This window comes from Sinohyriopsis cumingii, chromosome 12, assembly GCF_028554795.1.
Source record: "Sinohyriopsis cumingii isolate HCF-2022 chromosome 12, ASM2855479v2, whole genome shotgun sequence".
NCBI classification, from domain to species: Eukaryota; Metazoa; Mollusca; class Bivalvia; order Unionida; family Unionidae; genus Sinohyriopsis; species Sinohyriopsis cumingii.
In genome coordinates this window covers 79,543,435-79,613,400 of record NC_142972.1, presented here as the reverse complement: position 1 = coordinate 79,613,400, position 69,966 = coordinate 79,543,435, and the positions used below count along the sequence as shown (strand labels likewise).

The window sequence follows — 69,966 nt, the reverse complement described above, 5'->3', positions numbered from 1 at the left end:
AATTATAAAATCGTACTCGGCATCATCTAGAATTAATCTTGCGTGATATCTTTTATGATCATATGCACCACCTTGAGTATATTTACCTATAATTTTTCTACCGAGATCTTTTGCGGTTTTGAGTTTAATCTCGAGAATTTTAGGAGCTTCTTTTATAATATCATCTTCGGAAACATCAGGACATTTTTCCTTAAACTCGCTAATAACTTCATCGAGATTGATAGAATCTGGCATGGGCAACCAAACTTCGGTCTGTGCGTGATATGATATAATTGCCTCACTGACCACCAACGATGTCAGTATCGCACAATCTAGCATATATCGTAATAAAACTATAGGCGCCCAGCGTTTTTCACAAAAATGTCTGCCAATCCAAACATAACAAATCTTGTGAAGATTTTCGTTAAACTCGAATGATTCAATACAGGCGAATCCAGTCAGATCAAAGTCAGGTAATGGTCCATTAATTGCCACTCGCGTCATCTCGTTTGTTGGGTGACCGAATCTTTTAAAGTACACAGAACAATTTCCGTATCCTAGAAAACTTCCCGGATAACATGCAACCATATCAACCGAAATAACATCATTGTAATTATATTTGGTATTCCACAATCCGCCGTGTCCGTATTCGACGCAACTTGCGCGTACGTCCTCGAGTAAATCGAATCGTGTTGGTTTCCATGAATTTCTTTCTCTGGCAAAATGAGCCGCAACAGATGGAACGGTAAAGCAATTAGTTAGTAATTTGTCAGTATTTTCCGTGGAGTGCTTGCACTCTAAAAACTTCTCCGCGAGATTTTTCATCTCGTCGTGGAGATATTCTGTTCGATATATTTCACCATTTGGTCTAACAAACTGATCAAATTCACTTTCTTCATTACTTTTAAATAACCATACCGATACAGGATCATTTTTACTTATTTCGTTGATAAAATCAAACATATCTGAGGAGTAAAATCTAACAGTTCGATCACGCGGAAATATTGTTACTGCGCTAGTCCATGTGTGCGCGTTATGGTCAATAATATTTATTGGAGCTCCTTTCGATTTATATTTCGATTCGTACAGTACCTCTCCCGTTATTGTCGCTACGGTTATTGGAAATTTTAATATTTTTCCTAACTCAGCAACATCTTTTATTGTAGCACCGGTATCCTTAACTGAATCAGCCCACGAGTTTATTTTTTTACGTCTTAAATCAGTTAATCCATTTCCACGCATCGCGTTTGTAAAGTGTTCTATAACTCGTTCGGCTACACAATTTATTTTTGAAAATTTCATTGGTGCCAGTTTATCAACGTTGGGTTTTTTATTTATCTCATAGATTCCATAAATAACCGCTGTTACAGGATACGCTCGCTCATAATACGGTTTGTCAATACCCGTCAATAGACCCGGTCTGGAATTTTTACTTAATATGGCAATTTTATTATTACCAAGGACAGGATCATATTTGTCACGGATAATCCAACTACCTGTTTCTGTTAATACAATAAATTTTACTCTGAAGAAATATTTTTGATTACCCTCGTACTCAGCGATGTAGTTAATGATAGTTGCCGCTCGTTTGTCATTCACTGTGGCGTCCTTGACAGTATTGCGAATAATCTTGAACGTTGACCATGTATGAGATGCACCATCCGTGTAAAATTCTTTCTTGGCGTCGTGAATTTTCTTGATCAAACTTTTATTTTTCGGATCAACCAGATCTCGTACTGGTAAGTTAGGAGATAATCTGTCGAGGTTGAATTTATACTTAACAGACCTAGTTTGGGATAATTTTTCGAATTCGTTCATATAATTAAAACAAATATTTAAATAAAAAATATTATATATACAATGTCTCAATGTAGATGGTTGATGATCGGTTCAGTAAATCGATGTAATAAATCCTGTAGAGGTGAATTTTGTTGGACGCACTTACAAAGTATACGACGAGGAAGCTTAGGACCAATACCATGTCTGCGGTGTGGTGTTGGGGTGCGAGGAAAAACAGAATTATGTGGAAAGTGCTGTGGAAAACGTTTCAGAGAACTTAAAAGCTATTATGACAAAAAAATAATAATGGTGAAAACGTTATAAAATCCGTGGAGGATTATATATCAAGATTTCAGACAAACAATGATTTAAACAAATAATATTATTGTATTAATGGAGCAAAATAAATTTGTCCCACATCCCACAATAACAAACTATGAATCAGATATTAATGGTGTCATCAGACACTGCCTGTTGAAGAGACCGGTTGGTTCTGTTGATAATACTGGCTATCTTAGATTTACTGTTGGGAAAAAAAGATATCTGTGTCATCGTTTCGTCTACGAATGTTTCTTCGGAGTGATCAAAGATGATCTTGTTATTGATCATGTTGACGGGGATCCTCAAAATAACTCCCTATCCAATTTACAAGCTATCTCACACAGCGAGAATAATACACGTGGTAATACTGGAAGATGTAAGACAGTTTCTAGAAGGGTGATCAAGGCCACAAACACTGAAACTGGCGAAGTAATTATATTTCAGTCTATGAACGCGGCTACGAAATACTTTGATATTGACTGCGTGTGGTAAAATACGTCGCAGAAAATATAACCAGATCTACTTTCTCAAAAAAATATAAGCAGAAAATCACCTTTCAATATTGTTAACGAGATAAACTATCAAAACCATTTATTATTTGAGGGGACCCAGTACTGTCTGATCGTATACTACTGAATTTTTGATTATGTAAAAGAGAGATTACTTTGTAATATATAATTTTCTTCGTAGATTTCTGATTTTTTATGATCGTAATTAGTCAGTTTAACTAATTACGTCGTAATTAATTACTCGTAGAAGTATATTTATGGTTTTTAAATATAACCCATCATACAACAATACGGGAAATCAGGGCAATTTTACAACCGCTGTTATTGATCTGCAGGTAGCTGTAATATAGGCACAGAACACGCTGTTTAGAAACCGTTGTTATGGTATAAATCGATCTGCAGGTGTATTCATGCCGCTTAGGACCGCTGTTATTGATTCGCAGGTTGTATTTGCAGTCTGCTTAGGAAAAACGCTGTTTATATATTCAGAAACTGTTGTTATAATACAGAAACCGTTATTATTCAGAAACAGTTATTATTCAGAAACCGCTGTTTGGATGTAAATATATTTGAAATTAGTTCCTTAGCTATATATTAACTTCCGAAACATATGTTTGTAACAAAATTTGATGGCTCAATCGGTATCGTATTGGACTGTGACGCTCGCGGTCCAGGATCGAATCCCCATGGCTGACAACTTGTCGGTGGTGCGCATCATTGCGATTTTTATAATAATAACCGCAAAACCCCCGCTCAGCAAAACTCAACCACCATATCGACCGGTGGTTGATACATATTTTCGTATCACCCACGGGATTGATTATTGTGGGTGGGTTATTGCTGAGCGTATATGTTTGTACTGTCCTTGCATATATTCATTTCATATTATATGTTTGTGCCGTCCCATGCATAATCTGAGCTCGCTAATACACTCGATAGGGGCTCGTCATTCATAACCTGAGGTCGCTAATACACTTGATAGGGGCTCTTCATTCATTGTATATGTTGTACTGTCCTTGAAACATCCCGACGAACTCGCTAAAGACTCGATAGGGGTTCTATAGGGATAAAAAAAAAATTATTTTAAAGATTTATATATTACATAATGAACCATGAAAATATCAAAGACATTATTTCTGCTATTAAAAAACTAGAAGAAAACGGGATTAATATATCTGATGAACTAAATCCTGAAAAAATAATATCTGATTTTGAAACGTTAGAAGAACTTAAGAATGAAAATAAGTATGTTCTATCATCTCAATATAAGTTCATAAAGCGGATTCAGGCAGCTATGTTTCAGTCACTAGCTATGGTGAACGATGACCAAGTAAATGAATTTATTCCTCTTTCTGTCGCAGTAGAAAAGGTCAGATCGGGGTTATCCAGCGAGTATGAAACGATAAAAACAATCAGTACCCGCATAAGATACTTAAGAAAAATTATGTCAACAAGTAACGACCAAAGCAACCCTGTCTGAGATTATCTTTATTCTGAAATATTTTATTTTTTTCTGAGATTATATTTATTCTGAAATATTTTATTTTTTTCTGAGATTATATTTATTCTGAAATATTTTATTTTTTTCTGAGATTATATTTATTCTGAAATATTTTATTTTTTCTGAGATTACATTTATTCTGAAATATTTTATTTTTTTCTGAGATTATATTTATTCTGAAATATTTTGTTTATTCTGAAATATTTTATTTTTTTCTGAGATTATATTTATTCTGAGATTGATGGGTTAGTTGGTACTCAGAATCATGCAAATCAATCAAATTCATAATTTTGATGGGTTAGTTGATACCCAGAATTATGTGAAATGATAAATTTCGTAATTTTGATGGGTTAGTTGATACTCAAATTTATGTGAAATGATCAATTTCGTAATTTTGATGGGTTAGTTGATACTCAGAATTATTCTGAATTATTATTTATTTATTCTGAATTATTATATTTATTCTGAATTATTATTTTTTCTGAAATTGATGGGTTAGTTGGTACTCAAATTTATGTAAAATGATCAATTTCGTAATTTTGATGGGCTAGTTGATACTCAGAATAATTATTTATTTATTTTTTCTGAATTATTTTATTTATTCTGAATTATTATTTATTTATTCTGAATTTGATGGGTTAGTTGATACTCAGAATTATTTATTTTATTTTTTCTGAATTATTATTATTTTTTCTGAATTATTATTTATTTATTCTGAATTTGATGGGTTAGTTGGTACTCAGAATCATACAAACCGATCAAATTCATAATTTTGATGGGTTAGTTGGTACTCAGATTTATGTGAAATGATCAAATTTATAATTTTGATGGGTTAGGTGGTACTCAGAATCATACAAACCGATCAAATTCATAGTTTTGATGGGTTAGTTGGTACTCAGAATTATTATTTATTTATTCTGAGATTATATTTATTCTGAGATTATATTTATTCTGAATTATTATTTATTCTGAAATATTTTATTTTTTCTGAGATGATATTTTTCTGAGATTATATTTAGTTTTTCTGAGATTATATTTATTCTGAATTATTATTTATTTGTTCTGAGATTATATTTATTCTGAAATATTTTATTTTTTCTGAAATTGATGGGTTAGTTGGTACTCAGATTTATGCAAAATGATCAAATTTATAACTCTGATGGGTTAGTTGGTACTCAGAATTATGATTTATTTTATTTTCTGAATTGCCTATTAGATCGTCGGGTAAAGTTGCCTGATTCTCTAATTGATTTTAATTGAATAAAATATCAAAACCAGTAAAAATTACAAAATATCAGTAAAATTAGCTCAAATATCAGTAAAATTAGCTCAAAAAATATGTAATTTTTTACTGATTTACTGGTTTTTACTGGTTTTGATATTTTATTCAATTAAAATCAATTAGAGAATCAGGCAACTTTATCCGACGATCTAATAGACAAAATCACCCAAAATAGGTAAAATACCCCTCAAAAACACGAAATTTGTTGATTTTTCACTGAAATTCAGAAAAAATAAAATATTTCTGATAAAATAAAATAAAATATTTCTGATAAAATAAAATAAAAGTTTCTGATAAAATAAAATAAAATATTTCTGATAAAATAAAATAAAATATTTCTGATAAAATAAAATAAAATATTTCTGATAAAATAAAATAAAATAAAATAAAATATTTCTGATAAAATAAAATAAAATAAAATAAAATATTTCTGATAAAATAAAATAAAATATTTCTGATAAAATAAAATAAAATAAAATATTTCTGATAAAATAAAATAAAATATTTCTGATCCACCCCTTATTTTATTTATTCTGGAATATTATTTTTTTAAGTTGATCGACTTTAATACAGGAGTGTGCATAATTTAGAATCTGATCTCTGCTACAGATGATCTCGATAATACGTTTTTGACAGAACTCATCTAACTGTTCTTGTGTTAATAAGAAATCCTCACTTCCGTATTCATCAATAACTAAATTAACGTTAAATTGTTCTGTGTTTTGTGAAAACACTGTTCTGATGGTGTTTTCAAGTACTTCTTTGTCATGTATAAAAACCCTCACGTGGCGGTACATTATATAATATTTACTGTATCTTTAAAATCAAAGATCTATGATTTCACATACAGATTTATCACAAACTCTTCTCCACGTATGTCAATTAAGCGATTAAGGTGGTCTGTGAGCTTAAAATTTATTCGTGTTAACATATTATTGTGACACCGCAAATACACAGGATTAGTTGGTTCTTGCACGATTAAACTTCCAGGGGGAACTTGTGGTGTAAATGTATATAAAATATATCCCTGTTGAGCCTGATTTGATTTTCCGAGATCTATTTGATAGCTGCCATCGACTACGTCACAAACCAGATTGACCACGATCGTGCTGGTTATAGTAACGATTCCCGGAGATACGTGTCTGCCGCGCCGTGTGGATCATTATTATGTCTTAAAACAGTTGGAGGTGGTGCTAGTTTTCTCCACGCATCGAGTATTTTAGGGAAGTTTTCGTTGATAATTCTGTCTATTTTATCCCTTTTATAGTTTGGTACTATAAATTCGAGATTACCCGGTCCTTCATACTCTTTTTCTGATATTGTATAATGATTAAGAAATGGTATTCTAGGACCGGGGAAGGAAATAGCATGTTTAAGTGCTGCTTCAACAAAAATATCATTAATATAATTAAGATCTGATCCTACTTGATTTAGATGCTGTATTGACTCAATAATTTGTTGTTTTATATCCTCAGAATAATATTGCGACAACGATGAAAACAGATTTTGTATATTGTCAATTGATTGTTGGATCTCAAAATTAATGGAATTAGAATACAATCTAAAAACATTCATGTAGGTTATATCATCACTGAAATTATAAACCCGATACGCATCACCGGCTCTATTCCATGGAAATTTTTCTCTGTATTCTGGAGTTGTTATAAATTTTGTCTCATCCGTGAGAAATCCATTTAATTTTGGTTCTGGTGGTCCTTCATACACCGGGGGAACATCCGGCCAACCTAGTACGGATCTTATCGATGATTGATAAATATCAACGGCATAACCGTCGAAGATAGCGTCGGTTCATGAACGTTAATTGATATTTTTGCTTCTTTTCCTGTTATTGATTTTATTCTACGGTGAAATTCCTCATTAATATCTTCAATCTCATGACTACCGGTGGGTATTCCGACATCTATCCAGTCAGGAGTACCATCTGGTTTGTTCTTGTTAGCAAATACAAGCGAATTATTTGCTGGTTTACCATTAAATAATTTTGATCTGATATTTGGCCAGCTGTAATATACTCGTAATTGCGCTAGTGCTATTTCTTTTACTGGAATTGCAGTAGGAAAGTTAATACTAAATTCAGGATTAGTTGAACTTAACGAGATCATTGTTATCTTTGACGGAGTTGTGTTAGTCACGATCTGCTGGAGTAATTCTGTCATTATTAATACTTGTATCTTTAATACCGATACCTTCGTCGTATATTTTAGTTATCATTGAAAACTCGAAATCAGATATAATTCCATCACCGAGACTCGCTGATAACAACGAGGATAATTTCGAGTATGCTACCGTCGCTGTGTGTAATTTTATTACGTAATCGGATAATTTTTCGTTCGTGCAAGTACATATTTTTTTGGTGATGATATTGAGCACACCTGCAATCGTTGTTGCCGCTGAAATACAAATAGTCACAGCTACTGGTGCCATCATTGTCACCGCTGTTAATATAAACACCGGTTCCAGCAACAACAGCGGATACTGAATAAACAATCACATCAACGATAACTAATCGTCGTCGATATTTTTTTACTTTTACTGTATATTGTTGGACTCGATCTTTCAACGCTGCCTGCCATTCACGCGCTTGATTGTACCTGTATTGTGCACCATCCATAAATTTTTATGCAGTAAATAATTGAGGTGTTTCAGCTACAAATTCCAAACACCACCAGTAAGATATTGCGTTTAATGTCTCATTAGTTGCTTCCAGAATAAATATTTCTTCGGTTCCGCTATTTAATATAACAGATACAACCCCGGAAAACCTATCCGTTGAATGACACCATGGAAACGTTGTAAATATTTCAAATTTTGCAGCACTAAACACAGACAACCTGTACACGCCAGTGACTGTTGCAGTATATTTTATAGTTTTATTTTGCTGCGACCACGTTGCAAATCCCGATGATACCGTGTATACGATGTTTGTGATATGTCCTGGAGTTATTCCAGCTGGAATTTTAATCAAACTGGTTTTATTAACGATCTCAGGAATCTCCGCTACGACGTTTTGCTGTGTTTGTTTGATCGTGTCCAGGTTAGTTTTGATATCAACGAGTTTTATGTCAACGACAAACGGAGTGCCGAAGAATTCTTCTGCGGTTCTTTGATGGTTTCTGCGAAATCTTGCATAAGTGCCCACGTGAATGTCATACTCTGCCCGCAGCGTGGATAATTTACCATCTACGGTGTCGACGTATTTTTTTGTTGCTGCGTCTTCGTCGGATGTTGGATCTCTTAAAACTACTATTTTACTTCCGTTCATGCTGAGTTCACCCGTCATTGTGTCGCCGGTGTTTCTCACGCGATTAGCAACACTTTTTGCAATTTCATCTCTAATTGTTGTAAATGATATACTTGAATCTTTGATTCTACCACCGTCAGTAAACACAGGAATATTATCTGTAACTGCACCCAAGTACTCGTCGAACTATATCATACCTTCTGATGTTGCTCGTTTTTAGTTTACCATATCGATCTTGAAAAATAACAACCTCATCTGGGTCAACTTCAGCCAGGTTCATAATATCAGCAAGTTCATCTTTAGTCGCATACTTCGACAGATCAACATCGCCGGTTTTTTTCTCAACGCGGGAAGATCTTCTTCCGTAAATATCAACCATTATAATAGGACCTGTTGTTTAAAATGCTTTACGCGCAACGAATCGGTTGCTTGTGTAATCATGCACGACTTTATGTGGTGGTTTGGATGATTTTGATATAGCGTTAAGTACATTAATTACTTCACGGCCACATATTGGCGGATCTGTCATTGTTTGTGTGGGTAGCGTTGGATACCAAACTTGCGTGTGGAGTGGTGCGACATACTTGATAAATTCAACAGGTGGAGCTAACCCGTACGAATCAAAATAAACGATTCCACGTGGATCAACCGTGTATGATACCCAATGAGTACAGGGTCCTGAATTCGAGTCGAGATTAATAATACCTGTTTCGAGTTTGTTTGGTTGTTTTAGTAATTGATCTCGCATAAAAACACCTCTAAAGTTTTTTATTTTTAATTTTTTAGCAACATCAAGTAAATCAAAATTTGATGCTGAAAAATCTAACGTGGAAGCCTCAGACCTCTTCCCCAGCGAGATCCCGGTAATCTTAGACAGCGTCCCCTTTTTTTTGTATCCATTTCCAGTTGCTTTCTTTAAAGCCATTGCAGCAGCTGTTCCAACAGCACCTAACGCGGCTGCTTTTGCTACGGCTGGAGCAGCAGCAGCTATTAACGCTGGAATATCCGCAAGAAGTGGAAATATACCACCAGTTTTAACCATGTCTTTGATGGCGCTCGGAGAAAGATGAAATTGAACTCCTGTTTTTGATTCTAGGGCTTTATTGAAATGTTTAATCTGATTATTTGTCAACGATAATTTGTTTGGACCACCACCAATCTGATCTCGTTTTAGTGATATTTTAGTTCCACATTTGTTGGCGGTTTTTGATTGAAGTTTTTTGACCTGACCAGGAGTCAGAGTAACTTTAACATGACCATACAACATTTTTTTATAAATAATATTTTTCTAAATAACATCATTAAATATTTTCCACCGGTGCATCAACGACTCTCATTCGACCACTACCGCCTTCAAGTAACATGGCTTTATCGCTGAGTATGACCGCGATTGCTCTATAATCAACACCACCTGTATTCAATGCTGCTTTAAGATGTATATCAACGACAGATTGTTTTGATAGATCAAGATGTTCCAATGAAAAATAATAAATCGGATATAAAGTTCTGAAATCTAATTGTGATATTTGCAACCCAGTATCAACATTTTGATCACGTCCCATGAATGACATTAAACGATGATATACACGTCCTATACTATTTTGTTCATAATTTAGTTGTATATTTTCTGTCGGTTCTTGTTGTCCGTTTATCCGTAAAGAAATATCTGTGACACCTAGTTTGTCGAATATCATATGAGAGCGAGTTTGATCACCTAATCGATTAGTTTCCTGAAAAGCAATAAAAATATGCCGTGGTGCAGAAACAACCTGTTGTGATGCTATATGCCATGTAAACTGACCGTTAACGTTAGTTTGTATGCTATCCGTGCTTGTTGTTAACCATGACAACAAGGATTTACCACCCGTGTCCATGAAAGAAATCAATTGTTGTTCTTCTGCGATCGTTGGAGTCATTACTGGCATCCACAGTGAAAGTTTCGATAATATTACTTTACCAGCATCACCAAGAGGTCTCCAAAGAGCATCGGTATCATCACCTTTTCGCACAAGAACAACCGTGTGTCTAGCTCCAAAAATAACCTTTCTAAAATTTCTACAAAATCCAAAAATATGCGATAGTGGAATTGCACATGAGAATCTTCTATTGTCTCCTAGCAACATATTTTTACGTGCTACAAATCCCAAGTTGAAATTTTTGCTAGAACCATGAACCACTGGCCACACATCAGCATCAGCGTTATTGGCAAAATTTCTTGGTCGTCTTATATTATACGGATCGCTTTCAGGGTGATTGGAGTTATCTTTCACAAACATCATTGTGGGACCTGCTGATCTTGTATAATCATCAGAATATCTTGCTAGACCAATTATTGTTGTAGCAACGTCTACATCTTTCTGAATCGATTCGATATTTTTTCCATCGATCATATGTGTGGCGCTATCAAACAGTGCCATGATCCCGTTGTTGACAAAACCAACTTTTACTGCATTTGCATAATTAGTATTATCCGTTTTTGCAATTGTACCTTCTACCTCAATAAACGCCTCAGCAGGTAAAAAGTATCTACTTGTGTCATGAACTTGTAGTTCAATTCTTCCACGTTGATCTGGTATTCGTGCGTCATAAGAATAAAACTGATAATCACGCACAGATTCATCTTTAAGCACGGGTGCTTCCATGTCAAATGCTGTGTTTGATATACGCTTGAACATTTAGTATAATTATTTTCCGTTTAACACGTTGATTACCGCGTTCGGGAAACTCCACTTCCTGATATCATACTTGAAATATTATTCCCTGATTCACCTGCTAACGCAGCTAGTTTTTGATTTGCAGCCTGATTTATTATTTTACTGACATCTGCTAGCATAATTTCAGTACTTGGTAATTTTACTGGTGGTTGTGATTTTCGTCGCAATAATCGTGCTAGTCTTTCTTTGATCGCCGAGAACGCCTTACCAGCAACATTGACAATTGCTCCAGGAGCTTTATCACGAACAATATCAATAGCTTTCATCGATAATTGTTTTGCAACAGGCGCTACTTTTGGAGCTATCCTTGTAAATAATCCCCGTACAACATCACCAAGTCCATCTCCGTAAATTGCTCTATAAGTTGGTAATCGTGAGTTTACTGCTCTGACCTGTACAGATTTACGATGATTATTATGTATGATCATCTTATTTTTATTTGTTATTTATCTAACAACTAGTCATCAACAAGTTCATCAATAAGTTCTCGGTAAACGCCGATATCCATGATACCACCTCGACAAATATCAGATGCTTCATTAATTATTTCTGGTGAATTATTTCCGGCACGTTTTCTTCCCATGAGAACTTCTAACCGTGATACATCATTAATGATATTGTCAGGACAAACAAAATTGTTTTCTTCCGATGTAGTCAGAAAACCACTTCCAACAGCGCTCGGAGGATCATCATCATCCCCCCCCCCCCCTTGCCAACGTCCGTTCTCTTTCTTCTCTAAACTCCTCAGTTGGTTTCCTCAATACAGCACTTCATCGGGTGTACAATCGCTGCAGAGGTGAAGGTTCTTGCTGTGGTGGAGGAAGTTGATACTGGGAGAGTTGTTCTTGTTCTAGTTGTTTCAGTCTCCCTCTATAAAGTCTTTTTACGTCTTCTTCAATAATTTTATATTCTCGACCTTTAGCCTGTTTTTTTGTTGTGATATACGCGATATATATATCTAATAGTATTATCATCGCTTACTTTTTCATGACGGGGTTTAAAAATATCAGATTTATTAAATACACTATTTAATATTACCTCGGGTAATTGTTCTTTTTTAGTATTTCTAATTTCTTCAACAACCCCGCTCCTAAATTTTGCAATCAATTCTACGTTTTTTTCTACTAGTTCGGGTTTAGGTGCATGTTCTTTTTGCACGTCGGCGACTTCAGTACGAAGTTTTCCAATACTTTCAAGTATTTCTTCACCAACAGGTGGAGGTTGAGCCGCAGCTATTTCCCTGGCTATGCCAGGTGGAAGATCTCGTAAAATCTTCTTTGTCTGTTTAGTTCTTCTTGCTATTTTTTCGGTTTGTTCTGCTGTTTGTTTTGATACCGGCAGAAGATCTTCTTTGATGACAGCTGTAACTTTTTCAGTAGCTGCAGTGACGAGTTTAAACAGTTTTTTAGTGTCCTCTTCATATTCAACTTGTGCTTCTTGTTGCGCTTGTAGATTTTTCTAAATGAGTCTCTGACAGGAAGAAATTTTTTAATTGCTTCTAATCGTTCTCGTGCTATTCTTGCAGTATGAGATTCTGGATGTACCATTATTTTTGATATAACAATTTTTTAATTAATAGCAGCAGAGAGGGCGCCTACCAATGTTGGTCGTCCGTGGAAATTAAACAAAAAATAAATAAACACGTAGAGTACTTTATTTTTCATCTACCTTTTCGAACTGGGGTTTCATTGATGGGGTTGGTTTCAACAAAAATAAAATCATCTCAAGGAAACGTTTATTTGTAAAACTCTGGACCTTTCTACGAGATGATTTTATTTTTTTGTTAGTTTTTTTGTCGGAATTCTTGGGTCTGTTCGCCCTCTCTGCTGCTAAATATATATATATATATATATATATATATATATATATATATATATATATATATATATATATATAATTTCTTCAAAAAAGCTTTCAAAATCGGGACTGCACTACAACCGTTACTTTTGTTGGGAGTGATTGTACATAAGGTACGGAGTATTCATTCTGTGTTATACTATAGCTGTTTCCGTAGTTATGATAATATGAACCAACACCGGCTCATTTGCTTTGGACTTTACACTTCCTGTCTGCATCTCGTTTTGTTACCATGTATTACGCTATAATTTTAACTCTTTTTGTTGGACTGATAGTTAAATGGCTATTCAGAATCGACCCAAGGCCAATAAATGGGGTATATTCTCAGCCCAGCAAATGGTATCCACTAAAATACGCTGTGTTCTATATAATACTTTGGTTGCGGAAGCGACAGACTAGTAAAGAGCAGCAGGTCAGCGGGGAAAATGCAGGATATGGCAGAAAATCGCGCAATACAGTTGAAGATATGGACAGAATACAAGAACTGCCTCCTGACCAACCAAAGGTAGCTCAGCTTGTCATTCTGCTTGTGAACTTTGTCTATAAAGTAAGCTATATACGTTGATATACCTATCTCAGAATGTGTATCACCACGACGCACTACCGTCACATGGGTGCCAGCGCCCATCTGAATTTCACCTCTAAACATGTTTTGGCCTACGTATGTAAAACTTAAAGCTGGCCACTACTTGTTTGTCCCCTTTCATCCAAAAATAATTTGCGATCAACCATGACCATCACAACCTTTTTTTACAGAGGCATTTGTCAGGAAGTGGAAAATATACAGATTACCCTCTCCCCATCTCATGATCAACATGAACCGTGAGATCAGTGATGCTTCTTGTATTTTCCTGTTCTTATGAACAGAAAAAAGTGCTCGTGCTTTTACCCGCTTTACATATGCTTTTCAACACCTCCCTCCCAGAAAAATAGGTGTGTAGCGAAAAATAAAAAGCACAGGTATATTTCCTTTGTCTCTTTTGCTGAACGTTAAAACATGAAAAGTTGTCAATAATTTACAAGCTTGTTTAACAAATGATGAAAAAGTATTCCAAACCATCGTTTGGCTATTTTTGTCAATAATGTAAAACATCCGTTGACAAACGATAAGAAAATAGTAAAATCTTATATTTTGATCACAAAATTCTGGACATTTGCAACAGTCAGCAGGTCAGCATTGTTATATTTAGTTAGCAGGTTTTAGTAGTCTGCATGACACTTTAGTACAGCGGCACTCAGCATTATGCGGTTAGTGTGAGGACTGGTTGGCCTGGTGTCAGGATAATGTCACTGGGTGAGACATGATGCTACATGTCTGCAGCATGATGCCTCAGCTCTGGACATCACTATAAACTACCACACTGCAGACATCTTAGCAATATGATTAAGATTGTTAAAGCTATGTTAACAGTCCAAAAACACACAAACACTGGAGTACAAAAGCCAAATATGGCAGGTAACTTAAAGTGCATTTTAAAATGCTTTTTGTTTTATTTTGATAATGCTTTTCACATTCGTTTCATACATTTTTTACTAAGTACTATGCTTGTGATATACTCTTCATAGTTGGCCTATGGGTTTCTGGAGCAGGTATGAGGTCAATTACAGGTCCTTCATTACAGTTACACTTTATTTGGAAACAATGATTATGATTACAGGGGAATGATTATGATTGTTTTGTATTTGCTTTTTATCCATTTTTTGTTCTGGGCAGTTATGTATTGTACAACAAATAATTTTAGCTCTATGTTCACTGACAAATATTTACATGCAGATGTCAACATTCATGGTCTTTTCTTTGTGGAAACTATTTTTTATTGTCATCATTTGTAATCATGATTACACTATGTGATTAATGCTAATGAAGGGCAATTACGATTATAGAACTTAAGAAATCAATGATTACAATTACAATCAATTATGATTACAATCGTAATAGGCCCCATGCCTGCAATGGAGTGAGCGTGGGATGAGGGTAAGTGGTCAGTGGCTAATAGCGTCATAAAGTAACTGCAACCTTTCTCTGTTCATGATATGGTTTTCAGATGCTTTGCTTGACTTAAATGTGATTTAGGTTGGATACAAGTTTTCCAAATTTCATTATACAACCATAGTTTTTCGCCTGCCCCTTCAAAACCACTCAAGGGCTTTAGGATCCCAAACTGCCCCTTTGTTCTGCTGATTAGGTGTGTTATCATAGGTGAAAACTTAAAAATAAGTGTAGAAAATATAAAGGGTATGTAATGGGGCTGTAGATGGTAGATAAGAGTGACATTTGTAAATTTGTCCTTTATTTTACCAAATTTTGTACATACACCATATATGCTCATATAATGTTCTGTCAGATTTTGGTCTATGCAATTTGTTAGGTGTAATCAGTGGAAGAAACAACATCTACCCCAGTCTGCCAGAGTACTGTGCAATGGTAGATCAGGGTATGTTTTGTTTTTTTTTACAGTTGGACCCAACCCATAAGCGAGTATATATTTTACATGGAGTCCTAGTGGGAATTAAGGCACACCATATATGTCAAAAATTTTGGGTTCTGGCCCCTGGATAACTATCTAGGGCAAGGGTGGGGATAAATTGGCTTGGAAGTGAGAGGTGGAAGGAAGTAAATATTTGGATTTGCAATGGCATACTAACAAAGCAGCATGGCTGCTTAAATTGCCTTCAAACTGAATCAGATACCATCTAAAAAAAGTGGGTATTTTTATGATGGCACATCATGGATTTCCTCTCAGACCAAAAACAATATGTGTTTCTGGTTGGCCAACTGTCCATTTTTCAGTGCTGACCCTTGTATGCACCCCACCTTCCCTGTAAAAAAAGTTTAAAAAATATAAGCAATTATAAAATTTATTTGTGTATCTAACTGAGCCGGTTTTGCTCAGTACTCGAAGTGCTCAGTGCGTTATATTTACTAATCATTATAATATATATAACGTGAATATTTAAACTACTGTGTATATATACATTATTTTCATCATAAAATCAGTTTGGAACCATAAGTTAACGTGTCATGGGGAAATAATGGTGGAAATCACTGTTTGGGAAGTACCGCTTTGTCGGATAGTCTCTTTCTGTAAACCACTGGGTATATATATTCAGGAAAATATACAGTTCATAGAAGGCAGAGAATAAATATTGCATTATTGAAGATTTAGCTGTAAAGTGCAATGAAGTTGGTCAGAAACATATGGGACAATGCTATGTTGTGGAATTTGAGAGATGCTGAATGGTCAATGTTGTAAACTGAGTTCACTATATTTTTGGAAAATATGAAGAAAAGAAAAAAGCAAAGAAAATACTAATTAACTAATGCTTAATGTTACACCAAGTACATAGACAAATAATATAACCTTATATTTGAAAACCTATCAATCGACTGTTGTAACGAGGCTATAAAGAGAGTGGTTACATTAAGAAAGTCCCTTTTTCTAAAAATAGATAGACATGCATGTTGGCTGTGTTGATTCAATTGAAAAAAGGGTTTAGTTCATTCATATAATTCTTCATTGTGTTGGCTAGGAACAGCTACAGTAAAGTTTTATTGGCAACAAAGAAATTAGGAAGAGTGTGTGATTTGGAGTTTTGCATAGCTTTAAAAAAAATTTCAGTCATATCACTATGATGTCTGCAGTGTGGAAGTTTATAGTGATGTCTAGCACTGGGGCATCATGCTGCAGTCATGTAGCATGATGTCCCACCCAGTCACATTATCCTGACACCAGGCCGACCAGTTCTAACACTAACCTTTTAATGCTGAGCGTCAAGTGAGGCAGCTGTTAGTACCATTTTTGTAAGTCTTTGGTATGACTTGACCGTGTATCGAATCTACGACCTCCCACATCCGAGGCATATGCTCTAACAACTAGGCCACCGGAGTGGTTGAAATTAGGAAGAACAGTGTGAAATGAGAAACATGCATTTGCTCTCATGTTCATGTATATGGTACAGGGGTTGTTTCAAAGAAGTTTAGAAGACTTTTCAACTGACATTATATAGTGAACTTTCAGAAAGTAAAAAGAGAAATTCTTGATTAAGGGTAGTTGATTAAGCATTTGTACTAGCTTGTAATCACAATACTGTAATCTAATTACTCTGTTAAAATTCATTCCAATGTATAGCTTCTGTTCTCTTTTTAAGTCATTGCCAAAATACACTGCATATGAATGCTATAGTTTTGAAACATGCACTAAATGTGTTTATAATATTAGATAGAACTCTGACAATTTTCTAAAAATATTGCTCAGTGTTAAATACAAATATGCATACTGGGAAATAGAGGGCATAATTCAAATAAGAAAATGAAAGTAACACACACACACACACACACACACACACACATGCATGCCTTGCTTTGCTCCCACTTCTCCCTGTTTAGCGCTCACTTCTCATTGTTTTGTCCTAAAGAGAGGTCACTTCTCCCTAAAATTCAAGTCTGGCTTGACCCCTGCTGAATCTGCATAAGGGGGCGCTCACCAGATAATATGTACTTTTGAGAGAGTGATGTATGTAAGGTGAAGTAGTTCGCATTTAAAACATGCACAATGGAGAGAATGTTGGCATACCTCTATGCTACATTAATGTAATGTGGATGATATTTCTTTTGGATATTTTACTTTTGGAAATTTTACATGATTTAAGAGGGGGCCCCGAGTGGCCGAGTGGTCTAAAGCGCTCTTCGTTACGGATCACTGCCATCTCACCTCTGTCTGCGGCGGTTCGAGTCTAAGATTCAGCCAATGTGGGTATGTGAGAAAGCTTGCCAGTAGCTTCTCGAGGGTCGGTGGTTCTTTCCGGGGTTTTCCCGGGTTCTTCCTCCACCATTAATACTGGCCGCCATGTATAGCCTATCGTGTGCTGAAAAATGGCGTTAAACCCCACAACAACAACAACAACAACATGATTTAAGCACACTGCTAACTAAAATGACTGCACCCTTGTGTTATAAAATCAGCCTCAATTAGTCTAAAGTACACTATACATAGCAGCTATTAAAATAGGGAAAATGAATTTTGCCAGACTAGACAATACCAGCTTCTGAAATTGCAATGAATGAATTACCAAATATATAAAATGTAAAATAAGTTATCAGCTCTTTTTCATACAATTTACCTCTGAAGTTCAGGAAGTGAAAATGACCAAGTAGAGCTAGCACTTTTTTGAAAGGTGTACATCTGAAGTAAGGCCAAGCTGTATACTCTATAACCCATAGTACACCCATCAATCATACACCAAAATAAAGGGAATTAAAGGTTCTTTGCATTATACCTAAGATATACAAGGTCTTTTTTGAATAGCCAGTATAACCAGTGAGGAAAGGTGGGGAAATTCTGTTTCTTTAAAATCCTAACCCTATGCAAAATATGAATCTGTAGAGCGCCACCTAACAGGCCACTTGAACACCATCTTGAACAAATTACTTACTCTTCCTCAGCCACTCTTCATAAAATACAAATGGATGGGTGACATTTTAGAGTTCTGCTCTGTATCCTTTTGATTTATGAGTTTAATCAACACTTGGCTTCACTATTTTTCAGGCAGTGGATGCCGTATATTTTACGGGAAGCAATGCTGAGGGACAGTTTTTGGTGGCTGCCACTGCTAGAAGACAGAACAATATCGTCCAGACCATAGTGTATTTGCGGGTAAACACAAGTAAACATGAAGCAACAGATGTTCGTTTGCGTGGGGTCTGAAAACGGACCCTATCATGTCCAAATGAGAGATGTATTTAGAGGTGTAAAATTGGATCCTGTCTCAATGAGAAATATTTCAAAATCATGCAAATATCCAGAATTTAATAATTGACTAATTAGATGAAAATTTAGTTTCTAATCAGTTCAGTTTTTCCTAAAATAGTATTATATGGTGTCATTATCAATCACCCAAGCATTGTTTCATTTTTCATAGTGATTGGAACATATTTATAATGCCATGAAAGATTCGTGTTTGCAACAAAAAGGTTCATGCTTACGATCGTTACCATGGGCAGCCTAAAACCCTAATTAAAATTCCAATATTTTGAAACAATAGATATTTGTCCATCAAGTTAAATGAAGGTGGGACATCTCATAAGTATGTTATACTTTTTAATTTCTTCACATTTTCATTTCCCTATGAATAGCCTCATCCCTTGGTTGCCTCGGCTTCATGTTAGTTGTCTCTGGCTGACCAAAATCTAGGTCAATTTAAGTACTTGTACATGTAGCATATAAACAACTATACAGCTACATGCTACTAGGATAATAAATATCAGAGTGAATTTTTTCATGAAATTGTTTGTTGACAATGGGATATAGATCAAACGAGGATTACCATTTCTTATATATATGTTTTAGTTGTGTTTTCTAATGGGATTTGACTGATACATTAATTTTCTATCATGTGAGCTAATACTCGAATTCATGGTTTTTCATATGCATGTATGTTATTTAACACATATTTAACACATTCAGGAGTGTACTACACAGAAATATATGTTGTCAATATACAAATGAATATCAGACTGGTTATTTAATCAAAATTTCCATATTTTTCTCTGCATAAATCCAAGTCACTGACAACAGGTCATCTCTTAAAAATTTCACTTGTATGCGAAAGTTCAATTTATCATCAGCCACCACTCCCTTACTTATCTTAACATCTACTTATGTCAACAATATTACCTTGGTCCTGAGGATGTTGAGATAAATGGATAGTACTGTAATATGAAATTGGTGCCATTTTTTGAAAATTTGCATCAAAATATTGTGGTTGGCGATTTTTGGGGTGACAACTTTTTTAAAGCCAGCACCAACCCTGGTAGCATCCATCCATCCATCTTGCCAAAGATGTCTTTTGTTTCTTCTCCACCCTGAGTTTGCACATCATATGACTTTGGAATATATGACTTGTTTAGAATTAACTACACTGGTTCCGAAATATTTTGTTTTCTGATTTTTACTTTGTTCCCGGAAGGTTACTTTGTTTTATAACAGCTGTTCGTCAGTTGCTGGCAAAGTTGAACAGTTTTCATCTCATCTGGATTTGTGCTGGAGATCCTGTATCATCAGCTGGTGTGCTTTGTACTGCAGTATCAATAAATATGGATATTTTCCATCTGTCTTTGCTTTATTGACAATTCCTCTGCTAAACCATTAGACTACATATAATTTGAACTTGACAAGGTATGTTTGAATCCTTAGGTTTTTGCAAACTAACTTATTCCTTTGAGAAGAACTGTTGGCCATTATCACTTTTTTCTCAATGTGGTTTTCCTTGTCTTGCAAAGATAAATGTTGTTTTGGTGTGTAATTGCAGTATTTGACTGTATTTTCTGTCTTAGTAAATATGATATCTGAGGCAATAGTCTACTATCAAGACAAGTAATTATTTGATTGAAGTAAATCTGTTCCAAAACTTTCCCAGGGTGCAAAAGATTGTGTAAACAATAAAGATCCATTTTGAATTGACTTTCCTGGCAAATAGAACAATTCATTACCGTGTCTTTGTCTTCTAAATGCCCCTGTGACTTGTGTGTTACTTCTTTAGCATTTCTTTTTACTGAAGTTCAAGAGCATATCTGGTTACAGTCATCTCTCCTTTTAAAATTAACCTATTTACTTGTGAGAGCTATCTCTGCAATTCCAGAAGTTTATAATTTCAAAAGGTGCTAGTTGTTTTACACTTGGCCATCCTTTCGAATGATTTCTCGAAATTCGTCCATTTTTAGCTCTACTGGTCATAGCCTGTTGTCCATCATCCATCATCCAAAATCTGTCCATCCAGTAGCACAAGCTTGTTATAGCTACTTCTCCTAAGCTACTTTGAGGATCACAATGAAATTTTACACACACACTTTCATCCCCAGATCTTGTTGGCCCCAAATGTAAATGGTGCTGCTCAGACAACTAGTGGGGGCCCTGATTGGCCAAGTGGTTTAAAGCGCTCTCTGTTACGGATCACTGCCATCTCACCTCTGTCTGCGTAGGTTCGTGTCTTGGATTCGACCAATGTGGGTATGTGAGAAAGCTTGCCAGTAGCTTCTCGAGGGTCGGTGGTTCTTTCCGGGGATTTCCTGGGTTCTTCCTCCACCATTAATACTGGCTGCCATGTATAGCCTATCGTGTGCTGAAAAATGGCATTAAACCCTACAACAACAACAACAGACAACCAGTATGGTCACCAAAGCAGCCATTTTGAAAGTCTTGTTATCACTTCTCCTCCAGAATAGATGATCATATCAATATGGTGGTTTACTAAAAGACTTCTCATCATGTATGCTTGGTCCTGAATGAAAATGATGATCTGACATCCAATATGGCAGCACTGCCACTGAGCTTGAAAATCTTTTTATAATTATTCCTGTTTATTGGAAAGTTGTATCAACATGGGGTTTTCACCAGGAGGCTTCTTATGATGTCTGGCTGCTTCGAAATGAAAATCTTGTTATTAATACTGCTCCTGAAAGGAAATTCATATTAACTGTGTGACGTCTAGTTGGTCCTGAATGAAAACAGTGCTGATCTGACCTAAAATATAATTACCATAATGAACATATTCAAAATCTTGTCATTAATCATTATTCTCCTAAATGGATGGTCATATTAACATTACAAATTCTAATGGTGTCTAGTTTGTCATTAATGAAAATGAAAATACGGCTGCTTGAGTGGCTGTTTTGAAAATCTTACAGCTGAAGAATTGCACATCTGGTTATTTGACATGACAATGTGCATACAGCACTTATTTTTACCATCCTTATCAGCTGTCATCTTGATGCTCTGGACAACATATCTAGTACAAGTCAACCTATTTCCAGAATATTAAGCATTCTTCAAAGCCTAGACCTTGAAGCAGATGGAGGTTTCTTGAGGATTGATTCTTTAGGATTCTGATCCATTTCAATTTTTCCTTGATGAGCAAAAATGTATTAATCAAAAATCTTGTGAGACTCCATGCCAGTTTCAAGTTCTTTTTCTGTCTGTGCATATCTTGTTTTTTCAATCTGTCATTGACCATGATGCAGAATGCTACAGGCTTGCCTGACTTTATAAGCACTGCTCCAAATAGTGTATCCTTGGACAAGGCACTTTACTTTAATTGCATTGGCACAAATAATCTACAGTTTATGTGCTGTTAAACTAGAAAGCAAATAAAATCCCAAAGTTTACTGATAGGTACTGAAGCAATTGTCCCCTTTTTGCAAATTTTAAAAACGGATTCTTAAGAAAACAAATAACTACAATGACCTAAAATAATATTTGATTTGCAGACATTTAAATTATAACTTTGCCTCATCTACTGGTGGCTTTCCTTATATAGTGATGACATTTGTTTCCACATTATCACTTCACAGTAAATTAAATATGACTTTTCTGCCATGATTTATTGATTCAAGTTTTTTTTCTTTCAGCTTCCTGACATAGGTCTACTGGAGTTACCTGCCTTGCCAGATACAACACTAGAGGGCACTAAGAAAAATGAATATGCTGCTGGAGGACTTCATATTTTTGTGGTGGAGCCAATGAAAAAATGGAAAATCAAATACGATGGAGAGTTACTGTAATTTCTGTTGTTTTCATTTTAATTTACATGCAGAAATTAGATTAAGTACCAATGTGTAATCTAGTCTGATTATTATAAAATGTGAATTAATCACATTAACAGAAAACATAAAATTCTGAGCTAGAAATGGAAGACTTAGAAAATACCTTTTTTTTTATTACTTGAGAAATGTGAATTTTGACCTCCTCATCCCCATTACAGGGGCAGACAATACTTTACATGTATTAAGTGGTTCGTGACATTAGAATTGGTTGTAGAGGTGCAAAAATAAATTACACAGCCTATAAAATGCACAAATCTGAGATTGTTACCCAAAGTCTAACATTTTTAAGGAAAATATTGTATCATTGTTGAAAATTATGTTTTGTTTTTGTCCTTTTTAGAACCAAAATTTAGGGACATAAATTCCAGCATCAGTACAAAAAGTGTAGATATTTTATAAAGGGTGTGTGTGTGGATTAAATGATGTAGTTGTTGTTGTTGTTGTAGGGTTTAGCGCCATTTTTCAGCACACGATAGGCTATACATGGCGGCCATTATTAATGGTGGAGGAAGAACCCGGGAAATCCCCGGAAAGAACCACTGACCCTAGAGATTTAATGATGTAAATGAAAACAAGTCTGAAAATATGTGTGAGCTTAGTGTATTTGGTCAGTATCAATATGAGCTTTTGTAGACATTAGCATAAACTCCCCAGTCATGTATCCTAGAATGGTGCTTGTTTATTTAGCACCTGAGAGAGTTGCCATAGGTTGGTATGATCCTGGAGTTGTGGTTGACTGTTTGAATAATCATGTAATACCATTTTATGCATCATTGTTGGCAGTCAACCATTTTTCTTAAACTAGTAATTGAAAGATTATTTAGGTGAAAGGAGATGTTTTGAGAAAATATTTTTAACAACAAGAGTAAATGATCATAAATAGCTGAAAAGTTTGAGGTTGCATACACTTCAAGGAGAAACCATGAGACAGCTTGGTGCCTGTGCATAATGGGCCAGCAAATCTGGGTTAGTGCAGTTTGCAGTTTGACTCAACTCATAAGAGAGCATATATGGTAGATTGTTATAAAACTGAGCCTGTAAATATATCTGAAAAATGTTTATGGTAATTTCTTGACAATATCTGAGACAAATCAAGTGATCTTCAGTCCATGATATCAGGTGATTGGTTAAGGGTCATGATAATGAATTTATTTTGTACTGCACTTTACATATATGTTCTGAACAAGTTAATTCAAACAAGAAAATAAGAAAATATTTTCATTTCCAAATTTTATTTGTTGAGCTTCTCAAGAATATTTAAGATGGTTTCAAGAGCTAGCAGTTAAAAAGATTAAAATGACAGTAGAAAGAAACTTATTGTTGATTCCTGGAAATTCATTTTGGCCATTAGGGCATTGTTATCTTTGAGGGACTCTTGTCCTCTGTTGTAAAACCTACTGCTATATATAGTATTTCAAATGCCATTATCTTCATATTTGTTAGACGTATTTGAAACAAATGTGTATGTTAAGTAACATAATAGATGAAAATTAGCACCATTAAGAACTGAGCACATCTGCTTCCTTATTTGGATTCATTAGCTGAAATATGAAATGCAATTTGGTTGATTGGCAACTCTGGTGAACCTTGAATAACGGTTTTACTATATGTGCTGTTTTAATTTCTTCAGCAGTTCCTATCTTATTTGAATGCTGTACAGTAAAGTGAAGGGATATAGAACAATTATTTCTAATGATGTTTTAGAAACTCTCTGACAGAATTATGCCAACATCTTTTGAAAAGAAAGTATCATTGTCATTGTCCTTTTTAGAACCAAAATTTAGGGACGTAAATTCCAGCATCAGTACAAAAAGTGTAGATATTTTATAAAGGGTGTGTGTGGATTTAATGTTGTAAGCGAAAACAAGTCTGAAAATATGTGTAATCTGAGTGCATTTGGTAAGTATTATTATGAGCTTTTGTAGACATTAGCATAAACTCCCCAGTCATGTATCCTAGAATGGTGCTTGTTTGTATTAATGTATTTCAAAGGAAGTTTCATTATATCGGAATAGCATTAAAATCTCAGTCAACTTTTTCTGGATTTTACTACTGGCTCTCCAATACCTGCTTTCTCTACATGTGTCCTAAGAATATTTGTTTTCTTTGGTGAATTGTAATCAAGTTTGTCACTAGTTTTGCTTACAATCGGACATGAAAGATATCCCGTAATAGTAGATTCTTAGGTAAAAGGTTAGGTTCTTGGGAATATATTTGTTTCAGGCTAGATTATCTGTGTCATTCTAATTATTTATTTTTCCAGGGTACAGGAAACAGGAGAGGTACTGAAAGTCCATTTTGATCTGGACTGGGATGCCTGTACCAAGTATTTTGATTTTGATACAGATTTGCATCCCTCTGTGTTAGCTGATGCCATTGCCAGAGAAAAATGGTCCAGGAAATTTTTTGACACCCTTAAACAGTATGTATATGGCATTTATTAATTTTTGATTATGTGGAAAATATTCTGATTAAAGCAGATTATTCTACATAAATTTTATGGGATGACACAAAGCAAGCAGTAACATTGCATCTCATAGGATGCCAATTCAAATCCAAGGGCAACCTGGTATAAACTTAAAACTAAAATTGTTTTAGAACAGTTTCAGATATGCTAAAGATTAAAACACACAAACAGAGATATAGTTGAGGAATGTCTCAAAACAAATTATATACCTTAAAGGTGTCAATGGGTGCCTAGTTACTCAAGTACCCACCCATTCAGAATTACCCAGGTAATAGAATTAGCTATAGGGTCCCCGTTTTGTCCATGGGTAAAAAAACCAAAAACATTCTCAAGTTAAGCTCAAAGATTATATCTGGTGACATCAAAAGTGAGCGAGACACATAAAAACGAGTACAGTTCGAGTCTCGTGTCATGTAACATTGATCCATCATAGACCTCTGTCTTCTGATCTTGTATTTTCGATGTGTATGACCAATTGGCTGTGTACATGAAACGGTTTCCTTATTTTCTATTTCTAGTAACTGTACATGACATGATTCCAAGAAAACAGACGGAGTTCTTGAATTTGAAACCATGTGCCTCAGATTAACTATAGTTTGATACACATTTAAGAAGCAGTCTATATTAAAAAAAAGGCACCAAATATTATGTGAAACAGGCTTTATCGATGTGACCTTGTTGATATTATATGACTAAAAATGTTAGAGGAGAGGGATTTTATTAAACTGAAGAACATGTTGCATTAGGAAAAGGACAAATCAATAGCGCTTTACAAATTTTGAAAGAGGAATTTTACAGTGGTGTAATACAACATTCAGAATTTGTGGACTTGACTTTTTGACCATCAGCGAAAGTTATACATGTGTTGTAGACTAGCTAAAGTGAATGTTATGTATAAATAATTTGTCATTTTGTTTTGTGTCTGTATTCTGATACTGATCTCTATGGACTTAGCTGATTTGTGACAAGAATTTTAACTAACTGCAGATCCAGGTAAGAAGCAAAAATAAATATATATTTCGATACGATTTTCTGTAATTATAGCATGTATTATGTAGATTATTCTTTTTATGCTCAGATTGCGCTTTTTTGCCGCTCATAATAATTACACTTATACGTCATGAGGATTGACATGTATGAACTTACAACAAAGCAGTTCAGGTTGACATTTACTATAATTTCCCTTTGATCAGATACCTGGGTAGCCGATCATTAGGCTTGACAAGTACCCAGGTGACTTTTTCTAAAATTTTGACATTTTTATATACCGTGTATATATGGTTATAAGTCAGCTTAACTATAAGTCTCTCCTTTCCTGCTTTTAGGGCTACAAAGAAACTAATTTCTGTTTTGACCCTTCCATAAATTGGGGTGTATTTTGCAAGCCAGATCTTTATGAAAGAGTGACTTATCGTTAGCGAGTCCGAGTTGTACTGAAAACAAAAAAGTGGCTAAACTGGATGGATTGATAGATATAAAAAATGAAGACAAAATCAGTGTCAAATACAGTTACATTATGGAGTTTAATGTGTCACAATTAAATTGACAACTTGCATTTTGTCCATCTTCGTGGCATAAAATCCATAAAATCTATAATGATTTACATTTTAAATCTATTGATATGATAAATCTATGAATTTGTTATAGGTCACATACCAGTATACAAATGGTAGTGTGGAGTGAGTCAGTATCCTCTGATACATTCAGTCCATGCAGCTTACAAATAAACATTGAACATTAAGTCCACATTTGTGTGACTCATAGTATCCTGTCAATGTTACTAATGTCATCTGGTACGTGTACCCTCATTGTCTGCATGACCAAACAAAATTCGGAAATTTTCCATCATCGTTACTGTCATATGTGGGTGCTTATGTGGAGACAGAGGCTGGCCTCTGTAAGGGACACTTTGGTCATTCAGTCTTTGAAATCTTAAGAATGCAACTAACCAGGTGTCAGTTGTGCGGCAAGATCACATAGTGACAAATAACCACCTCTGTTACTTGACACTGAACAAGTATCAGACATGTGGCTGAATCATAGGGTTGTCACATATGAAGTCAAAGAGGGTTCCATCTCTACAGGCTAAGGGATTATGGTCAGGCATGCTCATTGTTTTGGGTTTGCTTATAAGATCACCTTACTGGGCATGAATTTATATATATATATATATATATATATATACACACACACACACACACACACACACACGCACAGAGTAAAGATTGTTTATTACACTCTGGTTAATGAGGATGTTGATTTCTGATAGTGACACTCTCACACCTATGATACCAATATTGAAATGTAAATGTGTTGTACCTTATGAATATTGTTTTTGAAATTAGTGATTGCCATGAAGAAATCGAGTGATTCAACAAAGTTTCATATAAAAATGATTTTTATGAATCACTGGCTTAGGAATGTACATGTATGTCAACATTTTCATCAGATGGTAAAACTGATTTATTATTTTATTTTTCATGATAGCATGTATTTATACAGTTGTAAGTTGTTTGAAAATTGTATTACTATTACATAAAAGTTTTGACAGTATGTTTGTCTGCATGTTTAAAGTTTGGTGATGAATAAAAATATCCAAAAAACTTCACTAACTGCAGTTGTTGGTATATTTTGAAGATTCTTGCTTAAGACATGTTTTTAAAAACACATTTAGGAGGTTCATATAAATTATTTACTGTAATAAAATTTGTCTTTAGGAGACACACAGTAAATGTGACAAAAATGTATAACTAAGATGCACAATACATCTGACTAACATTCAGAACTACATAGGTGATGCACAGTACATGTGACTAACATTGAGAATTTTATAGGAGAGAGACAGTACATAAGACAAGTATTCAGAGCTACATAGGAATTACACTGTACAGGTGATGAACATTCAAGCTTAATATTTCCTGTCAAGATAGTCTGGTGGTTGTTGTTTTCAGTTTAATAACATTTTTCAGTGCACAATAGGCTATACACTGTGGCCAGGATTACTGGTACAGGATGAACAAGGGAAAACCTGGTAAAAACCAAAAAGCCCATAGGAAGCTACGGGCATGCTTTCTCGCATACTCGCTTTGGTCAAACCTAAGACTCAAACCCATTCAGACAGATTTGATATGGCAGTGATTGGCAGAGTTGAGCACTTTAGCACACTTTAGACCACTTGTCCACTCGGGGGCCACAGAGTAGTCAGGTTTTGTAACATAAATATTTACTCTGCAGTTTGAAATGATGTGATAATAATATAAGTTTGAAATGAAAGTGGTTATTATATTATATTATTAAGTCATCAATTTGAACTGACTTTTTACCTTGATGTGTTGTGGTGCTATAAGCCCCTGGAAAATGTGGACTTACACAAGATGGATGTGACATGTCTTTTATTAAATAATGCCAATAAAATGCACATTAATAGCACTGTGAAAGAAAATGAAGAAGTTAAGGAAAAATCTAAAATACCTTTGGGAATCATTCACAATTTACCAGCTGCACAAGTGTTTGTTGTAGAAAACTTGTGTGATCTCATTAATTGTGTAAACCTAAAACATTTCACACATCTACATACCTTCTTCTTTGTATGTTTAAAAAGAAAAGTTTCTGATCTTCATCCTGTGCAAATCAAATTTGAAATATTAATTCAGTAATTATCTTATAGTCATTTAGTGACATGATAGTTGTAATTATCTTATAGTCATTTAGTGACATGATAGTTGTAATTATCTTATAGTCATTTAGTGACATGATAGTTGTTCCAGTATATTTCTATGTAAAGGATATATGCTCATCTTAAGAATGGTGGAAGGAAAAGCACACAAACATTTACATTTGTGGGTGACTTAAAATTGCTTTGAGCCTCAGCTGTCAAAAACAAACAAAAACATTCAAATTTTGTAATACTCCAACACAATACTGTGATCATCCCTACAGCTTCTTAAATCAAGCATGGAAGATAAAGAAATAATTGGTTATGTTGAGTAAAATTATGACAATTATTGTTTAAGAGAATGTTGATAGAGAATCTTAATTCTCCCTGTTAAAACAGAAAGAAATTCAAGTTAATGTATTGATCTGAATTACACACTTTTAATAATTATTTATTTTTGTAAACAGGGTTCCCCGCTATCCGGAAAAAGTCAGGAGAAATGATATTTTTTCCCTGACTGTGAAAAGTCCTTGAATTTTGCAAATATTAATGAAAGTCAGGAAAAACCCTGGAATTTTCCTCCACAACTTGATGCCTGAAACAATTATGTAATTGAGTCGTAACTGAACTGATTGTGAGTTAAATTTATCGAGTTCTAACCAGAATATTAGGAGGTTGGCAATATGGATTATTTGGCTGCTTGCCATAAATATATTTATTGAGACAATCCAGATGCTCAGTGAATTAGATTCATCTAGTAGACTTTTTGTCTCAGACAGCTCGATATCCATATTTTTTTTTTCTTCATGGAAGTTGTGAAAACCAGTCTAGCATCACAAGAGGCCAGCATGGTGGCATTAAAGCATAGCCGCTTAGCAGATGGGCTAGCAAACTTAAACATTGTTAAATCGAGTTATACCTGCATGAAATCGATATGAAAATTATTTATTTTCTCAGAAATTGTGAGTATTAAAATCGTTATGTCTTTAATCTGCTGAAAGACGATAAAACTAATGTGTTGATGAAATTTGATCTGGTAATAGCGAATTTGATTGCTAGTGGCACGAGCACACATAATCTCACAACCGTCATTTTCAAACATTGTAGACAACATATTAATTGAAAGTCGTATACTGCTTGTATTAAAAATACAAAAACGAAAGTACACAAAATTCTCTACATTTATTCTGAGACCAGCTTTCGGAGTTTTGTTGATTCATGTGACTACCACGTGGATAGGTACTCTCTCACGCAGGGAGCATACGAAGCAGAGAACCAGACTACTCCACTTGATTAATCAGACAGGCCAAGTTTCTTGTTGGTGTTCTCGAAAAAAATATGTTGAGAATTGTATGTTCTTTCTGGTTTTTACAAAAGGTATCAGACATTCATTTAATATAATTGAAATTTTGTACAACAACTTTAAAAAGGAGTTTGTTGTTGATATCATGCGACTATTGGACTTCCAATATCGTTGTTTGAGATTTATGAAGTCATGTGACTATTAACACAATTACCGGGTCAGGTTTCATCTGTGCTGAGTTTCATCTAGTCTATCAGAGGATTAAAGACATAATGATTATAATACTTGCCATTTTTGAGAAACAAATAATTTTCAATTTCATGCAGGTATAAGTCGATATAACCTAGTTTAAATTTGCTAGGCCCACTGGTAAGCTATCTTATGGTGGCAGCAGATTCCATATTTTTTATATGTAATTGCCTTGAATCCACACTCCATCTTATATGTCCAAATGTGAAAAATGGGGTTTTAGTATTTGGACAAAACCCAGATTAGAAAATTTTGAATCTCTGAGCTGAACTTTGGTGCGAAACTATTACACAGTGACATGTAGCTTGAAGCATTGGTTTCAGATCTTAAATGGAATGCTGGAGAAAAGGGAAATTGTTGTCCCTTTTATTCTATATTATGAAACGATAAGAGCCCATGTATCAATATAGGTTTGAGGACTAATTAATGAAATACAAGAAGACAAGTTGATTTTACAGAAAATTCAGGCCTTGTTTATTCAACAATATATAATTCTGAAGGTCTTTTGTCAAAATTTAAATCAGCCGTTTTGTAATTGTCTTTAAATGATGGAATTTTTAACAAAATCGTCTTAAGGAGTTTAGGTTGGTTGAAAAATGTTGTTTGAGATTTTATTGACACAGAAATTCTGGGTTAAACTTTTTTGTTACAAAGTAAGATTCTAATGCTTTGGATTTATTGGAGGTATTTCATACTGTGATAGGAAATGTTTACTTTGTATAACATGCACAATTATTGCTCTAGAATTCTTTAGAATTAAAGGTTTGAAAGGAGACAAAACAATTGATGCTCATTATGTTGTTTCCATGTAGCAACTTAATGCAGGTCAACAAAGTAAAGTTAGAATTTGTATTCTGTACATTGAAATGGCTTAAAATACCAATTTATAGGAGTATAGTAAGATCTGTTTTGTGTGACTCATTTTGTGGTTTTGTATATGGTCATCTTTTCCGACATCTGTTTTGGAGTCTTGAAAGAGAAACATCTTCAGATTTAGAAAATGCATCTTTTATAATCCAAAATGTTCTTTAATTCCATTCAGTAATGGTCATATGTTAACCTTGAAAAAAATTAATTTCATCCTGGAAAAAACCTTGAAAAGATCTGGAAATTTTTATTTAGAAAAGAGTGGGAACCGTGTGTAAACAAATATGAAGTTTTCAGCTAAGTCTTAATTTCATATAATATGTACAAAAATGTTTATAATACAAGGTTCTCCATATAAAATATGACAGGAAAAATTTTTTATGAGTTTTATGAATTTATAGTTTATAAAAATTTAGAAGATACAGAAAATTATAGATAATATATCTTTTTCTGCCCTAAGGCATGTCCAACTTTTTTTTCCTTCATTAAGATGGGCTTTTATTACCTGGTTCATAGGTCTCATCAAACCCATTATGAACAGTTTGGTGATACAACAGGTGTGGTACAGATCCAGGGAAGGGAAGATATACAAGTTAAAATCCGTGGAGTAAGAGATCACACTTATGGTAAGAAGACAACCAAAAGATTCCTCAGAATGTACAGTAAAGTATACAGTACTATATATATATATATGAAAACTTACATTTGACTTACATAGACACGGTCATTGCAAGCAGTGTAGCATATATGTACTTGTCATACAAGATTTTGTACCACCAATATGAATAATTTCTGATGGGTAGAAAATTATTCAAGTTTTTAAGCAGAGCACTTTTAGCCAATGGAAAACAGAAGCATACAGCCCTGTATGGAGGTTGAAATATAATTTGTTGGGTGTGTGTGTGGGTGGTGGTGTTTACCACAGATAATGGGGACACTTTAAGGGCCATTTTTGGACCTTGTACATATTATTCAACCTGCATATAGACAAGATTTCATTTTGTAGAGAAAAGTTTGAAATTTTACAGAAATAAATTTTTTGAATGGATGTTGCCATTTATTGGACTGAAAATAACCATTAAAGGCATGTCTAGGTCAGTAATAATGCCTACTTTGTTCAAGTTTAAAATTTTCAAAGCTTGTGTTAATAGGTGTCTGTTATTTAAAAACAAGACTATATTTCAGCATGACATGCATAATGTCATTATCATCTACAAGGTGTTTTTAGTTCTTCATTGAAATAGTTCACAATTAAAAATATGGTAATTTTGCATATGTTAAGTTTCAGAGTGGGACATGAAAATGCACAGTCACTCATTGGTCACACACTTAGTATTTTGGAAATTTTAAAGAACAGTTTTGTTCAGTTATTGTTTGAAAGTGTTACCAGCCAGTTTACAGGATTGTTTTCTATGATTTAGTGGGTAGAAAGTAAGATGCAAAGCTAATCCAGAATTATTGTACTCATGGTTTTTTTTAAAGAATTGCAGGCATTAAGGATCTTAATTGTCTGGACATCTAGATGTATATGTTCAAGTATGGTTGCAACTGCCTCTACATCATTCAAGAGAGGTTTCAAAACTTGGGATGTGATTAGAGAGGCCTATATATGTGTACAATGGTTTTATGATTTTCATCCATCCCCTTGGGATGGGGTGAGGTTAGGCATCATGGACATTTTTCCATGGAATGGCAATTAAATAATCTGAGAAGAGTTCAGGGATATGCATCAGTGATGCACAATTATAGCTGAACCATGGTTTGTCATTGATTAGTGTGCTGGACTTGCAAGCTTAAGGTAATGGGTTTGAATCCTGCCCAGGTTGGCTGTTTCGGTGTGTGGTGTATCTCTGGGCAAAACACTTTACATTAGCTGCGTTGGCACTACATTGCCTATTATGTGTTGGTGTGCCAATAAACATTAAATAGACAAATAAATAAAAATTTAACAGTCAATATTGGGTCAAATGTTGATAAAAGACCACTGTATTTGTTCTCTCATGATACATATTTTATTATTTTTTTAAAAAATCTCAAAAGTTCATGTCACTAAAACATTATTCCTATACAAAGATGGATGCAATATAAAATGAGTTTGATTCTAAATTAATAGGTTCCCACTGAGTAATTGGTAATTTATTCAGAGGTTTTGATTATGACTCATACAAGGTTAATGCTTATCGGCTCCATAATCGATCAACAGTAGATGTCTACACCTATATAATCAAAACAAATTATCACTTTTCATTTAAAAAAATTAAATTACTAAAATTACTATAATTGCAATGCCAGTAGCTGGTACAGGAAAGTAACATTTCCATTGGTCAGAATGTTACCACGTGATCAAAATGAATTGTGTTCATTTCTGTATGAACTGTAAGGAGAACTACTTTTCCACTTCTATAAATAGAGTCACGTCTACAGCATAAGATAAACACTGCCAGTGAAGGCAGACGCGACGTAAGCATTAAAGGAAAACAACATTCGTACATTTGTTAAAAAAAAATAATTGAATAAATTTGGTTTCCATTGGTTGAAGGAATGGTATTATGATGACCTTATTACGATGAAGAAGGACAATCTCAAGTGCTATATATAGCTGTGTAACAGAAAAAAACCAAACATGTATTACTACGCTCAATTAAGATTTCTCTTTTTTAATGATGCAAACAAAATAACATAACGAATAATTGAAATTTCAATTATAAGAGTTTAACGTTGTTTTTTCTGAGTTTATCTTGGTATAAACTGTCAGTTGCCGACTCACACAGCTTACATAACGCCCTCTGGGCGTTATTTGCTGTGTGAATCGGCAACTGACAGTTTATACCACGATAAACTCAGAAAAAACAACGTTAAACTCTTACATATTCGATAATTTTTAAAACATTTAAAGTAAAGACATTGAATTTTTTTATTGGAGCTTTGTAAGAATGTTCATTTAAAAATAGAAAATTATTGATTTAAAAATAAACGGTATCAGGTTTAAACTTCTGTACAAGATTTACCATCTAGGTGGACCATCTTGAAGTGGTCTTGATGAAAGAGCATGGTCTTTTTACGCACAGGAAATTTATACTTTTTATAGTTATTAGGAACATTAAAGCTTGAATTTTATATACAGGTGGCCTTTTATCCAGGTGGGTGGATTGGCTTTGTTGTTTTAACATTGGACTTGTAATCCAAGGGTTGCAAGTTTGATACTTGCATTGTCCAGCCTGGGTTAGCTACTTTGATGTGTCCATGGGGAAAGGCACTTAACTCTCACCCCTATTGAGCCATTAATGTGTTGGAAATGTTGTAACAGTTAAAACCAACCAGCATCCCATCCATCTTATATCCAGGTCTTAGCTGTAGTTCATTTAACTGTATATGTTTGTTTTTCTGTTGTATTGAACCTTGACATAGGTTTTCTTTCTTCAGTTTTACAGTGATAGTGATTTGCATATTTACAGGAAAAGTAAGAGATTGGAAGCTGCTTCACCGTTATGGGTTGCAGTACATAAGCTGTGAGGATGGGAAGACTCTGTGTATAGGAGCTGTATCCATGCCTATCACTACATCCAGGTATGGAGTTATCTCCTTTGGCACTAGTGTGCTCTTTCTTTTAATATTTCTATTATTGCTTTCAGCCAAATGTATGTTTCTACCTCCCTTAGCTGAAGAGTAGTTTATGGTTAAATAGTTTATAGGTATAAAGATATTTCTCTTAGCACCATCCTGCAGCTTTTCTTATATGTGCATGTGTTTTATTTATTAGCGTATCCAGGTGTAATTACAACCACCAGGATAGTTCCGTCCACTTTCATGATCTTAATATAAAACATACAGGAAGTAAATATCCGATGCATGATAACATATAATAAAAAACCGACAAGGATCTGTGTAACTTGGAGTGGTTACCCTCATGGCCTCACATATTGTGAGCTCGTGCTAATGTCACGTGCTATTTGAGTAAAGTGTTGCAAGCGAGAAATTTCAAGATTCAGCATATAAGATTTGGATCTGCAAAGTTTGCATGCCATTTTTGTATTATCCTATTATAAATGTATATCATTGATTTTTCTTCACACAGAGAGTTTTACCTTTGCAATCCAAACTTAACTATATGTCCAAGTCATAATATTTTTTCCAATATCTCCAAAAAAGAAAAAAGGTCAGAATTACTCAAGAAATTTTATCATACCAGGGGTAATTCCAACCAGTTTTTCCTATGATGAAACCTTTTAGGCTGTTCATTCAGTTGTATCTAGTTTCATGCATACATCAATAAATTGACTCTCAGAGCAATCAATAAGCTTTGATCAGTGAATCAATAGCTTGTTCATTGGATATGTAATAGATTTATTGATACACACAAATATTAAGACATGACTGATGTTTTTATCATACATCCGACTGTGTTCGTGTTATTCAAACTTTCTTCCCAAATATTCAAAATCAATCAAGTTTATGTTCCTGTAATAAAAAACCCCTCCATCCATCTACCCATTCAAACAACTATCTATCTATTTGTTCTGTATGCATGCATGTATATATATGTATATATGTGTCTGTGTCTGTCTGTTTACTAGATTAAACTCTTGCAGAATGCCAGAGACAAACCAGATGAAGATAAGGAATATGCACTATGAATATAAAGATTTAGAAGATGCTGTATCAGCAATAAGAGATGGGTTGAGCTAAAGGAAAGCCAGCTTGAAATATGGAAACCCCAAAATGACCTTAATGGACCATGTAATTGGTCGTTACCTTTCAGGGTCCAACCCAGGATGAACTCAGGTTTACCAGCAATGGTTGAAGAAGGCATTGTTGCAAAGTCACTGGAATCATCATCAGAAGGATTTAGGATTACCAAGAAGCAGCTGGTGATGAAGACTGCCCCGTTTTGCAAAAGAATGAAAATTAGTACACCATTAGTACACCATTTAAAAACAGGATACCAGGAGAAGATTGGTGGAAAGGTTAGAATTGGCACTTAGGAAACCTGAGAAGTTGTCAACATCATATGCCAGAATGATGAACCCCCCAGTTGATAATTTCTTCCAAGATCTTCAAGAAATAGTAACAAACTTAAATCTACATGACAGTCCTCATTTAATATGGAATTTTGATGAGACAGGCAAAAGGTTTGAAAACACTCCAACAAGTGTGTGTGTCAAAAAATGGGCCAGAAGTGTAATTGGTAGAACTCTTGAGAAAATGTTATATCCTCGCCTGTGTCCATGCAGCAGGGACAGCAATGTCTCCCATGTACATTGCCAGGGGGAAGACAAAGAAGTGTTTGCAGTCATTTAACTACATGTCTGCCCTGTCTGCTACAGCATGGACCATCCAGGAGAAAGCTTGGATTTGTGATATTTTAGATGAAGAATGGTTTAAGGGAGTTTTCTTGAAGAACTGTGGACCTGAGTAACCACAGCTTTTGATCCTCGATTCTCACAGGTCATATGGAGTCATTGTTTTACTAGAAGAGGCACAAAAAAAGAGATTATGCCTATTTTAGCATTACCACCAAACACCACACACTACTTACAGCCCTTAGATAAAAGTGTCTTCAGGCCTTTCAGTAAAGCCTACAACAGGGTTTGCATGGAGTTTCTGGCTGAAAATCCTGGATTACTTATCAATAAGGCCACACGACCAAGATTATTCCATCTGGTGTGGCGAGACCTTTTCACATCCAGCAACATAATGAGTGGCTTCAAAGGAACTGGTCTTTTCCCAATAAAACTAGAGCAGCTATACCATAATCTGCTTTCTTGCCATCAGTACCATATGATAGGCCTCAACCTGAGCCTGCCCTTTTTACAGCATCATCAATCAGTAGTCTTGGCCACATACCACCTAATTCAACAACTTCAGATCTTGTAGTTTCTCTATTTAATGCATGCAACACACTCTCTGTCACAAAAGTCCCGCCAGCCTTATTAACATTTCAGGATTCCAATGATGCTGAAATAACACTGCATGAAGTACTTATTTTAGTAGAGGTACCCAGAGAGGTACTTCAGCATTCTCCATATATCAGTGGCTCAGATGTGCTTCTGGCTAGAGCAACCCATGACAAGCTTGATGTCAGCACAGTGCTCATTGATTTGGCATATGCAACATCATTGCTTGAAGGTGGGAATTAGAAAGAGGTAGAAATACCACAGACTTCATTGTCATCAATGAGTAATAATGATGAGAGTGCAAATTTTGATGTCAGGCATCTTGGAATCCTGAATTAGACAATATTTTTGGTACTGACATTGCAGACTGAACACAAAGGCCAAAGTTAAAACATGCCATCACATAACATCACCCATGACAAGCTTGATGTCAGCACAGTGCTCATTGATTTGGCATATGCAACATCATTGCTTGAAGGTGGGAATTAGAAAGAGGTAGAAATACCACAGACTTCATTGTCATCAATGAGTAATAATGATGAGAGTGCAAATTTTGATGTCAGGCATCTTGGAATCCTGAATTAGACAATATTTTTGGTACTGACATTGCAGACTGAACACAAAGGCCAAAGTTAAAACATGCCATCACATAACATCACCTTTTGACAAGTGATGAAATAATTAATGAAAAGAAAATGGCTCTCATTCTAAAAGAATAAAGCAGCAGAGAAAGAAAATAGGATAAGAAAAACAAGTGATAGAAAGGCCAAAAATGACAACGGAGCTAAAAATCAAAGTAGGATTTTGAAGCAAGGATAAATATTAGGTGTAGCAAAATGAAAATATGTTAAGAATTAGCTCAGTTTCAATGAAATTTATAGCTTGTTTTAATAATTTTTCTTTTGACATGTTCTTTTGTGCTGTCTATTGAACTGAAGTGCTACCAGTATGTTCGTTAGAGTTCTTTCCTAAACAGAAATACATACACTTTGTATATCAAATCGCCCAAAACTGCCAAAGATTATAGGGGCCTATTTTTCTGTTGAAGAAAGCTATCTTTTCTTCTTATCACTGTTTATTTTTATAATAAAAAAACTGTTACCTTACATAATCTTTTGAATATGCACAAGTCTAGCTTGGGTAGCTGATATACACTGTCTTTGCTACTATGGAGTGTGTATAAGCATGAAAAATATACATTTGTAACTATCTTGTATAATTGCAGGAATTGTTGCGATAATATGACAATACTTAAAATCTAATCAAATAATGGAATTGAAGTTATGTTGATTATTTTTAAAAGGCTGCTCAGAATTACCCATTGGCAGGAACTGCCCATATGCCAATCAGAATTATCCATATGTTGGTTGGCATTATTCTCCTGTGGTTGGAATTAGCCAAGTGTTGTTGATGGAATTATCCATGACATGGTCAGAATTGCCCCCACTGATCAGATTGGATAAAATTTTATTTTCTGTGACTGTTTCTTGTCCGTGACTGATATTTGTGGCCTTATCTCAATGATGGTGTTATACAAAGTTGACCTTCAACCCATTGACGTAAGCTTATATTCAGATATGTTTATAGGGCAACATTGGCTCCAAAGTTATCAGAATATGACTCATTTTAATTTGCGTATACTTTTTGTCTAGCCTACCTTTAAGGAAACTCTATATTGTTATGACTGTATGGTCTTATACTAAGACACAGAAAAAATAAAAGTTACAGTGTTGTGAATTAAATACTAAATAATAATAACAGTTCTATCACAGTCCAAAAAGTATTGTGTGTTCCAAATGGATTCAAATAGCCCTGAATGTGCTGATGTACCAGCAACATTTAATAGTTTGATTGTTCAAAAATCTTGATGTCTCACACTGATATAATCAAGAATGTCTTTGGATGAATCTACTATAATCCAAAAATAGTGTTTTAGTCAAAAATCTCAATCAGCACTTTGTAATTCCAGTGAATAATTTAAATAAACAATTCCTCTCAAATTATAACGTAATACAACTAAAATTGATTCCACAAAGACTGATATTAAGATGGGAATGAATAATCTTGTTGATCTCAGCCTTTATATACATCCCCCCTTGACCTATGTTGCAATAAGCTTTTCTGAAAAAAAAAACTCATTCAGCGTAATGGAAAATGACCCCAAAGTTCACTTTCTAGAACATTCTAACTTCAGGAGGCCATGTAAACATGTTTACAGATATTATCTTAAAATACACTTGCAATGATTGACAATATTTAGCTATATATGTTGGTTATAGATGTTCAGTAAAATGTTGAGTCATGGACGAAAGTTAAACATACAATATAGATATATGTAATAATATAGCAATCACTTTGGAATGTGTGTCCATATGTATGTCAGAGCACAACATAGATAACCTCAACGTTAGTGTATTTTTACAATCTTTTTATTTCAACGGCATTTTATCCCACGCTCTTCAGATTTGGAATATAGCTTCTATGCATATATACCTCATTATTGGAGTTGAGGGGCTGACTCCAGTTTTATGTTAACCAGATACAATTATAATTAAAGAGAATACTGAAAGAAATTCGTTTATATTGTCACTAATACCATTCTGTTCCTTTACAGGCTGACCATAGGCTACATCTTTCACCCTGATGGCCGTATGGATGCAGTGTCCAGTTCTGAATTTGAATTTTATAAGTTTGGAGATGATGGAAGACCACCCACTGAGTTTAGCTTTAGGTTTACAGCAGGTATGTAGAACTGAGAATACATTGGAAACTGATTTGGAACAAACATTTTGGTCTAATAAAATTGGGCTATAATGATATGATTTTCAGCCAATCTGATGTGACCTGTTTACTTGTAACTATTTGTTTATAATGAAATTCCCATTGTGGCAAGCACACACAAAAACTTTGTAGTGGTTCTTAGAGCTTTAATATTAATAGAGTTTGCTGTTGTGCTGATGAATATCAGATAATTAATTTATTGTTGGTGATATTTTTTTCTGAACAAAAACTCAGTCCTAGGGCTGGAATAACGTGAACTATAGATTAGAGTAAGCAAGAAGCTAACATGGACTATAATTAGAACAAGTAAGAAGCTGCCAATGGCAGTGTAGCTGCAAACCATGAAATGTAGGTCACAGTGACTTAGTTTACACTGATGGTTGTAGTACTTCTTATGAAACATTTATGTATTACTAGGTTGTGTGACTAAAAGCAATACCATCTTGGAGAATGACAAATGCAACTATAATCTCAACCTTGACACTAGATAGATTGATGGATGGACAGACATTATTAATACATCAGCTGAAATTATTTGCAGTCTGCTCAGAAACACATCAAAACTTTATACATGCTTTGACATCTATATTCCTGTGCATTGTTTATTTTCCAGTTTCTTCATTTAATTATTGTCCTTTGATGATAATTACTTTTAAAATAGCTCTAATCCCATAATCCAATCAGCTGTAATACCAAACATCATAAATTTTATGAATTTCTATCTCAGTCACATTTTCTTATGCACATTATGCATACATAATTTTGAATCTATGTGAGTAACCTTTTTGAAAAAGTATCTATAAGTGTTATTCACCTGAGCTCTCCTTCATAATCTGATATAATTTCACACAAGTTCATGTTGGACCAGATGGAAACAAAAGTTTGATTTTTTTCCCGATCAGAAATTGGTTTTGTGTTTCTTCATTATCAGGTGGTGTAGACTATGATCTTCAAGTAAAGGTCATTCAGACTGCAGTTTTCTACATTGGAGATGACCGAGATGCCAAAATCCATGAAAGATTTGCCCACTTCCAAGTGAATGGAGTGACAGGCTATGGCCTGAGTGAATGGGAATACTGGTCAGTCCAACTTTCCTTTTTCAAAGAATAGCAATTAAACATTCGTTTTTACGATAATGTAGATGTCACAAATTGCAATCTGTTTTTTGTATCTATTAAACTTTTATTTTATATTAGACTTGAGCATTTAACTCTTCTAACTTGGATAATGCAGTAAATAACACACTTGTTTTGCAACTCCTTATCTCAGGCTCAATATCCATTTCCCACGTGCTAGGTTATTTGCTGATTCATCAATTAATAATTTAATCAGCTGGTTTTGGATCACTTTAAACTTGTGCATTTGCTTTAAATCTCACCTGGTTTAATGAAAGTATTTGAAATAATCAGAGCTGATTGAACAAGAACCAGCTGAGATAAACAGCTGCTACTTCAGTGTCTGATGTGCTGCATGGGTTTCATAAAACAAAAGTAAGAAACTCAACTTGAATCTTGCATATTTTTCAGAATGGCAACATTTGAATTAAGCCAAGATTTTTCCTGGAATTGTACAACAAGCAACTGTATGTGATAAGAAAGTAGTGCAACAAACATAATGAACATGAGGTTACTTGATTCATCAGGGTTTTGAATCTTATTGACTTAGATTTCAACTGTTCTGAGTGACACAAAGATAGTGCAAACAAACCCGAAGTATTCCAAATGCTTGTGCTGTAGGATAGTGAGATTGGTTATGGTCACTGTCTTGGAATCTCCAGTTTCTTCACCTCCAAAATTATAACAACATTCGAGTCATCCAGTACTTGTTCTATTAAGTTGCCCAATCTGCTGTGAAATCAGCATTAAATTACTCAAGTTTACGCATTTGAACTTAATTTTTGCTGATCCCATTATGCCTGAAGTTGAACATAGCAATCACTTTGGCATTGATGGATATGGCATTGATGGATATTCCATACATACATCAGAATGTTTATTCATCCACACCCAAGGTTAAGGTAAATGCTAAGAATGCTGTTCGTACTTGCTTATAAGTTAAGTCTGCTGCAGAAAAATAAACACAAGTCTACCATGGCATAATGTGCTGGCAGAATAGGGTCTGTTTTGTTTTGTTGTCCTGGTTAGTCCTTAAAAATTGCATAGATCCAGATCTGTCAGCACATTATGTGATGACAGATCTGGGTCTGTGCAGTTTGCAGTTGGATCCAACCAGTAAGTGAGTATATACGTTGGTATTAGGTTCTCTTGTTTACCACTTTACTAGCCTTGTACCTCACATTGTGACTGCTCAGGTGGTAGTAGTTAGAGCATATGCCTTGGATGTGGGAAGTAGTTGGTTCCAACCCCAGTCGAGTCATACCAGAGATTTATAAAATGGAACTAACAGCTGCCTCACTAGGCACTCAGCATTAAGAGGTTAGCGTTAGGACTGGTCAGCCTCGTGTCAGGATAATGTGACTGGGTGGGACATCATGCTACATGTCTGTGGCATGATGCCCCACTGCTTGACATCACTTTAAACTACCACACTGCAGAGATCTTAATGATGACTGAAAAATTGTTAAAGCCAAGTTAAAAATCCAAATTATACACAACACACATCTCAGATTGCATTCTAACATTTTATTTTTTCGCGAATTCCTCAATTTGAATACCAGGAGTTTTGTATTCACTCTGGTAATTAATGCTGTAGCATTTAGCTATACCTATGCCATTGATGTGAGGATTCCAGTCTTCTGATGTAACTGCATCATACAGTTTTTCCCTATATATTATAATTGGCATTCCAGCATTTTCTGTCTGATTCTTGGTACCACCAATTCCTACATCATTTTTTAACTGCAGGGGTTTAGTTTCAGCAAATAGCCATAGATAGCTTTTAGCATTCATATCTATTTTCTTGGTACTGGGGACCACTCTCCAGCATTTAGTTGTACATATTTGCAAACACAAATTGCACTTGAGCTCTGTTGTATTTCCCTCACAGTATCCAATCTTTCTGCAGTCAGAACGATATTGTCGATTGTACAAACATAGTATACAATTTTTTGTTAATGTTTGTAGAAAAAAAAGTTTAATCTAGGTACCAGAGACCATTTTACATGGTGATTCACTTCAAATTTAGGTGTATGTTTATTTAGGTAGAAGGATATAAGGCCAAGTTGAAATTTATTTATATCATATAGGGATTCAGGGATTGCATACTTTTCAAATACTGGTCACATTATTATTATTATTATTATTATTATTATTATTCTGCTGACATGTAGTAACATGATTAAACAATTTCAGGTACATATTTGGAGTTATGTGCAATCTTTATTCTTCATAAAAATGAAATTAACTCAAAATATAAGTAAAGCAATACTTGCTTAGAAATCAAGTCCAAATGCAAATTGCACAGACCCAGATCTGCCATTACTTAAGTGGCAGTAGATTTGGATCTGTACAGTTTGTTAAGAGTAATCATTAGAAAAAACAACATAGACTCTGATGTGATGGCAGATCAGGATCTATATTGTTGGCAGTTAGACTCATCTTAAAAGTGAGTCTATATGGTATATTATGCAAGCATTGTTACCATTCACCATATTTAAATTTAATGATATGAGCAAGTACTGTTATGCATAAGCTGAAGACTACAGTAATTTATTATCAATAACTGTGACAAAACAGAGGTCCTGATACAATATGCATCACAGTACAGAGGTCCTGATACAATATGCATCAAATGCAGAGGTCCTGATACAATATGCATCACAATACAGAGGTCCTGATACAATATGCATCACAATACAGAGGTCCTGATACAATATGCATCAAATGCAGAGGTCCTGATACAATATGCATCACAATACAGATGTCCTGATACAATATGCATCACAATACAGAGGTCTGGATACAATATGCATCAAATGCAGAGGTCCTGATACAATATGCATCACAATACAGAGGTCCTGATACAATATTCATCACAATACAGAGGTCCTGATACAATATTCATCACAGTACAGAGGTCCTGATACAATATGCATTAAATGCAGAGGTCCTGATACAATATGCATCAAATGCAGAGGTCCTGATACAATATGCATCACAATACAGAGGTCCTGATACAATATACATCAAATGCAGAGGTTCTGATACAATATGCATGACAATACAGAGGTCCTGATACAATATGCATCACAATATAGAGGTCCTGATACAATATGCATCAAATGCAGAGGTCCTGATATAATCTGCATCACAATACAGAGGTCCTTATACAATATGTATTAAAGTAGTTAGGTATTGACTGCCCCGGTGGCCTAGTGTTTGAGCGTTCACCTGGATGTGGGAGATTGGGGGTTCAAACCCTGGCTGAGTCATACAGACATGATTTTTCTCCATTTTAAAGCAGAATTCCGCTTTTCTCCTGACTTGAATCAGACTTTTCTTGTTATAGTCTGTTTTTAATATTTTCTCCAATCCATTTTTTTTTTTAAACGGTCTGTCCGGTCTTATTCTGCAACGACTCTTGTAAAGTATTTGTCCATATATTAGTTAGCATAAGAGTCTTGTAAAAACTATTCTGATTGGTCAAAGGTCTTAATTCATCCAATGAATCTTCATGTGATGGAAACTGATGGCAGTGTAAAGAAGAAGCATGCTTGCAAAACATGGCATCCTGAGTTGTTGACAAGAAAAGCTTAGATAAAGGTTTAAAAAATGTATGGAAATGGGAATGGCTGGAGAGAAAAGTTGACGGAAATTTAATTGGTCAGTTTATAAGAAAACTGAATGCTAGAGGACTGGCATTTTGTGACCTCAGCAAGAAAGATCTGAATTATGGTAATTGGTGGCACTCTACAGTTTCGTATTTTGCATAGGGTTAGGATTTTAAAGATTTTCCCCAGCTTTCCTCACTGGTTATACTGGCTATTTAAAAAAGACCTTGTATATCTTAGGTGTAATTAAAAGAACCTTTAATTCCCTTTATTTTGGTGTATGATTGATGGGTGTACTATGGGTTATAGAGTATACAACTTGGCCTTACTTCAAATGTGCACCTTTCAAAAAAGTGCTAGCTCTACTTGGTCATTTTCACTTTGTGAACTTAAGAGGTAAATTGTATGAAAAAAGAGCAGATAACTTTTTTTTACATTTTATATATTTGGTAATTCATTCATTGCACTTTCAGAAGCTGGTATTGTCTAGTCTGGCAAAATTCATTTTCCATATTTTAATAGCTGCTATGTATAGTGTGCGTTAGACTAATTCAGGCTCATTTTTTAACACAAGGGAGCAGTCATTTTAGTTAGCAGTGTGCTTAAATCATGTAAAATTTCCAAAAGTACAATATCCAAAGAAATATTATCCACATTACATTAATGTAATATATAGGTATGCCAACATTCTCTCCATTTTGCATGTTTTAAATGTGAACTACTTCACCTTACATACGTCACTCTCTCAAAAGTACATATTAACTGGTGAGTGCCCACAAATGCAGTTTGAAGAGTTTGGAACAGCACCTACAAAAGATGCTGCATATGGAAAAATTGAAGCTTAGAAGGCATCTGGAAAAAGTGCAGTTAATCACTATAAGAAGAAAGATTTCTTGCATGAGAGAACAGATGTAGCCCTCTGTCAGAATATGTGTACTGCTGTCGCCAATCCAAGCACCAGCTTGAAAGGATAAAGGCTCTCATTGAGAAGGAAAAGAAACAATTGCACATTAATAATAATAATAATGAGGACTTTGTATAGCGCCTAATCTTTAGAAGCTCTAAGCGCTTTACAACATTAGACAACACCTATAAGATAAGAAATGTAATAATATTATTACAAAAAAAAACAAACACCATGAAATTAGAAAAACATTAAAAAATAAAAAACATGCTGAGAATATTTCAGGTAGGAAACATTATTAGGTCTTTAAGTTTGTTCTTGCTGTCAAAATAAGTGAGTTTTGAGAGCCCTCTTGAATGTGATCACTGTGTCTTTGTGTCTAAGTTCAGTGGGCAATTCATTCCATGTTGCTGGGCCCTGGTATGCAAAAGAACGCTGTCCATATGACTTTGTTTTCATAGTGGGAATAATGAGTATACAATTGTCAGAAGAGGAGCGTAAGTATCTTGCTGGTGTGTACACATGGGTGAGGTCAGATAGGTATGTTGGACTAGAGTCCGACAGTGAAATGTGGCACAGAGAACAAATTTTGTGTTTGATTCTGGATCGAATGGATAGCCAGTGTAAGGTACAGAGCAGCGGGGAGGTGTGCTCTGATCGTGGTACTCTAAGTATGATCCGAGCAGCTGTGTTTTGAACTTTTTGAAGTTTCTGGAGTAGATATTGGGCCAACATCGTCAGTGGTGACAAAAAGGAAGGCTAAAGAAATATTTGCCAAAGCCGCAAAAAAAGCTTGACTGGCAGCATATCAACAGGTTGTGTCCATTGGAGAAAAAGACAAGTGAATTTATGGGATTATTTGTATATAGTTGATGTACTTGGGTGTTTATTTTACATATTTGTTATGAAAAGAGAGAAGTATATGTTTGCTGCAAAAATTTACAAGTTGTTGTGACTTAATTACAATGTGAACACAGACATGCACATGAAATAACTTCAGCATCAATAGTATTGGAGAACAAATTCATGTGACTATAAATATTGTGAAATTATTTAAGTCAAGGTTAACATTTTTGGTAAGTTTATTAGTTTTTCAAATGATTATTTTGTTTTATATTATGATCATAAGTTACACCTGGAGCAGTTTTTTATGAATGTAAAATGCGTTTTTGGCTGGGGCCTTCGGACACCTGGACTGCCGGATCAGGGGCACTGCCCCTCAAGACTCTGTTTGGGGAGGACCCCCAAACCCCACTTAACAAAAATTTCAGCTTTTTTTAATGGAAGACCAAAATCATGTCTGGTCATACCAAAGACTTATAATAATGGTACTAACAGCTGCCTTGCTAGGTGTTCTGTGACTGTGACATGTCTGCAGCATGATGCCCCAGTGCTAGACATCACTATAAACTGCCACACTGCAGACATGGTAGCGATATGACTGAAAAATTGTTAAAGCTACGTAAAAGATCCAAATCACCACACACATATAGGTCTTGATACAATATGCATCACAAATGCCAAAGATTTTGAAACAGTATGTATCACAATACAAAACTGAAACAATATGTATCACAATACAGAACTCCTGAAACAGTATGTATCACAATACAAAACTGAAACAATATGTATCACAATACAGAAGTCCTGAAACAATATGTGTCACAATACAGAACTCCTGAAACAATATGTGTCATAATACAAAACTGAAACAATATGTATCACAATACAGAACTCCTGAAACAATGTGTCACAATACAGAACTCCTGAAACAATATGTGTCATAATACAGAACTCCTGAAACAATATGTGTCATAATACAGAACTCCTGAAACAATATGTATCACATTACAGAGATTCTGATACAAAATATGTATCAGAATACAGAGTTCCTGATACAATATACATCATGATGTCTGTATGAACAAATCCAATTTTGGTTAACTTTATATAAGAATTTATTATCATCTTAAAACCTGCTTTCCAGCCATTACAGTAGCTGTACACTGTCAATATTTGAACATTAGTCATTAATATGGAAAGATCTTTACAAATAATATACTAGTATTATGATAGCATGACATTCCAGCAAATTCAGCAATTTTACCATTTGCAGTGTCAGCTGATTTTTAAAATTACATAATTAGGCTGTATTGCTACAGCCATACTGAAGACCATTTTTTTTTTGTTTCTTTCAGCATTAAGAACAAGGACGAAACGAGTGCCAGCTCATGATGAGTGGAACGAATGCGGTGACAGGCAGTGCGATCCAGACATTCATTAAAAGCATATACACCATTTTACTGACATAAATATGGTTGTTTCATCTTGTGAGCTTTTGTTTAAATACTGGGATTGTATTTGACAGTTGAACAAAAACTTTCTTTGTCTTTAATTTATTTTGAAGGGAATTCTTAAGAAGGTATTTTATATGTTGATAGATCTATTACTTATATATGACTGATGAAGTAAAAATTAGAATCAGATGAGGTAGCAGAGATTTTGAATGTTCATGCTTGCCTTTGGGTTTCAAATCATCTCTTATGTTATGGGAAACATTAGAACTTATGAAATCATTTCTGCTTGCAGTATACCTGATGAAGTTTTGTATTGAATAATCATAATTATAAGATGTATTTTAAGCTTATTTTGTCAATAAAAACAATAAAATTATTCTTGCCTTATGTTATGAAAAGCAAACGAATTTTGACATTAAAATCATTGTTTGAAATTGTTGCATGTCTAATACCCCTTAAATAGGAATTTTCGGTGGGACTGTAATTTTTGTTTATCAATGTAAGAATTCTGAGATGTGATAATCTTTTGCTGCAGTACCAGCTGCAGTATCATTGGTGTTAAAGTTTTGTGTTGAGGTTCTTATAAAGGTATCACTGGTGTTAAAGTTTTGTGTTGAGGTTCTAGCTACAGTATCATTGATGTTAAAGTTTTGTGTTGAGGTTATAGCTACAGTATCATTGATGTTAAAGTTTTGTGTTGAGGTTCTAGCTACAGTATCATTGATGTTAAAGTTTTGTGTTGAGGTTCTAGTTACAGTATCATTGATGTTAAAGTTTTGTGTTGAGGTTCTAGCTACAGTATCATTGATGTTAAAGTTTTGTGTTGAGGTTATAGCTACAGTATCATTGATGTTAAAGTTTTGTGTTGAGGTTCTAGCAATGGAATCATCAATGTTCAAGTTTTTTGTTGAAGTTTAGCAGCAGTATCGCCAATGTTCAAGTTTTGCATTGAAGTTCTTGCAGTGTAATCATTGATGTGCAAGTTTTGTGTTGAAGTTCTTACAAAGGTATCATCGATGTTCAAGTTTTTTGATGAGGTTCTAGCAAGTCAGGTATAGGGATAATACATCACTGAACAAATGAAGGTGACACAGCTGGTTCCAGAAATTTCAATATTTTTTTAATGGTATGGTCCATTGTGCATCCATTGTCAGTTCACAGTTGCTATCTATACAGTCTTCTAATAAACCACTTTAGATGTGTGTTCTAGCAAATAAACTTGGAATCCAGGGAAGGCACTTGTATTGCGGAGAAATCATCCATGGATGCCAATTAGAATTTCATATCATTTTCTTGTGAAGTCTTTGAGTAATCTGAGTACCCTAGCATATATTTTTTACAAAACTACCCTCTCTGGATACTGTGTATGTTTAAATTAAACAGCCTTTAACTAAATCAACACGATTTTAAAGGGAACATTCTGGCAGCAAGGATTTCAGATTGTTCAGTGGATGACCATTTATCACCCAATATGGACACCATTACAATAAATAATACTCTAAACGACTTGTAGAAAAACACTTAGCTGTATTTATTTACAGAAAGATTCCTGGCAATTAAAGTTTTCAAATGTATATAAACCATTGTCTATGACCACTATTGAGAGGGGATTCAAAAATGACTTTCAATATATGAGCAGGTGCCCTTGATATAGATGTGTTCACTAATGCAGAGCTCACTGTAATTTAAACTACTCTTAACAATTGAAAATAAGTATTTTTCATTGCTAAAATGGAAATTTGTCACACAAAAATGTCCCAGCATGGTGTGAGAGTATTGACAACCAAAAAGGGGCCATAAATAGTGGAGATGAGTGAAAATAAAGTTAGTGGCCCAACATCTATACAATTAGGTTGAGTACAACTTAAAACAATGCAAACCCTGTTCCACATAATGCATCAGCAAATCGGGGTCTATGTCTTTGCTTCTGCTGTTTACAGAAACAAACAGTATAGATTAAGGTCTGCAGGGTCATTATACAATACCAGATCTGGATCTCAAATGTTGATCAAGAAAAGGGTATAACTTTGTTGCTCCACACCGAATTGTACCAAAAATTTGGCATGGATGAATAAACAACTGAAGAAATTAATAAATGATGAATTTAATTTTCATGCTTACAGTAAAGAAAATTATTAAATGTATTCAATAAATCAGCTAAAATGACCAATTGCTAACTCCATGTCTAAGTCACTTGATATTATCCCATCTGGTCATGATATTTTCTCTGTTGTTTACACTCTCCATAGTGATAAAGCATAAGAGAATTAAAGCAATAGAAAAAGATAAAAGGCAACAAAATTAACCTTTATTATCACTCTAAAATACTTTTTTTGGTATAGTTCAGACAAAACTTTTTCAAAACCAATTAACTATTGGACTAGACGAGAAAAGTCTGTCAAGTTTGGAGTTGTGCATATTTGAGGTTTTTTAAGTCTGGTGACAAGCAATAAACATTAGTGTGTCAGGGGAAACTTTAATTCATAGCTTTCTGAAAGAAAATATGTTTACAAATAAATAGTCTAAGAAAAGCCCAAACATTAAATGAATAGTACTAAAACTTGAGCAACAGCAAACTGGAATGGAAAATTATGCATATTTGGGTACATCTAAAAACAGCTTCAATATTTTCTAATTTATTGCAACTAATAATACTGTTGTACTAAATTAGTGATATTAAATTGAGAAAATGGCTGACCCCCAGTATTCTCTTTGTCTCTCACTAAGGGCTTGTGTCAGTATCTCACTTCCAACATAATGTTTATCTTGATAGAAAACTTTTGACACACAATCTGAATTGCAGATTCAAAAATTAACGCTATTCAAGACTGTTTACCTGTAGATTGGTGTTGTGTTTGCCTAATATAAGTCATATAACACCAAAATATTTCATTTAGCCAGGATATCTAAACACACTTGATGAACAATTAGTCGTGCAAACAGATGCAAAATCTTAGACACCTAGCTCTACTTTTTGTTTGTGCAGTGTGTGATTGATTTAAATAAAAATAACTGCTATTTTTATTGAATTATTCTATTTATTCTACATCGGTTTTGATGAAAGTTGAACATCTGTTGGAATTTTAAAATTTGTTATCAATCTGACATTTTAAGAATGAAGATCAGTTACTGTATCTACTGCAATATTGATATAGTCCATTACAATGCATGTTATAAATATGGTCCATTACAATGCATGTTATAAATATGGTCCATTACAATGTATGTTATAAATATGGTCCATTACAATGCATGTTATAAATATTGTCCATTACAATGCATGTTATAAATATGGTCCATTACAATGCATGTTATAAATATGGTCCATTACAATGCATGTTATAAATATGGTCCATTATAATGCATGTTATAGATCTGCAATAAGTATTGATATGGTCCATTATAATGCATGTTATGAATATGGTCCATTACAATGCATGTTATAAATCTGCAATAAGTATTGATATGGTCCATTATAATGCATGTTATAAATCTGCAAGAAATATATTTTGGCATGCAAGAACTTTTACTACTGATTGCTCTCAGAGAACTTTCACTGTCTGAATTATGAAAGACCAACTTTAGGCTTCACATCTGTTTGAATGCACTGCAGGTGATCATTTGGAAAGATAACATGCAAACAAATAAGGTATAAAATTAAAAACTTGTCATTAAAGACATCTTTATAAGCTGGTGCCACATTTGGTTTAGTAGCAAGTGAATGGGTAACAAGAGTCCCTTGAAAGGACTGACACTACTGACTGAAAGAATTTTCAGGAATCCAAGTCAATTTCTTCTTTTCAATTACTGAATACTGAAACAATCTCTGATATTCTTTAAAAACAATAACCTATCAAATTTGGTAGCAAAAGGATTATGTTTGAGTTAACACGTTCACAGTGCACATACCTACAAGTGCAGTACAACATTCTTTGTCTTGACCTTTGACCTTCAACCAGATGTGATGAATAGATCACTGAACATGTCTCGAACAATGTCAAGATGTAACCACATGCTAAGTTTGGTCAAATCTTAAAGTAATAATTTTAGGGAAAAAAAAGTTACTGAAGTGCTATCAATCAAGATATTTACCAGATGTATCCAACAACTGTGTTAAAGGATAAAATTTCATTCATACTAAGTGCTAGGTCATGGCCTTTGACCTTAAGATCAACATCCGAGTATGACTAGCAACTTGTTCTTGTTCGTTTGACTGCAACTACAGAACTGGGTCAAAAGTGAGAAACCACTTGATTTATAGGGGGAAAACTAACTTGACAATTATTTCTGAAGGGTCTCCTGACCAAAATATGAAAGAAAATGGTACTTTGTTATCTAATGCTTGGTAACTGATCCCCTGGCTCTTATCTGTGCTTGTAACAGCTATAATAGTTATATGGCTAAGATTTACTGATACAGTCCTAAATGTCAAGACTAACATGTTATCAGATCTCATTTTATTTCTTTTCAAGGTTGAATTTAACAGTTTGCCTTTCATCCTAAAAAAAAAACAAATGAGGTATGAGGTCTATGATGGATAGTGTAAGATCTGTTGTTTTGTGATTTGGTGATTTGTACGATTTTTTCCCACTGTTTTGTCCTCGTACAAATGTGGACCAATCATACTCCTGGAAGTCTATTCCCCATTTGGTTTGGATTGGTTTGATGCTTTATGGCACAGCAACACAATTCGGTTATTTAGTGCCAAGCAATAGCAGTAAATTGCCTTCCTGAAGGACATGCCACAGTAGCCATCTCAGATTGGTCCAATGGTAGGATCTGAACCTGCACCCTTTCAGTTGGGAGTCTGGCACACTAACCATTGAGCCACCATGGCTCACTCCCCATCTTTTAATTCTTGTGCAAAATAACTGACATAAATTTTCATCAATGATGCTGATACACTTGTCAGAGTTAATTTTTCCCTTCCTGGAATCAGATTTTAATGCATCCCCTGAAACAATGCTGAAATGTTCTTAAATGGCATGTGTACCCTGTTTGGACTTGACACTCTGGTTGCCATCTTCATTGGGTTTTCTTTGTACAAACATTTAATCTTTGTCCATAAAACAACATTAATGGTGTCCTATTATATTTTTCTTTAAACTTTTTGCTGCAAAATTGTTTGTCTTCCTCCTTAAAGTGCACCCCCCAAGTCCTGCATTCTTTAGTTTTCTGCTGACAATGATTTCAGAAATACAAACACTGACAGATCAATAGATTATGTGTCCAGTCAGGCAAACACTTTCTGTGAGTGTCAAAAACTGCAATGAACAAGATCAGAAAGAAAATTACCAACAGTTTGCTTCTGACTTTTGGTCTCCTGCTTCATTCTCATTTTCTTGCATACCCCTTTTTTGAAACCTTTATAAAAGTTTAAGAATTGTAAAGCATAAAATTCTAGATATTTTGTCTCCTATAAATTAATTATCACCTACTCATGTCCATCTGTCTATTTCTTATTTAGAATCACCAGTGCTACCTTCAATTTAGAACTGCATACTAGTCAAGTTTTGGATTAGTGTAAACAGAAAAACTCAAGTTGACATTAATTCTTATCCATACAGTGTCCTTTTTACTCACATTCTGCTGATTGATGTAGACTATTCTAACTAGAGTGGCTACCCATTTTGACCAGTCTCTGTAAATAAAAGGTTGGGTCAAAATTCACTTGTACAAGTCACTGTCATCATAAGCTCAATGACATACAAAAGGGCAAACAATGACTTGGTTGTCAAATTTCTTCACAAAACTGCAGTTATTAGATCAGTCTGACATGCAGTGGCAGTAACAAGAGTCTCAAGATGACTATGATCATGACAATTATGGATTTCAGACTGGTATCATTTTCATTTAGGGCAAAGAAGACATCATCTATTTCTGTGAAACCCCCAGTCAGTATGACCATCTGATAAGCAATAATAAGATTGTAATGACAGCCACCATAACAACCAATATTAGATATCTGAGGTCATGTCAAATGGACACCATTTCCATTTAGGACTAACCTGAAGTCATAAGAAGGGGGCCCAGGGTGGCCAAGTGTACTAAGGCACTTGTCTTTACAGATCACTGCCATCTCACCTCTGTCTGTGTGGGTTCAAATCTCTGGTTTAGCCAACGTGGCTTCCCATAGGTCAGTGGTTCTTCCTGGGGAAATACTTCCACCAGCTATACTGGCTGCCATGTATAAGCTTATCATGTGCTGTAAAATGGCGTTAAACCCATACACAAAAAAATCAAAGTAAAAAGTCTTTACTGAAAGCCACACAATGATATAACTGTTTGGAGCAGATGAGACAATAATTTTAAGCTGATTGCCAAGGTGGTCATTCTGGATGTCAAATCAAACCATTTTCATTAAGGAACATTGTAGATATCATAATTAACCATTCAGTGAAACCATTATACTGTTATTTCCATATGTTCAGGAGTATCAATAACATGATTATCAAGATTGCCACCATAGTGCCATACTGGATGTCTTGATGTCACCATTTTGTGTTAGAATCAACTAGAGATCATTAGAAGTCTTTTTGTGAAAACTTCATGTTCATATGATCATTCCTTCAGGAAGAGTGGGGTTTAACACCATTTTTCAGCACAAGATAGGCTATGCATGGTGGCCAGTATTAATGGTGGAGGAAGAACCCGGGAAAACCCTGGGAAGAACCACCGACCCACGAGCATGCTTTCTCACATACCCACAGTGGCTGAATCCTCAAGATGGCTACTAACCATACTTGAGATCAAATTGGCACCAGTTTCATTTGGAACCAACTAGACCGGCACTAAATATTACCAATGTCAGTTAATTTTCCACATGCAAGATCATATACAAGATAAATGGACAATATTTTAAAAACCTAGCAGCAGTGCATGACATAATGTAATGATCGACTCTGATGAAAAGTTTCCTTTCCGTTATGCTGCAACTTTCTATTCAGGTTTAGGGCAGGTCTTCTTCAGCAAATATCCTTCCATTATTGAATTATTTTGTCAACTTCTTGCTACACAATATGAGAAATGTTCTCTGGAAACAAAATATATTAGGAACAAATTAGTATAGATTAATATATTGGAAGTTATTGCAGAAAATTTTCTTACTTTTATATAGAAGAATTTAGTATTACAGTTATAATATTTAACCTTAAACAGCAATCTCCTTTGCTGCCCTACTAAAACCTTTAAATCTGATATTGGTTAAATCTACATCTATAAAAATTGTTCATATACTTCAGCAAGTCTATTGTTTTACAAATGGCAATTGTCAAAATAAACAAAAAATCTTCTAAGTATAATCTAGTTTTATTTTGAAATTCTGGGTTTAAAGTTGTGAAAACGAAATAAAATGCCTAGTACAGGAACAAAAATGGCTGACATGTACATTCCTCACATTTGCTGTTAAGTAAAACACCCTGTGAAGGTCATTTCAACTAAATCTAATTAACATTTGCTTTTGACTGCAAGTATACAATGACAAATGTGAAGATGCTATGATTACAAGTGAAAAATAATAATACACAAATCCTCACAAAACACAACTATAAATTCATAAACTTGATCAAGTCAGCTCCAATGAGAGATTCTCTTTCATCAACAAAAAAGGACTTAATGTCACTGGCAAAGTTCTAAGATGACATATGGTTCTCATATTAAACCCTGCATTTAAAATATGGTACCAAGGCTGTTAAATCAAACTTTTTGTTAGGTAGATTAGACAAAATGTTCATTATTTAAAAAATTTACATTTGCATGCAAATATGTAAATCTGATGTACTATAAGGAACACCAGTTCACAATTTTCATTTTTTATATTTAAATGCATCAATCATTTAATTCAACAATCAACTGTCATCAAAATTCCCTAACTGTTAATCAAACAGGGTCAGAGATGTGAAATAACTTACCAGTAACTTGTCTGTAAACTCTTTGCAGATATTCATTTGAATTGTGGTTTTTCATGTTCCCCACTTCTATTTGAAGTTCGTAATCAGGACCGTATTCCATTAAAAACTGTCATAATAATAAAAATAAAACAATTACTGATGTTGTTGTTGTTGTTCTAGGGTTTAACACCATTTTTCAGCACAAGATAGGCTATACATGGTGGCCAGTATAACTGGTGGAGGAAGAACCCTGGAAAACCCAGGGGAAGAACCACCGACCCACGAGAAGCTACTGGCAGGCTTTCCCACATGCCCACGTTAGCCGAGCCTTGGACTCGAACCCACGCAGACAGAGGTGAGATGGCAGTGATCCAGAACGGTGAGTGCTTTAGACCACTCGGCCACTCGCGGCCCCAATTACTAATGTACATGTATGCAATGGAACTACATGTATACACACATTTTTATGACTGGTCAATAAACAAAATGGTGTATACTTTTTTCTTTGCTACAAGCTTATTTCATTGATTAATAATGAAGGTACAATACATATAAACTGTCTTCTCTCAGATAGATGAAAATGGGCTGGTCTTGGATTTCTGGCAATGGATGGGAATAATTTTTAAAAAAATAAAAATGGAAAATTATAAAATTTGTTTCATGACTATGTTAAGAGTGTGCTTTTTTTTCTTCTTCTGAAAACTGAAAACAACTTGTTGATTCTTACATGTGTTATACAAAACTTATTTAGGGAAGAGGGTTCAACATTATACTTCTGTCACCCATGGCATGCAATAAATATCGGGGACTCCTGGCATTTTTCTTGAAGCTACAGTAGTCAACTGGACTATCTGTGGTGACAAAAACAACAAACAAAAAAAAAAAAAAAATAATGAACACATAAGAGATACAGACTAGTCTGTCCAGTCACAACAAGAAACTGAAAAATTAACAAATTTATAACAAAGATCTGACACATATCACATAGCCAATAATGTTCCCGGTCATCAAGATGTTGTTCTTTGTGCACATGTGATGGTCAAATATTGTAAAGAACAGGACTTGATTACACATGATCTGATTGGCTGCTGACTATAGCAAATAGCTGCACTCGACTCCACATGTTTTCGTATACAGTAACTAAAATAAATCTAATTTTGTATTAAAATCTACCAATGTATGCAAACACTGGCAACCAGTGAAATGGTTTCTGTGTGGACAAAATGGCCACAAACAATCTGTTCATTATACAACTGATGGCATGGCAAAGATAATAATGTCATAATTCATGCATGTTTCCCTATGTAAATATAAATGTAAATACAAAAAAAAACTATATATAATACTTTGTGATGACTGCCCCGGTAGCCTTGTGGTTAGAGTGTCTGCCTCAGATGAGGGAGGTCATGGGTTTGAACCCAAGCTGAGTGACCAACGACTTATAAAAAATGGTACTAGCATCTGCCTCGCTAGGCGCTCAGCATTAAGAGGTTAGGGCTAGGACTGGTTGGCCTTGTGTTAGGATAATGTAACTGGGTGGGACATGCTGCTACATGTCTGCGGCATGATGCCCCAGTGCCAGATATCATTATAAACTGTCACACAGCAGACATCGTAGTGATATGACTACAAATTTTTTAAAGCTATGTTAAAACTCCAAACCACACATATACACATACTATGTGATAACTGATGTGTTATAAATGATCATTAAACTAATGAAAAATGTAAACTCTCTTGGGGTAACACCTGTATTTGCAGAAAAGACAGTAAATGTAAATTTTAATATTAGAGATAAAGTTGTGTAAAGAAGACAGGAAATACATTTACAGTTGACAAGATTATAGACAAGGTTGATCAAATCAGTTACATTTAAACTTGTCCAGCTTAAATGCATCAACCTATCAGTAGCATGCCAACAATCCAAAATAGCACAAAGTTAATAAATGTTGCTGGTACTAAACTGAAAAAATGTTTATATAACAATTCCCAGGAAAATTCTGAAGCCATTTCAAATGCTTCCCAATGTATTACATATACCATATCCCATACTGTACAGAATCATGGAATGAATACAACAATCAGTGTAAATAGTACCACACTTTTGGATCTAGAAAAGAAAGGCTTTAGAATCGCTACTTTAAATACAAGTCACATCTTACCAAAATCTAGATAAACTGAAGCTAATCACTAATTTAAATATAAGGTACATCTTGCCAAAGCTAGATACATTGAAGCTAATTGCTAATTTAAATATAAGGTACATCTTGCCAAAGCTAGATACATTGAAGCTAATTGCTAATTTAAATATAAGGTACATCTTGCCAAAGCTAGATACATTGAAGCTAATTGCTAATTTAAATATAAGGTACATCTTGCCAAAGCTAGATACATTGAAGCTAATTGCTAATTTAAATATAAGGCACATCTTGCCAAAGCTAGATAAATTGAAGCTAATTGCTAATTTAAATAAAAGGCAAGCAAGATAAATTGAAGCTAATTGCTAATTTAAATATAAGGCACATCTTGCCAAAGCTAGATAAATTTAAGCTAATTGCTAATTTGTATATAAGGCATTTCTTTCCAAAGTTAGATAAATTAAAGCTAATTGCTTCTTTAAATACAAGGCACATCTTGCCATTAGGCCAGGTAAATTTAACCTAACTGGTACTTCAAATATAAGGCACATTTTGTCAAAGTTAAATAAATTGAAGCTAATTGCTAACTTAAATATAAGGCATTTCTTTCCAAAGCTAGATAAATTGAAGCTAATTGCAAATTTAAATATAAGGCACATCTTGTCAAAGCTAGATAAATTGAAGCTAATTGCTAATTTAAATATAAAGCCTTTCTTTCCAAAGCGAGATAAATTTAGGCTCATTCTGCAAGAAAAAGTGCCTAAAACAATCTTGGGCATCAGTGAAACTTTCCTGATAATGAAAAACTACATCTCAGTGGTTTTGTGTAATAAAGATGTGATATGAAAAATCATGAGGAAGGACCTGTAATAATTTATGTTTACAAATATGTAAATTTTCATAAATTAGCTGATCTAGAAACTGGAGCTATTGAAGTTATTTGGGATGGATCAATTTTCCATGTTCCAAACCCATTTTATAATGTTTTGTCTACAAACATCTGAATTCAACAACTATGTAACAGGAGATCAAGGTATATGTTGTTTGCAGCTATACTTGATTTATGAGTATATACTATATATGAACTGGGTGAACAGTCCTATTATCAGTTTAAATTCTTTGCATACTACTAATGCTTATTTATAAACCACTTACTCAGAAAACTACCATAGCAATGTTTTGACATCTGACACTAGTTACTGAATTCCTTGATATTTCATTTCACTACTGACCTATCTTATTTATTCAAATCAAGGAAGTCTAACAAATTTGTTTTCCAGAATTTCACAAGACTATCTGAACCGGTATTTCTTCTATGGTAAATATAATCTTGATTAACAGCTCATAACAAGTTATAACTAACCTTGTGGTCAGGAATTTCACATCCCAATTTTCTACCTAAAACTACACCTGTAATGTAGGCCCAACAGCGTGCAGTGTTGGCATGATGGTACCCTCCTACAAAAGAAAGCCAATTTTAAAATCAATTAAAGAAATATATTCATAACATGAAATTAAAGATTAATTTGTTTCATAAACAGTTATGTTAGTTTGATACCATACATCAATTTCATAACTTTGATTTATTATAATAGTGTCATACAGTCTCAAAGTCACAAAATAGATTTATGTGTATTATATTAGCATAATACTGTGCCCCAATGTCTTGAGTTTGATTTATTATACTATTGTGATACTGTGTCTCCATGTCTTGAGTTTGATTTAATATACTATTGTGATACTGTGTCTCCATGTCTTGAGTTTGATTTGTTATACTATTGTGATACTGTCTCCATGTCTTGAGTTTGATTTAACATACTATTGTGATACTGTGTCTCCATGTCTTAAGTTTGATTTAACATACTATTGTGATACTGTGTCTCAATGTCATAAGTTTGATTCAATATACTATTGTGATACTGTGTCTCAATGTCATAAGTTTGATTTAATATACTTGCATAGTACAGTCTCAATATCACATGTTTCATTTATTATACTAGCATAACACTGTGCCTCAGTGTCATCAGTTTCATTTAATATACTAGCATAGTACAGTCTCAATGTCACGTTTTATTTATTATATTAGCATAATACTGAGCCTCTATGTCACAAGTTGATTTAATATACTAGCATAGTACAGTCTCGATGTCACATGTTTCATTTATTATACTAGCATAATACTGAGCCTCAGTGTCATCAGTTAGCATAGTACAGTTTCAGTGTCACGTTTCATTTATTATACTAGCATAATACTGTGCCTCAGTGTCATCAGTTTGATTTAATATACTACATAGTACAGTCTCAATGTCACGTTTTATTTATTATACTAGCATAATACTGTGCCTCAGTGTCATCAGTTTGATTTAATATACTAGCATAGTACAGTCTCAATGTCACATTTTATTTATTATACTAGCATAATACTGTGCCTCAGTGTCATCAGTTTCATTTCATATACTAGCATAGTACAGTCTCAATGTCATGTTTTATTTATTATACTAGCATAATACTGTGCCTCAGTGTCATCAGTTTGATTTAATATACTAGCATAGTACAGTCTCAGTGTCACATATTTCATTTACTATACTAGCATAATACTGTGCCTCAGTGTCACAAGTTTGATTTAATATACTAGCATAGTACAGTCTTAATGTCACATATTCATTTATTATACTATTATAATACTGTGCCTCAATGTCATCAGTTTGATTTATTATACTATTGTAATACTGTGCCTCTGTATTAGGCCAATAAGTCAGCTCTTCACCCGTGATGATATTGATGTTTGGGTGAGGGGCTGATATCACCTATTTATTAAAAGCTGCAAGTATCAGCGTCCAAATTTGACTGCACACATCAGTGTACATTTTATACACTTACTGGTATATCTCGTGCCTGTGCACCTACCGTTGGCTGAAGGGTTCTTTCTGTGACATGTAGATTATATTTCAAAAGCAAATATATGTTTGGTGACTTGTAAATCCACCTGGAATAGCACAACCATCTGTCCTGTGGCCATTTTTAATTTTGCACTTGATATGGCTCTTACCAATTACCGGTATGTGTCTAAAGTGTACACGGGTTTGTTCCGGAATGATCTGCATGCAGCAAAATTGCACATTTTAATGAACAGGCAACATCAGACCCACAACATTGTCCATCAGTATCATCACAGATTTGTTGGGTTGATTTAATTGACTACCTCTGTGTCACAAGTTTGTTTTAATATACTAGCATAGTAATGGCTCAATGTCACATGTTTCATTTATTATTCTAGCTTAATACAGTAGAACCTGTCTTAAAAGACCACCTCATCTGCCAAAAAATTATGGTCTCTCAAGACAGGTGATGTCTCATAACAGGTCACAATGCTAATCAATCAATTTGGGCATTGAAAATGTGGTCTCTCAAGACAGTTGGTCTTACAAAGCAGTGGTCTTGCAAGACAAGTTTTACTGTACTTTGGCTCAATGTCATTAGTTTGATTTATTATACTATTATAATACTGTATCTCTGTCGTAACTTTGATTTATGATACTGTGTCCTAATAAGCCTAATTGAAAACTTGAAATTATTTGCATTTATACTGTTTGAATACTTTTAAGTTTTTAAAACAAAATTATTTCATTGCTGAAATTTTAAATAAATTAAAAAAATGTGCCCATTTCTATGAAACTTGCACAACTCGCCAAATATTTTCAACATGTTTCTATCTAAATAGAACATTATGTAAACAGTTAATTTAATTTCATAAATTTCAAACAGTTAATTTAATTTCATAAATTTCAAACAGTTAATTTAATTTCATAAATTTCAAACAGTTAATTTAATTTCATAAATTTCAAAGGAAAGTTATAATCAGTACAGTAAATTCAAATACTAAGTGGGATCAAATACTTTGGTTTTATAGAAAACAAATTGTTTTGGTATTTAAATTTATGGATTTAGGAATGAGTCCTATTTTTTCTATAGAAAGATCATTGTCCACTGGATCTTATTTCTATTAAAAGATTACTGTTGGCTAGGTATTTAAAACTGGGTTTTCTGCAACTGTGACATTGAGATGTTTAGTAACTGACCAGTAAAATAAAACTCAGACACTTTCTCTTCATCATAAAGTAAGATATGTTTATTCAATAATACAATATATATGGAGTCGATCCACCACCTAACAAATCTGCTCTCCCAAGATAAAAAAGAGAGGCTTGTTTTGTCTTTTTGGCTGGGTTTTACCGACAAAATAGCTAAAAGGTTCTCTGCTTACCAAAGTAGTTATCAAAAAGAGTGGTCTCCCCTTGAATAGAGGGAATGGTACCAAGTCACATCAATCATCATTTACTACCAGACTGGATGAGATTGCTCTTCACAGGATGTAAAGAAAGGAAGGGCTCCAGAGGGTATGCTGGATTATGACTGGTACGTATTATCGAAAAAACATATTTTACTAAAAAAATTAGTTTATTCTACAAATACAACAGCCTATCATAATATGCTAGAATATGTAAGAGCGAATTTCAGGGGTAACAGGAAAGGGGTGTTTACTGCAGAAGATTCTTCTTATTCAGAAAAAGGTGTTCAGAGATCCATGTTCTGGAATTTGCAGCTATGTGTCAAAGGCTGGATATTGGGATTCTATCTTGTGACAAGGAAAGCCACAAAAGCAATCAGTTATTAAAGGAAACCAATGATAAAGTCAGTTAGTTCCATTCATTAATTTAACTAGTGCCTCACACTCTAGTACACACTCTTGATTACTAATATACATTTTTGATTAATCAAGTTTTTATTTGGCTGCTTAACCCAAATCAGTCAAGTGGTAATAAACATGCACATGAATCAATTATCAATGACCCCAACTACGTGATAATGGATGTAAATGTATACACAGATGGGGTGGAATCAAAGTGTTCAGCACACCCTGAAGAAATCAATGGGCAGATAAAGTGATTAAAGTATTAACATATGAGCATTCACAACGTTTCAAAACAGGAATAAATTGCTTGTCCCAGACTACCAACTTGGAAAAGTTCACTTGCCCAACTTTGAAAATCAGTAGTTAAATAAATCAGGCTATTGGATTGGTCGGCACTGAGGAGAAATAACAATAACAAGATTTTTAAGGTGGAAATTACAGTGTTGATAATGGACACTATATCAGAATCATTTTCATGTATGAACCAACTAGACATCGTAAGTCTTTCAGTGAAAACCTCAATGTGATATGACCATCCATAGAGATATGATTTTCAAGATAGCTACTGTGGTGGCCATATTGGCTGTCTAAACAGAAACAATTTCATACAACTAACCCACTAATCATAAGAAGTCTTCTGGTGAAAACCCTGTATCAACATGACTTTCATTTCAGGTGTAGTGATAAATAGAATTTCAAGTTAGCTGCTATGAATGCCATATTGGATGTTGGATCAGCACCATTTTCATTTAGAACCAATTATATTAGACATCAAAACAAGTTTTTAGTGAAAATCCCATGTAGATATGAATTTGGAAGGAGTTGTGCTAACAAGAATGTCTGCTGTGAAAGCCAAACTGACTGTCTGAGCAACACGATTCTGATTAGGAACCAACTTGACCTATAGATGATTGTCTTTTAAGTTTCATGGTAATCCTCCAAGTTGGAAGGAGTTGTGACAACAACTTGTCCTAGCAGATGGTGTAACTCTGTATGATGGAATACAAACAAGAGGTCATCTCATGATCTCTTCTGTCTCTGAGTGCTAGATTTAAAAACAATACATGTAAAAAGATAATATTTTATTACAGTAATGAAGCATAATTATCACATAATTCAGTTTATCTGATCAATAGGAATGAATCAGTAAGAAATGGGAAAGGGAGTTTTCTGCATAGCATGTGATTTTTCTTGCTGGGTTTTAAATTCATAATCAGGAATAACCAAGAAATCCATTAAAACTCGTACCCGACAAACAAAAAAGTAAATTCATTATTATTTTTACTATTATTGTTGTTGTTGTCATTACTGTTATTATTACTATTATAGTGAAACATGTCAAAACCAAACCTAATTATACCAGAATGCCTGGCCAACATGGGTATGTGAGAAAGCTTGCCAGTAGCTTCTCGAGGGTCAGTGGTTCTTTCCAGGGATTTCCCGGGTTCTTCCTCCACCATTAATACTGGCCGCCATGTATAGCCTATCGTGTGCTGAAAATGGCATTAAACCCCTACAACAATAGCAACAACAACAACAACAATACCAGAATGCCCATAACACCAAGAAATTTTGTTAGTCCCAAATTTATCCTTCCCTATTGCCATTTTCTTTCCAGTAAACAGAAAGCCCACAACTCTGAATACTGAAACATTTAATTCCAAATTTTAATTTTATGCTTTAATAAAAAACCATAAAACTGAAACTTGGATGAAACTTGGAAATATATTTTAACTGCTAAATTCTTGACACACACTGTAACAGAGTAATTATGGTTAACAAGTACTGCAGAAGTCTGATCTGTGAGACGAAGACCAAAAAAATGTCCCAAGGGCATGCAAGGTTAAAACAATGCTCGACACAAATTAGGGCTAACAATAGGATAATTTTAAGTTTCTGCACCATATAAAAGAGCACGTTTTTAAAGCTAATTACAAAGTTAACACATAAATGCTTGTAGGCAACCGCCATTTGTGAAAGACTATGTTCATCTGCTGATTATCTAACTGTGATTGATGTGTATATATGCTCAATAAAACACTGTGTGCTTGTTTTTTAAATTAAATATCAGGGCTTTATTAAGCAGGCATGTGGCCTCACTTTTGGTGTTTTGCCAACTGAGACCAACTAAGCAGTTTTCTAAAAATCTGATACACACAACCGATTTTCAATAACAAAAAAGTATTACATGTATTTAAGCAGTCATACTGTTGCTTATCTTGTCATGTGTCACGATGTCAGAATGAGCCACTAAACATTGTAGGATTGAAAGGATTGAACCATCCTTACTGGATACAATTAATCTGATCAATGAGTATGAATCTGTCCCAATCCTTACAATGAAAAAAATAGGGGAAACATTTAGCATTTACTGTTTCAGATATTCCAAAACAAAATGGAATTCTTACCTCCTCCCAGGAGCATGATGGGAAGGTTCCAGCTGAGCAAGAGGTAGATACACTTCATGAGGGCCACTGGGGTCAGGTTAAAGGATTCCATGGGATCCCCAGCAATTCCATCTGCTCCACACTGGCATACCACCACCTCAGGCTTGTAACGTTCCTTGACATGAGCCAGGATCCTAAAAAGTACAGTGCATCTTTAGTGTATCTGATCATCAGTGAGCATATAGTATGTATGTGCATCCAAAATATGATGTCTGTCAATCTTTGCTATTTTAAATTTATTCTCAAAAACCACCAGATCAGTTTAATACAAACTATGACGGAACACCCTAATCAATCAGGCTTTAGACAGAAACATTCATGTGAGACTGCCTTGATCTCCCTTACTGATAAATGGCTTCAAGCACTTGACCAAGGTAGAGTAATAGGATCCGTAATAAAGCAAGGACAATTTAGCTGGTAAGTTTAAAATATTACCTATTAAAGACTGAATCTGTTTGAGAAAAGACAATGTACAGGATATCCAATAACAGTGCTCCTGAATATTTACAATCACTATTCCAGTATAGGCTACCTGGCAATACACCCCACCTGCGATCTGTGTCTGCCAAACACTATAAAATTCCCAAACCAAGTAAGGAATTCTTTTAAAAAAGTTTCCAATACTCTGGAGCTCTGCTCTGGAATAGTATTCCAGTTGAGATTAGAAATGCCCACTCTATTTCCTTCCTCCAAACCCAATATATCCAGTGGCTTCGGAGACACAGCTAAAATAAATAAATTCCTTTGTATGCGGGCCTCAGGGTAGATTAGTTTTTAGCTAATTGTGTTACCCTCTTTAATTAAGGTCATTATTATTATTATTATTAATATAGATGAAACTTTTAAAGACTGTATCACAGTCATCCAGATATACAGTTCATCTGCTTTAGCATTTGGCTAATAGGCGATGTCAGCCAACTCAATGATCTCGAGCCATCTTATTTCTCTTTTGATTAATGCCCTAAGAGTAAGCAATACACTTGCTTTTTGATCTGGTCTACAGAACTAGCATATGTAAGATATCTGATGATAAATGGTCAATGGTCAGTATTTTTTTTTCCCTTTCTTTCTGTCTTGCTAATGAACATTTTAAACCCAAACCTGTATTTTTGAGAGTGAATCATTACAAAAAATTAAATAAAAAACATTTTTAAACTTGATGTATGACTGACAAAGTCTAAAATTTCAACCAGAAATAGGTTATAGTGTGTCTGAGACTAATAGTGCCTGCTATTGCACACTTAAGTACAGCCCTTAATATCTCAAGATAGCTCACGTTATCATTCTACAAATATTGATTTTCAAATTCTGAATTAGAGCTAGTTTCCATTTCTACAATGTATAGACAGGAACAAATGTGCTCCTAGTGTGCCTGCAGTAAGTATGAACTGTACTGAACACCAAAACCAATTTTTTTTCCAGTAAAATCAGTTTCTTTAATAATACTTACCCAATCAAAATACCTTTGGAGAACTACTACTACATGTACCTTGCAAACCTAGGTTCAAGACAAAAAACCGTTATAAGATTATCTCCATGGTATGCATAATACCAACTGTGATCATATCTATGAATTGACTGTTTAGTGCATGTTTTCTTTCAAATAATTCAGTTTCTGGCCTACTAACATTTTTTCATCTTATTGCTTAATATCTGTATTAATTCAAGTAAACAAGCTATATTTTCCTTATTTACAAGGTCTGTCATGTACAAGAAATTTGTTTTGCGAATTAAGTGTAACTAATGTACAATATGTTAATTCAGAATTCTTTATTGTGAATTTATTATAACCAGGCATATTAACTTAGATAAAAATTTAAATTAGACAGAAGAATTTTGTGTCATATGGATTAGTTCCCTATGCATTTTGGGTTTTTTTAGATTTAGATTTCCAAAATGATTATAGAAGAAATTTAAAAATAACCACAAAATTATTCCATGACATCCTCAAAGGCAAACGTAACCTTTATCATCAGTAATGTTGATCAAGCTTAGAATGTTCCAAGCATTTAGGAATCTGTTTTCATGATTACTTTGTATCTTAACATAATATCAGACACCCCTGAACAAATAATTATAAAGAAATGGCTTCTAAAGATCAAAGCAATCAGTTACTTTATGCTTTCTACATCAATTCCAAAAGTGGTCTTTCTTTATAAAGTTGGTGATAAAATGAAGGTGGATTAAAGGGAATGTTTCTATTGGAGGGTAAAATAGAAAATAAATTGTTGAACAACACTATTCTTATTTTCTGCATTAAATACCCTTGGCTAAAATGAATAGCTTGCTGTGCCTGTGAAAAAATGTAGACTAAAATCTACTAATTCAATACATGCAACTCTTTGTCCCCATTTCTTAATGTACATGTAATATACATTTGGGTTTCAAAATAAGAATTCTCAGAATAACTGGTTACATTTTTGATGTCATCTCCTGACCACAAGATTAAATAGAAAACAAATGGTCAAGAGATTGTTGATGGTATGAAATAATTAATTTATTCATTGCAAGAAGCATGAATTGTTTTCTACATATCTGTAAAATGCTTACATATATTTCCAGCAGATGTTTTGTAATCGAATTCCAAATTTAAACCATATCACCCTTTAGATGAAGCTAGTTACGCTGATTTATGAATTTGAGATTCAAGATAAACCCTTTATCCACTACCCCCTCCACCGGCATCAACTTTGAATTGAAAACGGTTTCATTTTTGGGCATTAATATTTGGATTATTCATGTTGGAAATTAACTGTAGAGAGGGACAGTGGTTGGTTGTTCAAATAAATGGACAATACAGAATGAGAGCCTGTTTCTCTTGAAAACTGGTACCCTTTATGCAGGATGTTTGCATTATTTATGTGAGTGAATCCCTTCCCCCATTTCCAATGTCCCTTTTAGTTTTGAATCACAAATGTTAGTTTTCATTAATGTTGAGAGAGTAGGTTTATAGTAAATGTTTCTTTTCTTATATATTTAAATCAATCATGGTGGATGTCAGCTTTTGATGAGGGAAGTGGTTGTTTGTTTAGGTCAATGGACAAACAAGGATGAAAGCCAGTTTGGGTTCAAAACTGGTGACCCCTCATTCATCATGCTAGCATTCTTCTGTAAGTGAACTTCACAATAATTTATAAACCAATTTGGGTATTCACCTTATATTCTGCCTCTCGATACACTTTATGTTTTATAGAAATATAAGCATTTCCACATCTAAATTTCATGAGCAACATTTTTTAAACTGGATTTTGTGTTGGTTTGTGTTCATTAGGAGGCTATTCATGTGGAAATATCTAGTTTACTTAGTCGAAGGTTCAATTAATCAGTCAATTAAATCATACTAAAGAAAATGTTTTTACCCCTGTATGGATGACTGGCTCATTACTCAGTTTTACCCCTGTATGGATGAGTGGTTCATTACTCAATTTTATCCCTGTATGGATGACTGGTTTATTACTCAATTTTACCCCTGTATGGATGACTGGTTTATTACTCAATTTTACCCCTGTATGGATGACTGGTTCATTACTCAATTTTACCATTGTATGGATGACTAGTTCATTACTCAAATCATCAACTAGCATCACCTATCAACAGTAGTTTTCTAGATTTTTTTTATCAGATTCATTCTTTTGGTTTTGATCATTCAAAATCCAGTGTTTTAAAACAATGCAAAAGTATTTTTCTCTTTTAGACTAAATTTCACTGTTTGAGTGATTCAAAATATACAAAAAACTTTAGCCATTTTACACACTGTCTATTACTAAATGATTCTGACTTCTACATACCCAAAATAGAATACAAATAATGATAATAATAACAATAATGATGATAATAATAATAATTATTATTATTATTATTATTATTATTATTATACAGCTTGTAAAATGATAAATTTCTGCTTTGCATTGCCATAGTCAAGTTCAATAATAAAAAATCTTATTTTCTACTCAATTATATTTATCAATTTGAAATTTAATACAAATTCCTTATATTTTGTACTTTTTGTGTCATTTGCATGTTATAGTAATCTGAGTGACACAACAAAACAACACACTGTGTCGGATCCAAACCACGCGTCATTTCATAGGAAGCCGGATCCATAAGTGCGACTACCACATCGTTTCAAACGCAAGTCTGGTTTCAACACTAGAGTGGACTTACAGAATTCGGTGCCATATTGGCACTTTAACATAGACTAATTTTGGTAATCACTAACTCATTATGTTATGTAAGATACCTTTAAACTTATTTAAATTACATAAATGTTCACAAATGGAGTCTAGCTACAAGGTTTCACAAATTAGAACAAGCCATTCTCTACAATCGACCTGAAATTTCCAATGATAGAGGCAGTGAATTAATATATCATCAGTAGGCGATACAGAACCGTTTGACATGAATGGTTCCTAAGGACAAAAGAAAATCAGGGGGTCATTTGACCCAAGAATTCTATCAACTATTTATTCTTAAAAGGGGGGTACTAACCCAATATTTCTGGTAATATCAAAACCTCAAATCGTATGGAAAGAGCAGGAAAGAAAGCTCCACCTGTCGGTTCTAATTATCTATAGCTATACTGCATTGCCCCCTCCCTCCCTCTCTCTCCTCTTACAGAATATTTTCCGTCATTTCCTTCCAAAGCTGAAGATTTCCTAATTCCAATTTTATATGGCTGAGTCGCACATAACTAATACCTTTAGCTTCCTATCAAAACCAGGTATCGACTTAACAATCAAACCGAAAGCACTAATATCATAAATTTCCTTTCCCACCAAATACGGAATCAAAATATTCTTTATTTTATGTTTTTTATCAAGAGGCTTTCGCTTCGGAAAGATTATAGCGACT

At 34.3% G+C, this 69,966-nt stretch overlaps 2 protein-coding genes across 4 annotated transcripts in view; one reads left to right on the top strand and one right to left on the bottom strand.

Annotated features, from left to right (window-relative positions):
- Nucleotides 1–13,343: 13,343 nt before the first annotated feature.
- LOC149786810 (uncharacterized) lies at nucleotides 13,344–48,324 on the top strand. Its single transcript, XM_089977312.1, has 9 exons — nucleotides 13,344–13,709; nucleotides 18,751–18,858; nucleotides 22,608–22,756; nucleotides 25,066–25,224; nucleotides 31,860–31,969; nucleotides 34,799–34,910; nucleotides 39,852–39,979; nucleotides 40,950–41,097; nucleotides 47,850–48,324. Exons 1-9 carry the CDS (start codon nucleotides 13,437–13,439, stop codon nucleotides 47,884–47,886), a joined length of 1,224 nt encoding a protein of 407 aa, XP_089833438.1. The 5' UTR covers nucleotides 13,344–13,436; the 3' UTR covers nucleotides 47,887–48,324.
- Nucleotides 48,325–53,062: 4,738 nt separating this feature from the next.
- LOC149786805 (histone deacetylase 8-like) overlaps nucleotides 53,063–69,966 on the bottom strand; it is a 126,338-nt gene continuing 109,434 nt past the window's right edge. For 2 of the 3 annotated variants that reach the window (XM_089977310.1, XM_089977308.1), the window contains exons 8-10: nucleotides 65,077–65,249; nucleotides 59,339–59,433; nucleotides 55,596–55,964 (exon numbers count right to left, since the gene is read on the bottom strand). In XM_089977310.1, the coding sequence (XP_089833436.1) occupies nucleotides 55,827–55,964; nucleotides 59,339–59,433; nucleotides 65,077–65,249 (406 nt within the window). In that variant the 3' untranslated portion in view covers nucleotides 55,596–55,826. Of the gene's footprint in view, nucleotides 54,982–55,595; nucleotides 55,965–59,338; nucleotides 59,434–65,076; nucleotides 65,250–69,966 lie in introns of those variants that run through there. The other variant, XM_089977309.1, reaches the window with a different exon arrangement.

Bases quoted from the DNA above. Each gene is read 5' to 3' on its own strand.
- LOC149786810 (XM_089977312.1), top strand. From the start codon at position 13,437: ATGTATTACGCTATAATTTTAACTCTTTTTGTTGGACTGATAGTTAAA. The intron at 22,757-25,065 runs GTAATTTCTGTT...TTATTTTTCCAG, and splicing joins AAATACGATGGAGAGTTACT to GGTACAGGAAACAGGAGAGG. The intron at 25,225-31,859 runs GTATGTATATGG...CCTGGTTCATAG, and splicing joins TTTTTTGACACCCTTAAACA to GTCTCATCAAACCCATTATG.